This window comes from Solanum dulcamara, chromosome 2, assembly GCF_947179165.1.
Source record: "Solanum dulcamara chromosome 2, daSolDulc1.2, whole genome shotgun sequence".
Classification (NCBI taxonomy): Eukaryota; Viridiplantae; Streptophyta; class Magnoliopsida; order Solanales; family Solanaceae; genus Solanum; species Solanum dulcamara.
In genome coordinates this window covers 1,799,567-1,857,347 of record NC_077238.1, presented here as the reverse complement: position 1 = coordinate 1,857,347, position 57,781 = coordinate 1,799,567, and the positions used below count along the sequence as shown (strand labels likewise).

Genomic DNA, 57,781 nt, shown 5'->3' with positions numbered 1-57,781 from the left:
GTATGAAGTGCTTTTAGAACTTTGAAGTGCTGAAAGTTATTTTTATAAATAAGCAGTTGAGTGTTTGGATAAAAGTGCTTATGATGTGAATTTTAGGGTTAAAAGAATTAAAAAAAGGTAGTTTGAGAATTTAGTTAAAATATAAGAGATATAAAAGTAATTTTTATGGTCAAAGAAAATGACTTTAAGCACTTTGGAAAAAAAAGTTAGGAATCCTAATTTTTCATTTTTGACTGACTTTAAGAACTTTATGCCTTAAAGTCAGCATTAGACAAACACGTCCAAAAGCTAAAAAGGAACTTTAAGTTGGTTTTGAGCAACTTAAAGCCAATCCAAACGGGCTCCTTATAACTTTTAGCATATGGTCAATAAGTTGAACAAATAAATTTGGGAAACTTACATAAATATACAATATTAAGAAAATATTTACCATTTATAACAATAAAAAAATAATTTCACTCAACACTTATAATACATTTATAATACAGTTTTGATACATATTGCAGATAACTATTTATAAAACATATATAATACAAGTTTTATAGATGAATAATACATTTATCACATATTTTAATAGACTTATAATGCATTATGTTAGTTTCTTACTACACAAACATAATATATATTTTAAAACACTTATAATACATTTATATTGTATGCATAATTCACTTTTAATACAAATATAGATTTATCATAATATTGTTATATATTGCTATAAATGATAATAAATAAAAAATATCGCTAAAATCAATAATTAATTTTTAAAAAGTAATCAATCAAGTAATTTTTCCAATAAATTTAATTCCGCTGGGGAACCGGATATTCAAGGGCAATGAATTCGGATATTTACCCCTTTACTGAAAATGAAATTGAGATTCCAGGATGAAGATGACATATTTGAATGCGACCGAAATGAACTAAACCAACCGCAACCGATTAACGCTTCGGCATTCAAAGAGAGTGTTGAACAACCACCTACCAATATTAAAATTTCCTTTTAAAATTCAACAAGAACTTAAACAGTGAGTGAGTTTTACTTCAATGGCGACTCCCTATAATCTTTCGTTAATCATCAAGAATCCATCAAATGAAGCTGAATTTCTACTTGTTAAACAAAACCCACCTCCTAAATTCAACGATCCAGAATATGATTCTTTTTCCGATTCCCCTTTATGGGATTTGCCCTTTTCACCATTGTTACCTCTCGAATCTCCTTCTTCAGATAATCAATTTTCAATACAAGTACCTGAATCTTGCTCAGATGAGGTTGATTTAAGTAAATTTGATCTTAATTCAGCGATTCATAAGGTACCCGCAAAATATTAGTAGCTCAGTTGGTTTGGCTAACTGAACTTTCATATTATTCGTGATGTTCGATTTTCACATCTTGTAATCCCCTCCTCCATTTTCCCTACCCCTACCCCATTACTTAAAAAGAATCCAACTTGTTTGGGATAGAGGCATAATTATTGTTGTAGTACCCGGGGCCGGAGTTAGGTAGGGTGGAGGGGTTCATCTGAACCTCCTTCCGTGAAAAATACCCGAGCCAAATATTAGTAGATAAGTTGGTTGGCTACCTGCACTTTCACCTTCTTGGTGATGTTCCATTTCACACCTTATAATCCCCTCCTCCATTTCCCCATCCCCTGCCCCGTAATTTGTTTTTATTAAAAAGAATCCAACTTGTTTGGGATAGAGGCATAATTATTGATATTGTTGTTGTACCCGGGGACGGAGTTAGGTAGTGTCGAGTGGTTCATATTACACTGTTTTATATATGGTAAAATTAATTTTTGCATATATATATATATATATATATATATATATATATATATATATATATATGGAACCTGCTTTGGTTTCTTTTTATGTTTAGTTCTTCGTATTTTGAACCTCTTACTCTCTTAGTGAAATCCTGGCTCCGCCCGTTGGTTGTATCTGTATTTGCTTGGTTATTGGGGTAGGCAAAAAATGTACTTTTCCTACTCAGTATTATTTCCTTTATCCAAAATGATGAACTTTTAAGCATAAGGGTCAAAGTATTTTATTTTGGACGTGAATTCGGACAGATTCCTGTATTTTGGTTAAGAATCAACCTAAATAGTCGCTCGCCAACCACTTGAACTAAAATTAGCTGTCATATGCATAATTGGTATTTGATATGTGTAATCACCTGTGCCTAATCTATTGAACAGTAAATCCTGTTGGCTATTTGTGTAAGGATACCTTCTTTCTTCCAGATAAAATTTACATATTCGGAAACTGTATAAAAATGTTACAAGTCAAAGTTTGTATGAGTTGAATATTAAGGATACTATCTCTACTTATACATTTACTGGAAATTTGCATAATATAAAGGTCCTTCTTTTACTGAGAGAATGTAGAATTTCTGGGTGAATGAATATTAAATACTGCTGTTGCAGATTTTATCCTTTCAATATCTGGATAATTTTGATGGTTTTTTTTTCATTTTAAAATGATTATGAAATTTGAAGTTTAATTTGGAGCATTGAGTATATGTACTCTCTTTGTTGGGGCTTACTGAAAATATCTTCATAACTATCAATATGCTTCATTGTTCTTATGCCTATCATAATTATTTTTTTCATGATCATCATGGTTGTAATTGTTGTAAGACCGAAACTAGACTTCATAAAAGGTATGATACCATTCTTATGCCTATCATAATTGTTTGTAATAATATTCCGAAAGAGGCTCATCTCCATATGCTGCAGTCTATACATATGCATGTTTTACAATATGGAGTTGTTAAAGCTTGTTGGTGATGATTATGTAGGTTCTAGAGCAAGTGGAATTAGAGGATACCCCAGTTGAGTGGAAATTCCTGAAGTACGTACAGGAGCCTGAATTTGGACCAGGATTGCCAGTAAAGACAGTCTACATCATTGGAACTTTTGGTCCTAAAAATGGAAAATTAAAGGGTTTGACCGACTTCACTCTGTTCACGTTTGACTTACCTTTTTCAAGTATTTGTATGAATACTGCTGTTGCGATTTAGCTGGGTCTTACATTGTAGTCTTATTAAGAAGGGTCAATTGCCTTCCAATGCGAGCTTGCTCTTAGTCCAGTTGTAAGAGAAACGTGTGTCATTGGAACTTCGTTAGTTGTAATTTACAGCTGAATTAGAACAAATTATTATCTGCATTCTCGAACTGTAATATACTTGGTCTTTCCTAAACAGTGTCCCCTTTTCTTTTTGATCAGTAATTGTAAAAAAATAGTGGTGAACAGGGTCCTTTTCTTAAGCAGAAACCTTATGTCACTCTTCACTACTTTTAGAATACTGTACTGCTATGAAAATTAAAAGCTGCCGTCCTTTTATCTTCATCGAATTGCAAGCTTTTCATGAAGTTATCTTAGATCAGCTTTAGGTGCGATAAATATTTCAGAAAGGCTATGTCATGTCAACTCTAATCTTCATCTCTATGCCTAACCAAAGTAACACTATAAAGCTGAGATGGTGTGGCTTAATTGGTCGTTTTTTTTTAATAATCTAACAAGGTGTAATACCAAAGAATATTTTGTTACTATTTTTCAGAAGCGTGATTGTTCTTCAAATATAACAGATTAGCTTTTCGAGAGATGGTCTCAACTCTCAAGATTTGAGTGATTTCCTAACTGAATTTGGATAAAGTATTTGTGAAATCAATTAATGACCGCAATCTTGATCTGAGATCCGCATTTGCTTCAACTTTTCGAAAGGAGAAGCACGTGGTGTCAAAAACTCAGTTTGGTTGGAATTTCGTGCTCTATCATATCCCAAGTGTGCAAGTTGAATTTAATGGATTCAGTATATAAGACTCTAGGGGTTAGAAACCATCAAACATAGTTTTACTGCTACATTACCACATATTGTCTATTGTGTATCTCCTTGGTGACTGAGAAATGACAACTGTCTTCTACATAGAATTTCATAATGATAAACCTGCTATTTTGCTTTTTGTATTTTCCCAAATGAGATGGCATCCATATTTTCTAATGGGTTATGAATGACGAAATTACCATCTTTTTTATATCTCCCCAGCTCTCCTTTTTTTTTTTTTAAGAAAAAAATTATTGTCGAAATTGTAACATGGCAACTCATGTTGTACAGATGTTGAGTTCTGCAAGTGGATGACCACTGAAAGATGCGTTAGTATGCTTGCTGAAGTGAAGCCTTGCAGTGACCGTGTAGGATCAATGGTGGTTGTTGGTCTTCTGAACGATTCAAAGAAATCTGGGACTTGGAAAATTCCTCCCACCTTGCGATGTCAGGTTTGTTATTATGTCTTGTGCTTGCTAACCTGTCAAAGTTGTCTGTAACAAATGAGAAATGAATAGTAAATAGATGGACAACTAATTGTATATCACATAACTAGAGGGACTAGAAGTATCATGAAAAGCATAAATACCAATTTGACGCTGATATTTCATGGGCCCTAACCGGAATTTTTCTGAAGATCTGCAGTCAAGAAAGAACATAAGAGACATTCTATCAGAAACTCCCTGATATGGTCATTCACTCTCATGGTTCTTTGTTTCTGAGAGCTGATGAAGTCAGCCAGAAATTGTTCATTCTGCACAACTTTGGTGGCTGTTGAGACTTGTTGAAGTGTAATCACACATAGCTTCCATTTGAGATCTTTAATCTGAAGTTTCTCTTAGTTGCATAAGCAGTTGAAATTTAATCTATATGTAAGATGGCAACTCCAGAAATAGTCCTCAGTCTCAATTTGGCGAAGCCATAAATTCCGTTAAGGGTGTTCAAGATTTAATAATTTTTGATCTAGATACTTCGTATAATTTTCTATATACACAATATAATATTTTGACGAAGGGTGTTCAACTGACCACCCTTCACTGCATGTGATTACACCACTGACTTCTGACAAGCATCACATATCAATTAATTTTTGAACATGTAGATGTGAAAATTTTTATTATCTTTGACAAAATACTGCCCACTAGGAGCTGATGTTTATTCTCATGTTACAGGAGTACCCTCTTGGTGTTAAAGTTATACCTATGGAAAGTAGAACAGCTAAGCCTTTTCGTACGACAAACTTAATCGTTTTCCTGCCTGGAGACAATGCTAGTGACTGTGATGACAGTTTTGTCGCACATGGGGAAGCACTCATAGTAGACCCAGGATGCAACTCTGCTTCATATGAACAGGTTAGAGCTAGTACATAATCTAATGATATTTACTCTTTCTTAGAAGTGAAGCCAGAGAATGCAGAGAATAATCCATTCAAACTGCTTTCACAAATTTTGGTCTTAGGCAGACAGGGTGTAGCAATTTTCTTTACTAAATATAGATGCACTTGGATTGTTGTACACTTATTGGTACATTTCTTTTGAAGTGCGACACTTTCACAGGCCTAACGGCGTCTTTACAAGTTGTCTAATGATTGGTTGACTATAACTCTATAAGGATCATGTAAACAAGCAATGGAGGCAAATTCTAGTATGATACCCGAGTGAGTAAATTCTGACCAATTGATGTAGGAGCTACATTCGCTTCTGCTGAAAAATGTTCGAAAATATTGGCCAAAATGTTTCAAATTTTAGGTGTCAGTAGATAACAGCTGATTAAAGAGACCCTTCACTACCCAAATATCTGTCTTTCGCAGTTCCTGAACAATCGGCATGCTTCCTATCTCTCTGTTGCCAAGTTTGCTGTATGTTTGCTTACCATCACAATGAATATGATAATGCCTTAATGATTCACCTTTCTGGCTAAAGGCGTTGTTTTTTATATTATGATCTTCCTTGCCGGTTATGCGATGCTTACATTTTGGATAAAACAATAGTATATGTGGTTTGTTAAAAGCAAATGTCAATAGGTTTTGGCACATTCAATTGCAAGAAGTAGTAGAGGAGGTAAAAGGGGCAGCCCGGTGCACTAAAGTTCCCGCAATGTGCAGGGTCCGGGGAAGGGCCACCACAAGGGTTTATTGTACGCAGCCTGACCTTGCTGAGAATAGTTGTTCAATGTTTATACATTCAATAGCTTTACCTCGGTAAATGGGTTCCTGCACATGTTTCTCTTTTCTGTATGTCTTGGTAATCTGTTTAGGAATGTTGAGACTCTTATTGTGTTTCTTGTTTCTCCTCTTTGTTTTCATCTCTTCTTCTCTCTGGTAATGGTTCTGCCTCTTATGCTGTTGTGACATCTCAATCCCTGATGCTTGGAATACCAGCTCACGGAAATCATTGCTGCTTTGCCGAGAAAACTAATAGTCTTTGTGACACATCATCATAGTGATCATGTTGATGGTAAGTAGCTTTCACATCCAGGCCTGGAAACATTCATCTGCTTAGTGTCACAGCCTTATGTTATGCACAACATTTGGTTTTCTCACACTGATGTCATCATACTCATCATGGGTTATCCTTATGTATTTTCCTTTTGTTTCAAATGATCTTTCTTGAGCCATCTGGACATGACCCACTTTTCATGTAAAGTTATTACAAGTTATATTTTCTTTGTATCTGGCCCTTTTTATGGATTGGAAAAAATTAGTGCTCTTTTTGCAGTTATGAAATTTTTTCCTTATAGACATTTGTCTGGCTCGTCAGCAAAAGTTTATTGACTAACTGCGACATGGATTTATTGGATGTCTATTTCAATTGAAGCTGGGAAAACATCTATAACATGATGAATAGTTTCTTTAATTTTGTTATCAAAAGTATTATTCTCCATACTTTTTTCCCCAGACTAATGTGGAGGTTTTGTAAGTAATTTCTAAAACATAATTTGGTGCTCCATGTTCTTCCTGTCATGCACAGGTCTTTCCGTAGTCCAGAAGTACAGTCCTGATGCTCGTCTTTTGGCTCATGAAAATACGATTCGTCGAATTAGAAAAGGTCAGAATTTTTTTCAATTTTTAGAATAGTAAGTGTCTATCTTGCCATAATTAAATTACCTTTTTGTTTAGAGAACTACACTTTTACTTTACGTCCTATGCTTTTCTAGAAGTTTTGTCTTGCTTTTTAGAGATTTATTTGTCAGTAGAAAATATAAAGAACTTCAAGTACTTGTTATTATTGTCATTATTTTTATTTTACATAATATTGGCCTAAGGTGAATTTAAATGGAGTAACATGATCAATGAGGATTCATAGCCGACCATAACTTGTTTGGAACTGAGGCGTAATGTTGTTTAAATAGCTAGCAAGGGTTGCAGGTCTTTACCCTTTTTTGGTCATGAAAAGAAGAGGGCCAACTATTATAATGAAGGATGCCTTGTATTTTCAGTGATAATGAGCTTGCAAAGAGACATGTCATATGATGGACTTGTTTTGATGCTCGTAGCGAAAAGTTTTTTTTGGGGGGGTTGGGGAGGAATCAATACTTCCCGTTTTGACTAACAGGAATAGTTTCTAGTTGACTATGATGACTCTATTAGTGTACATTCAAGTGAGCTTAAAATACTCATGTTCATGCACCATTTACATCTTATTAATCTCACAGTATGTGTGAGTGAAATATTCTTTATCAAGTAAATGAATTTAATAACTTAAAAGTTATTTCCATGTGATGCAGATGATTGGTCTCTCCCATATGTTTCAGTTTCTGGGTCTGAGGAAATTTGCATTGGCAGTCAGAAATTAAGAATTATCTTAGCACCGGTAATCTCCATTTATGTCCTAGTTCCCTCGGATCTCTAAATTACTCTATACTATTGTCTATGGAGAATACTACCTGCCATAAAATTCTGTTTTTGACATTCATTTTTGTTGATTCTCTTCTGATACTTTCTTCTTTGTTGAAAGGATTCATGTTATTACGAGTAATATATATTTAGATTTAGAATCTGTAGGACTGTTGCTTGAGAAAAGAACCATCCGAGATTCTCACAGGGCTGAAAGCTTGTCATATCTATAATGTCAATAGAATTTTATGACATTGATATTTTTATTAATTAATGAGGGTGACTGTAGTGCTACCGTTAAAAAATCTTTACTAGAGCATAGTGAAGTTGTGATTGAACTTAATACCAGAAGTTGTAAGAAATGAATCAAGTTAAAAGTTATCTCCTAGTTTCTGAAATGGAATTTTCTTTGTAATGCAAGTAATCTCTTAGTTTTACTTCTGTTCAACTCAATCTTCCATGTAAAACATTCCAATTTTATTGTAAGAATTTTTCTGGAACTTTAACAATTTCTTTTGGTGACAATAATGTGATTCAGGGACATACAGATGGACATATGGCACTGCTTCATGTTAGTACAAACTCGTTGATTGTAGGGGATCATTGTGTGGGGTAAGATATTTTAGATCAAGAAACTTCATATCCTTTAACAAATGAGTGTTTTCACTTGATAAATAATTTGTGGACATGCTTACCAATTTTTTATGTAGCTTCCTAGTCCTTCTGCACAAATTTATTGCTTTTATGATGATATGGAAACAATCTGTTCAACAAGTCTGTGATTGTGTTGTCCAACTTTGGTTTGTTTGTCATAGCTTCTGTCATTTCTTTTACTTTCTTAAAAAAGATGCTAATTTGGTGTATCACTTGGTTTTCAGCCAAGGAAGTGCTCTCTTAGATATCTCGTCTGGTGGAAATATGAAGGTAAGTTAACATCAACATCTCTATGCTTCTTTTGGACACTCTGTCATGCGTGGAATGCTAATTAGAAGATATGGATTGGCTGTTGGGATATGACTCTTCAACAAGAAAAGCCACCATACCTTTCTTTTCCCATATAAAACTCATTTTTCATGTCAATGGACAAGCCTTTCTCATGCATTCTATTACCTTTCTTGAATAGCATTTTCCTTTTCTCTCTTTAGTTTTTGAAACTTTATGTGAACTAGTACCTCTACTCAAAGCAGTAAGAATTAAGACTACACCACCACATTTTTCATATTCAAATCTTATATCCAATTCTAGATTCTTGTTTCCTATCAAAAGGATCAGCTATGAAAGATTTTAACAGTTTGAGTCAATTGAATGGCAATCTCAATTCTAGTATTGTGTTTGTTATGGGTGCTTAGAGGGTAAAACTATTATGTTCCTAATGTTGTCTTCCACAGGTGCTTTAATCTACATTTAGGTTCCCGGCCCTATTAAAATTCGAAAACATCTACTCAACAACCACCAAAAACTTGCTAAAAAGGTGAATGAAATTTCTTGCAGCTAGAGAGAGGGGTTCAACAAGAGTGCGTAGATGAGTTCTGTAAATCTAAATTACGACTATCTACCTTTGGTAGTTTTATTTATTTTTTACGACAATGCTCATTTTATAATACCTTGTGACTACTGAATAAGATACTGATTGAAGGAAGTAGGGAATTGGGGTTTCAACAAAAGTGCATTTGTGAATTCTTCAAGTTAAATTACTTTCTAGTTTTGCTACTTTTACTTTTTATTTTCCGATAATGATTTTTGCTCGTTTAAATAATACCCCTGTGAATATACAGAACAAGATTAGGATTAGAGCAAATTGTAGGTGGTCATATGTGTTTCTATTATCATGTTCAACCATGACTTGTTTTTTCTCTTCTTTTCGAAATTCTCAGTATTGAAACTTCAATATTTTATACAGGATTACTTTCAGACAACATACAAATTCATTGACCTCTCTCCTCATGCTTTGATTCCAATGCATGGAAGAACTAATATGTGGCCAAAACACATGCTCTGTGGGTATCTCAAGTATGAAACTCACACCTCTTATGACATGAATATATGCTTTCACCCAGAGTGCCTTTTCTGTCTATCATCATTGGCGAAATCATTTGCCAAAATATATGGTTAACAATTATGCAGAAAATCTGCATGTTTCCTTGTTGCTTTCTCCTACCATGTAAATCTTGTAGTCTTGTTTAATTGAACATTCCACTAATATATGTTATAAGCTGTGAAATTTGTTCAGTTAGTTTTATGTTTATTGACGTTGTTTAAGACAGATGTCAATCACATTATCATTCTCAAAAAATGTATAAAACAAATACACTGATAGATTCAATTGATGCACATCTAAGTTATTGTTACCTGGGATTGTCAGAAACCGGAGACAGAGAGAATCAACCATCTTAATGGCCATAGAGAATGGTGCCAAAACATTGTTTGACATAGTTGCTTACACTTATGCCGATGTTGACCGAAGCCTCTGGTTTTATGCCTCATCAAATGTGAGACTCCATGTGGATCATCTAGCACTGCAGGATAAATTACCAAGTGTATGTTTTCTTTGCTCCCTTGTGATTCAACATCAATTTATTATACTTGTCTTCATGATCACTCCTGTTTAGGATGTCAAATTTAAGGATCAACAATGAGCAATTGGCGCTCCTCTTTGGAAATTCATGATGCTTGGCTGTCTTGGCAGCTTTGAATGAGCCTCAGTTTACTGTCAAAACTGTCAGTTTCATGGAATTATGGTCCAACGGATGTCATAGTTCAAAATTTTTGTACCAGTTTTCGAGTTAAATGATATACATGCTTATGTTTGTTGAATGACTTAACTGCGAAGTAGATATAATTGCTTTCCCATCATGTGGAAATTTTTGGTGATCCATAAAATTAGATTTGGCCATTTGGGCCAAATAGAAAATAATTGACGAGAGATTCCATGCTTGCCAACACTTTTGAGTGCTGATTTGCTCTATGTCTGGCTTGAGTGTAGATATAGATTCAATAGTTGGGCCATACATTTATATGCCTTTAGTAACTTAATTGGTTAGGACGCCAAACTTTTCTGTGTCATGTGCAGGACTTCTCATTAGAAAATTACAATCGCAGTTGTGCTGAGTTTGCTGGCATGGTGCATAAAATATAAGGGAACTTTCAGAAAGCTGCCCCCCTATGACCTGCAGTTACCTTTCTTCCTTTAGGTTGGACGACTACTTATTTTCCTTGTAATAGCTAGTTGGTACTGCCTACATACAATTTATCAGATACAGTCTCGAATGTCGATCATTATCTCAATCATGTACAACTACTAATTTGTTTATGCACTTAGTTTTTATATGGTCGAAGGGCCTAAGAAGTCATTTCCATCATTGATTTGCAGGATTTTTCAATCCAAAATTTTCGGGCAACTTGTGGGCTGCGTTTCCTTTTTAGGTGGGTATTGGAATACTCAAGTAGTACATTCTCAATAAAACATCACACAACGAGAGCGGCTTTACTAGTCGGTACTGGGGTTGTAGCCATCGGTTGCTTGGCTGTATCATTCTCCACAAAAGACAAACTTCTCTCTAGATGATTCAAACAATTCTTGCTCCGGAAGGCAGAATTCATTAAGGAAGTTAACTACCGCCTGGCTCCAGGTCTCATCCTCTCTCTCATTGTACCAGAAGCTCTAGGAGATGCATGAAGATGTTTCAATGCTGTTTTTAGTAGTCAAATACTCGTTGATAGTGTTGTGCGCATAGCTCGCCATAATTGTTCTGCATTTCTGATATTGCTTCGTGGTTAAAGAATGAGATTGGATCAATTAGAAATGTAAGACAAGATTGGTGTTTAATTGATCACACAACTTCTGAGACGGTTATTATAGAAACCATCTTTTTGTTTAGCAGTGTCTATTGTTCCATCGATGAGTGCATCTTTTACGTAGCTCAATAGTTCTATATAGTATCTTCTCTTTTCACGATTAATGCATATTCGTAATGTAATCCTGCACAAATAAGTTGTTCGTTCACCTCCTGGATTTGCTACTTTTGTTGAACCAGTGGATGTGGCTTGCTACAATATTCCTCACCTTAATCATAGATGATTTTTAGCATTTTCGTTCTTGTTCACGCTTAATTCATGCATGGGGTAGGCCCGTTAGTGGCGGAGACATGATTTTAACTAAGGAATTCATTATCTAATATATAACCAATATATACAATGTGATTTTTGGCAAAAGGGGGTTCGGATGAACCCCTTCTGCCCCTCTAGCTCTGCCCTGGGGCAGGTTCATGAGTGTAAGTTTTGTGCAATGATAGGTGTATAATATTCACACACCATCAGTCTTAACTTGCATTAACATGTATGCCTTCATAATAAACATGATCGGATAGTGTACTGCAACAACAACAACATACTCGGTGTAATTCCACAAGTGGAGTTTGGAGAGGGTAGAGTGTATACAGACTTTACCCATACCTTGGAAGGTAGAGAAGCTGTTTCTGATAAACCCTCGACTCAAGAAAAAACATATCAAAGCACATACTATAGAAAACATGACAAAGAAAATAAACTACAATAAAATAGTGTGATAATCGACATAAAAGAGACGGTAGAAAGTAACATAATCATAATTGAAGTTTTACTTTAACTGCAATAAAAACAGAAACAACACCTTGCCTCTTTTTATTTCACATTTTCTTGTTGCCCCATGCCAACACATCCCATGCTCCTTTGCATTTATTCCTCATTTTTACCCACTTTATACATATCATAAATTGAGACCTTGTACTGTCACTTTATACACATCATTTTTAAATGACTTAAATTCTTTTTTAAGAGATGAGTTTCCATGTTGTTACCACAATAGTCTTTACTTTGTCTATCTCATTTTTTGTACTACTATTAGGCTTGTTCATCAATGACCAATTCAAGAAGATTGTTATCTATGAAGATTTCTACTTGCCTCATCAATCACCAATCTACAATGTCTCCATCTCTACACATCTTATTTGTAATTCTTCTTCATCTAATTCTAGTTCCAATAGGAGCATGGAGTTGAATGATTGGCTCTCTCCTAAGGGTGTTTGGCACTCGATGAACGATGAAGAACTTATGTGGAGAGCTTCAATGGTACCTGAAATCAAGAAGTATCCATTTAATCGAACCCCAAGAGTGGCATTCTTGTTCTTAACAAGGGGAAGATTGCCATTGGCACCTCTTTGGGAGATGTTCTTTAAAGGACATGAAGGGTTGTTCTCAATATACATTCATACTTCACCAGATTTCAACTATGAACCTCCTCCATTATCTGTGTTTTATAAAAGAAGGATACCTAGCCAGGTTCAAGTGCTCTTTTTTTTTTTTTTAGCATTTCTTTATGATTAAGCAACGATAACATACCAAGTGTAAGTGGGTTCGGGAAGGTAGTGTTTACTGTAAGTGGGTTCGGGAAGGTAGTGTGTACGCAGACTTTACCCCTATCTTGAGAGGTAGAGAGGTGGTTTTCGATAGACCCTCAACTTGTCTTTTTTCTCCTGCCAGTGAAGTCAACAGCCCTACTAGTCAAGATTCACGTTGGGTAAGCCCACTCTGGGTGTCGTTAAGCGTTCCTTACCTATAAGTTCTCCATTTATCGGGATCAAATCAGATACATCTGATTAAGAGTGGAGGGAACCCAACCATCACACCACATCCTACAGTGGCGAAAGACATGCTATTGTATATCAATAACATCTTTCCATGACGCCCTCCTCGACATAATTGGTCTATAGTATGATAAAAATTGAAAAGCTTCGATCTATAGTTATTAGAAATGCAAGGAAAAACTACTAATTTGTCAGTATATATAAGTTAAATCTTTCTGAATCATGTCTATCCGGTTTTTTTTTCCACAGGCAGTGCAATGGGGAAGATCAACTATGATCGATGCAGAAAGAAGACTTTTAGCAAATGCACTTTTAGACATTTCCAACCAAAGATTCATATTACTCTCTGAATCATGCATTCCTTTATTCAATTTCACTACAATTTACACTTTCCTCACAAATTCCGACCAAAGTTTCCTTGGATCATTTGACGATCCGAGGAATACAGGTCGTGGTAGGTACAACAAACGTATGTACCCGAACATTACACTTTCTGATTGGCGAAAAGGTTCACAATGGTTCGAAGTACATCGGGAACTTGCAGTAACTATCGTCTCTGACGTGACATATTACCCGGTTTTTAAGAAGTATTGTGTGCCACCATGTTACATGGATGAACATTACTTGCCTACATTAGTGAACAAAGTTTGTCCCAAGTTAACGTCGAATTGGAGCGTTACGTGGGCAGATTGGTCAGCTGGTGGCTCGCACCCGATGACATTTTCGAAGAAGGATGTGACAGAGGAGTTTTTGAAGAGTGTTAGGAGTGAGTTCAATTGTAGTTATAATGGAAAGATGAGTTCAATTTGTTTTCTTTTTGGGAGGAAGCTTCATCCTAATACTTTGCAACCTTTACTTAGGATTGCACCAAAGTTGCTTGGTTTTGGTTGATCCCCCACCCCCACCCCCACCCCTAGCAAGGAGGAGCATAGTTGGCATGATGTTCTATGCAACGACAACGTAATGAATTTACGGAATATCAAATTAGGTTGATCTACAATATATAACTAGAGTCTTATAAGCAATCTAGTGAATTCCTTATAAGTGTTCGTGATGAAGTGTTAGTATTCGTTATGATGGAGTATTATTCTTAAGATTTCCATATCTTACTATAATCGGACTTGTTATAACGAGTTAAATTGCATTGATTGTATTCCATTACTTCCAAGGGGTGTGAATGTACTCTAAATGTATACACTAAGGAGCCGTTGGATAGTTGGTTAGAGTTATGCAAGTATTAGTAACACATGAATTGACTTTTAATAATCTATGTATTATTTTATACTTTAATTATTCATGTATTAGTTATTCTACCTTTTATTCTGCATAAATAGTAATAGATTCCCTTAATTATAACTTATACATGTATTAGTTATTTGAGTTTCTAAATTACGAACAAAACATTGTATTAATCTTTTACATGAATTAACTTATCTCTTAATCAACTACTAAACGTGATTACTTATGCAAGATTTAATACTTTCACATCTGGCTTATTTGGAAAATCTATTATACTATAGGTGAATAATGGTGATAGTGGTGATGGTGGTAATAATGGTTGTGAATTAGAAGAACAATAGTTTAAAATTTGGCCATTAATAACTTGTAAGTTGACGCTTAAGTTTGTGAAATAAAAAGGTGAAAATAATACCACAAGCAAAGAAGAAAAAATAAGAAAGGAGATTTAATAATTTGATAGGCTTCATTATGTTAAGAAAGTAGGAAGAAAGAATTTGAATGAAGACAAAAGAAATCGTAGTGTGTATATATAGAGGTATAGTAAATCATAATCCATACCAAATTAGGGATCTATTTAAATCATAATCCATACCAAAGTAGGAAACTATTAATATATATATACATATAGACTTTACTAATTAAATCATAATCCATATCAAATTGGGGATCTATTAAAATATTTTTTTTAAAAATTATTAAATAAAGTCGATAAAAATTACAAGAAGACAATATTTTGGTTATTACAACTTGGAATACAAGTCAACAACATAGACGAGTATTTATAGTAAGTATTACAACTTTCCATCTAAAGATTATTGTAAGAATTATTTTAGGCATATGAATTATATTAAATGTAACATTAAATTAAACTTGAGCAAGTCTAAAGTAAGGTTTATATTTATTTTCATCACTATAAAAAAAATCGTTAATTTCTGATGGACGTTCTGTCTAAATCTGGTTCATTGCTAACAAATTTTCGATAAGAAATTATTAGAAGGTTTTTCATAAAAAATTTGTCGAAAATCATTAATATCTTATGAATGTCCCTTACGTTGAAAAATTCCTAAATTAAATTAATTAGTATTCTATTGAATTATACACCTACCTAAAATACATTAACCTTCGACCTTATGATCTTATTAACAATGAATTTGGAAATTACACCACGAAAAAGTAAATGATTAATTGGTAATCACATGCATTGTCATTGGTAAATCCACATTTATTTATTTTTAAATTATACAACTATGTAATATAATGCAACATGCCACAAGAACTTTGGATTCATATAACATTCTTTGACATAAGCATACTAATCAAATCCACGTCATTAATTACAATTTCAAAGAATTTTATAACTTTAGCTTAAATTTATATTAATATTAAAATATTTGCTTAATATATATAAATAATTGATCTCAAATTTGATAAGTCAGTCTATCATAAAATTTTAAACTCATAAATTTAAAATTTAAAATTTGTCTGTGCAAGAAAATGACTGACTTAGGTTAGTCATAAACATAATAACTTTTGTCCAACTGTTTGTATATGTATTTAGAACTGTACTTTAAATATCTGATCAGTAATGTAGTTATTATTGTTTATTAACTTAATATCGCTACATGTTTAATGGACTGAATCGTGGAAATCTTTGAACATTTTTATTTACTATATCTCTTTTTAATAATTGATTAATTAATTTATTGTATATACTACTTTGGCACCTCTAAAAAGCTTTTTGACTTTTAGTAAAGAATATCTATAATTTGGAAACTTATTTAAAGAGATTATTCCTCGTGACGAAATGCATAAACTCCAAGTGTTACTTGTTAGTTAATTACTTCATCATTCCAATTGGAACAAATAATTAAAACCTTAACTAATTCTTAATCTCATAAGTATTTACTAAATTACTAATGGTTTTGATTAGTATTGTTTCGATAAAGTCTAAAATATATTTTATTTGGATCATCAATCGATGTTGAACATCTAACAACCTTGCTAGTCAACCTTAAAAGAAAAACAAAGGACGTAAAGTATTAGTCATGAAGCCAATAATTTTGTTAACACTATTTAAAATTTAATATTGTGTATATAAATTAATATTTGACTTATGTTATATACACAATAATATATTTTTCTAGTGAAGGGTGTTCAATCTATATATCTCAGCTACTAAATAACAATATCGACACATAAGTGGATCTTGGATATATAAGCTCGGCAGATTAAATTTTTAAGATTCTAACCATTGAATTTATCGTAGTTTTATAATTATGAATTCAAATTTATTCTGTATGGTAGTTTTAGTGGATTTCTACACAAATGTATGCGTCGTATTGAAAGTACATACATCGCAAAAAAAAAAACTATACATAATATATCACTAATATATTGGTAAATAGGTCGTAGAAAATATGATTTATTTATAATTTGTGGCTCATATGTCATTAAATAATATTTACAACGAATTTTTATTGTTAAGCAACATAAGTTGTTCATCGATAATTCAGTCCATAAGTCATGTTTCTAATTATAGTGTGATGAGTTCAGATGAATCCATTGCCGCAATATTGTAAGCTTGCAACAACCTCGATAAAATAAAGACACGTATTATATATTTATTGAATTGATATATACGTCGGTTAAAAGTCATTTATATGTAGAGGTCAATGGTCATTGCCTTTTGTTTTGGGAAACTCTTTTGACAAGTTTTCTTCAATGGCAGCTAATTGCAACAGAAAATTGGACCCAAAACTGGAGGCCCCTTTGACCAACTAACTATATTCACAATTATTGCTTTTTATTATTTTATTTTTATTTTCACACGTTAAAATAATTATAAAAGTTACAATTTTTTAATAAATGAAAACTAGTTGCCAACTAAAAAAGACACTTAAGAAAAACAATAAGAGGAAGCTAGGTATCTTTTGAGACTCTACAAATTTGTAATTTGAATATGCTTTGAATTATGTCCTCTCTTTATTTTTATTTTTTAAAATTATTTATTTTATTTTGTTTTGAGTTTTATTTTTTGTTTAATTTACTTTTTTGGTTTTGGATCTATACTTTTTTTTTGAACGTATACTTGAAATTTTATTGTTGGATGAAGACAAGGTATATATATATATATATATATATATATATATATATATATAGACAAAGAGTAAATAATGATTTTGATGAGCTATTAACGTGTCGTTTGATATGCGGGATGAAATATCAGATATACAAAATAATTTTATGAGATTATATTATTTTACTTTTTATATAGGATAATAGTTTCATTATTTTAACATAAATAACGAGGCAATAAATTTAAAATTAACTAATACCTTAAGTCTCAAACATGAAGGGGCTGTCTTTTTCTATTTACCCCTTCACCCACGCCTATCAATGGAGTGACGCTTTCTAGGGGAAAAAAAGACACTTCGATATAAAAAATATCTCATATTTATATAAAATTTAAAAAAGAATTGGTATTATTATATAGATTATATTTTAATTAAATATTAGTAATTGATTTTACTACTATTCATTACTTATAATAAGTCATGTGGTGACAACATTATATAGAAGTAATAGGTCACAAATTCCCCAAAATTTATCAATTTCACTTTCCTCTTTTACTTTATGCACATGCAATTTCCTTTCCTTTTCCTTGTAATCTTTGAAAAAGAAATATAAAAAACTATTGACTTGTTCAATAATGTTTTCTTTCCAAAATAAATCCACCGCATTTGAATGATCTAGAATCAGTTTGGCTGCTAATACGTGTTGATTTTAGGTCATATATGTATGAAAAATATTAAAAGAATTTATACACAATTATTGTAATTTTCTAAATGTAACTAATACGTATTTATTAAATAACATTATTTTAATTATCTTTTTATATGAATTATTGGATTTTGAATTCTTAAAAAATCAACTTACTCGATTATTCAATAAATTATTTATGCATATTAAATAAAATTTAATATAATACATAATTTAAATCTAAATTATTGAGTTTTATCGAAATCATCGTAGAAAACAATAACTCCACCCCATGATTTTATACACAATCAATGCATAGAGGTTAAACTCAAAACACTACATGATGAAGTTTTTGATGGAGTATTAAAACTTGACTTATTGATGACGTTCTTAACAAACTTTTTTATCAAAAACCTTTTAGCGATGAGATAGATTTCGATTGGACATCGTCCGTTAAAATTGACGATTTTCTAATAGTGAAAATAAGTATAATATTCACTTGAATTAATGAATTAATAAATATGAAAAATCAAAATAATCTTGTATTAATGTTTTGTAAAACATAAACTCCAAAATCTGTTTCACAAAACATAAATTCAATATTAAGTGTGAGTCACACATATACATAGCCCTCTATATATATTTTTTTAAAATACTCGTTTATGTTGACTTATATATATTCCAAGTTGTAATATATAACCAAAGTATGAATTTTCTTGTTTTATTGTTATTTTTATCGACTTTATTTAATGATTGTGTTATTTTTATAAATATATTAATAGATCCATAGTTTGGTAGGGATTATGATTTACTGTACCTCTCTATATATAAGGATTTTTTTTCCCTTCATTCAAATTATTTCCTCTTTCTTTCTTCTTTCTTCTAAACATAATGAAGAACCAGAACCAAAACCAAAACTCCATAGCAATGGCTATCAAATTATTCAACACTCCATTAAATATTATAAATCTCCTTTCTTCTTTTTTCTTTTTTGCTTGTGGTATAACATGTGGTATTATTTTAACTTTTTATGTCAAAAACTTTAGTGTCAACTTACAAGTCATCAATGGCCAAATTTTAAACTATTCTTCTTCTAATTCACAACCATCATCACCACCACCACCATTGCCGCGACCGATAATTCCTCGATTAGGGTTGAATGAGTATATTAAGCCAATTAATGTTGAACATGATATGAGTGATGAAGAATTGTTATGGAGAAGTTCAATGGTGCCAAAAGTTAAAGAATTTCCATTTAAAAGAGTTCCAAAAGTGGCTTTCATGTTTTTAACAAGAGGGCCAATTTTGTTATCACCACTTTGGGAGCTATTTTTTAAAGGACATGAAGGACTTTATTCAATTTATGTACATTCTGATCCTTGTTATAATCAATCACAAGTTGATGAAAGTTCTATTTTCCATGGAAGGAGAATTCCTAGCAAGGTTAGTTTCATATTATATAACTTCTGTTTTCCTCACTTTAGTATTTTTTGTTAGTGGATTGTTAATTGAGTCAGACAAAGATTTAGTATTTTTAAATGGAGAAGGGCGGAGGAATAAACTAATTGTCTCCTATGATTTTTGGTTTCCCTTGGAATCGACTGAAATCGAATTAACGTTGAAAAATCTCAAATATTTTACTTAATAAATAAAATTATCTGATATTTATATCAATGAGTTTAGAGGTAGCTAATATTATATGAAATTAGTTGAAGTGTTTTGTAAATTAATTCATCAAACACTACGATTATAAAAAAGAAAAAAAGATAAATGAGGTTGCTGGAATTCATAAGGTTATGAAAATCTACTTTTGTTTTATAATATTTGTCACTTTACTATAGTACATTGGAATTGAGGTGTCATTAGCTGGGACCAAAAAAGTGGACCATTTTGTCATAATAGTAAAGTTTGTGTAGGACTCTGACAAAACATAAATGGAATAATAATTATAAAAAAGAAAATAATTAATTGAAGGATATTTAAGTTGTTGAATTGTAAAGAAAAGAATGGAGTATTGAAGTAGTCTATATGCTATGATTCTTTTCTTTATGAAAATTCAAGGACAAGTCTAGAAACATGAAGTTTTTTACTATTCCAAAAAAACAACTAGTCAATAAAAAAAGGAAAATAAATAAATAAATAAAGTAGTTCGATTTATTAGAAACCTAGTGGTTTGTATTTATTAGCAATTAATCATAATATAATCAGAAATTTCGAGTCTAATAACTTCGGATTATTAAGTAATCTCTTATAAGGAGTAGTCCTTTAGGCTCTAACGTAAAGTTTTCCAATGCAAATTCATGTGCTTGACTCTTAAGATATTTATTTAAAAAGTGATCTGGGTATTGAATTATTTTTTATATCGTCAACATATAAAACTTAAATTATATAACTTTTAAATAATTAATGTTCTGCATCAAAAAAAAAAAAATTCTTTCTTAGAAACAACATATGATCTATTAAATTATTTAAGAAAACCTAACTTGCTCTTCTTTTATTACTCTCTTTAATAATTCTTTCCATTTATATCATAGATTTGCTCTGACAAATCATTGGTTCTATGCCTATATGCTTGGATAAATAGTTGTATAATATTTATGGGAACCATGTGCTTTATTGAGAAGCAAACTACTCATGCCCCTTGTTAGATTTTTTTTGTTTTTTCATCCGGTATTCATTTCGAAATTCAACTAATTTAAATTTGATTTAAAAAATTTTATTTTGAAAATAAAATATTTTTTTATCAAATGCAATTTAATTCATTGATATGACTTAAATTTGAGACCTTTATTTTAAAATGAAGTACTTATAACGCTCCAATCATAACCTTTTAAGTCTTTTTTAGTTTACCACTGTCTGTTATTTGGTTTGGGGTCTGAGTAATATTAACTTGTAAGAGCATGTGTAGTTCGAATTATTTATAAAATTCAATGGCAAATACATTAATTTCATACATGCAAAAGTTCAATGATAAAGTTTCTTGAGAGTTGTTATAGTATATCATAAATTAACTTTTGTTTAATTGATGAAATGCAGGAAGTTGAATGGGGCAAAATAAACATGGTTGAGGCTGAAAAAAGACTACTAGCAAATGCTCTTCTTGATATTTCTAACCAAAGATTTGTTCTTCTCTCTGAAGCATGCATTCCCTTATTCAATTTCTCCACAATCTACACTTACCTAATGAACTCCACCAAAAATTTTGTGGAGACTTATGACCTCCCCGGCCCGGTGGGCCGGGGTCGGTACCATCCACAAATGGTACCGACGATCAAACTTTCACAATGGAGGAAAGGGTCTCAGTGGTTCGAAATGGATAGAGATCTCGCCTTAGAGGTCGTTTCGGACAAGACGTATTTTTCGATTTTCCAAAAACACTGCAAAGGCTCGTGCTACGCCGACGAACACTTCTTGCCGACTTTCGTGAACATGAAATTCGGGAGTAGGAATTCGGGTCGGACCTTGACTTGGGTTGATTGGTCGAAAGGCGGGCCTCACCCGGCCCGATTTTATAGGTCGGATATAACTATGGAGTTTCTGGAAAAATTGAGAAGTGAGAGTCGTTGCGTGTACAATGGTAAGAAGACTAGTGTTTGTCACTTGTTTGCAAGGAAATTTACACAACATGCTTTAAGTAGACTCTTGATTTTTGCACCAAAGGTTATGCAATTCAACCATTAATTAGGATTAATTAACACAGATTAATGTACATGGAAAAAAATAATTCAATTCTTTGTACTGAGTACTGACCTTGATTTGATCACATGATCAATGGGTCTCATTCTTTGATTTTGATTTTTTCTTTTATCTTTTTCAGTTGTAAAAATAGCAAAGGTGAGATAATGTAAGAATTCCAGTTTTAAAAGATAATTTTTTTGCTAATTCATAATATTGGTGTTTATGTATTTTAATATTAAATAAAAATATTAAAGTTTATATGTTAGTAGATATAGATTGGCAAGTGGATGATCATCATTTTTTGTGTAACTACTAATGTCATTATTTCCTACTAATTGCCCCACTAATTCTTTAATGGCTATCCACATTTTTTATATTTATTTGTAGAATAAATCCTACACCTATATATAAAGGATTTTTCTTCCTTTGTGTAATAGAGAAAATGATGAGAAACGAGGGAAAATATTGTAGTGTGTAGTGAGGTTAGAGTAGTGAAAGAAAACTTAGAGAGGAAAAAAATTATTCTATACAAAAAAATATATATTCTCCAACTTATTCATAATTTTATATTGAAGGAAAGTGGTCTTTCGGTGTAGCTTTGGACTCTTTATTATATTGAAGGAAAGTGGTCTTTTGATGTAGCTTTGGACTCTTCAACTAATCTGGAATTGTTTGAGTTATACGATGTTGTTGGGCTATTGTATCCTGAAGGGAATAAGTCAAAAATTATATATATTTCTGAATCGGTGAAAATATATATAAGTAAGACTTTTGCAAGACCTTCTCGTATCTATTTAGTTTTCCAAAGTTTAATTTATAGTTACATTAAATTCATATGCCGAATATGATTCTTACAATAATCTTTATATGGAAAGTTATAATACTTACTATAATTATACATTTTGAAAATACTTGTCTATGTTGACTTGTAGTCCAAGTTTTAATATCCATAATATAAATTTTCTTGTTTTATGGTTATTTTTATTGACTTTATTTAATAATTGTTTTTTATGAATATAGTAATAGTTTCCTAATTTGGCACGGATTAAAATTTACTATAGTCTATAAATATATTAATAGATTCCTAGTTTGGTACGGATTAGGATTTTATTATATAGTCCATATATAAGATTTCTTTTCCCTTCATTCAAATTATTTCCTCTTTATTTCATCTCTCTTCTTAACATAATACGTAATGAAGAAACAAAATAAAAAATCCATAGCAATGCCTATCAAATTATTAAATCTCCTTCCTTATATTTTCTTCTTTGCTTGTGGTATTATTTTCACTCTTTATTTCACAAACTTTAGTGTCAACTTACAAATCATCAATGGCCAAATTTTAAACTATTCTTCTTCTAATTCACAACCATTATCACCACCACCACCACCACCACGATCGATAATTCCTCGATTAGGGTTGGCTGATTATATTAAACCAATTAATGTTGAACATGATATGAGTGATGAAGAGTTGTTATGGAGAAGTTCAATGGTGCCAAAAGTTAAAGAATTTCCATTTAAAATAGTACCAAAAGTGGCTTTCATGTTTTTAACAAGAGGGCCAATTTTGTTATCACCACTTTGGGAGCTATTTTTTAAAGGACATGAAGGACTTTATTCAATTTATGTACATTCTGATCCTTGTTATAATAATAAATCACAAGTTGATGAAAGTTGTATTTTTCATGGAAGAAGAATTCCAAGTAAAGAAGTTGAATGGGGCAAAGTAAATATGGTTGAGGCTGAAAAAAGGCTACTAGCAAATGCTCTTCTTGATATTTCTAACCAAAGATTTGTTCTTCTCTCTGAAGCATGCATTCCCTTGTTCAATTTCTCTACTATCTACACTCACCTAATCAACTCTAACAAAAATTTCGTGGAGACGTATGACGAACCCGGCCCGGTGGGCCGGGGTCGATACCATCCACGAATGAGCCCGACGATCAGACTTTCGCAATGGATGAAAGGGTCTCAATGGTTCCAAATGGATAGGGATCTCGCCATCGAGGTCGTCTCGGACGAAACGTATTTTCCGATTTTTCAGAAGTACTGCAAGGGCTCATGCTACGCCGACGAGCACTATCTGCCGACATTCGTGAACATGAAATTCAGAAGTAGGAATTCGGGTCGGACCTTGACGTGGGTTGACTGGTCGAAGGGCGGGGCTCACCCGAATCGATTCAATAGGCAAGATGTAACTATGGAGTTCCTGAAGAAGCTGAGGAGTGAAAGTCGTTGCGAGTACAATGGTGAAAAGACTAGTGTTTGTCACTTGTTTGCAAGGAAATTTACACCACATGCTTTGAGTAGACTCCTGAGATTTGCACCAAAGGTTATGCAATTCAACCATTAATTAGAATTTATTAACACAATAGATTTTTTTCTTATTTGTTTCCCTTGTAGAAAAACAAATGTTATATATGTTAAGAATTTCAGTTAAAGATCATATTTTGCTCATGCATAATAAGTTGTAACTTGTTTGATTAATGTTCTTTATCTTTAATATTTGAAAGTAGCAAGGTCTGTAAAACTTATAAAACTTCTCCTAAAATTCTTTCTTATAGATGAAGAATTAAAACTAAGAGGTTAATTTACACAACTCAAATAACAAATTTTTTAAAAAAAACTTTCACTACTAGCTAAAGCTAATAAAGGGTCACTACTCACTACTGACTTGCACCACATGTATTATCTTCTGAAACAGCAGGAGAGTCAGAAACAGAATCTGTAGCTGTGTCATGAGAAGGTGAAACCTCAACCCCTCTCAACTCTTCAATCATTTTCACAACATAATTTATTTTAGGCCTTTGATCTGGTGATGTTGTAGTACATGCCATTGCTATCTGCAATAACCCCACCATTTCTTCTTCAATGTCCTTGTACCTCATCAACTCCAAATCAAACACTTCCGCGGTCCATTCTTCCCTCACAACGGATTGCACCCATCTTGGCAAGTCCACGACCCCTCCATAGCTCGTTGCGAGGCCAACACCATTGTCCACGACTGAGGGGCATTTCCCGGTTAGTAGCTCGAGCAATAGGACTCCAAATGAATAGATGTCGGACTTTTGAGTTATTTTACGACCATCCAATGCAACTTCAGGGGCTCGGTAGCCGTTGGTTTTTGGGACGGAGGATGGCATTGCGAAGATGGCTAGGCCAAAGTCGGAGATACGTGCATTGCCGCTCTTGTCAATGAGGATGTTAGTTGATTTGATGTTGCCATGAGTGAGTTTCAAGGACTTGCATGAGTTGTGGATGAAGGCTAGCCCTCGAGCCGCTCCTGCTGCAATCTTTAACCTTGTTGTCCAGTCTAAAGGAGTTCTTCCAGGCCCTCTGTTACCTGTAGCAAGAAGATTCATGACCATCAAAACATTTACTCAAAAACTCCTATAAAATGGAACACTAGCACATTTTCACTTGTTTCCCTAAAAAATGCATTATTCCTCCGTTTCAATTTGTTCGTCTTATTTTCCTTTTTAGTCCACTTCAAGAAGAATGTCTCTTTCCATTTTTGGCAACTCTTTTATTTCAACCTTCTACATGGCATGTTTAAAACTCCATGTCAAGTTAAAATCAAACAATCAAGACAATCAAATTGATACGGAGGGAGTAGTTGCCATAGAAAGATAAAGGGGCAACTTTAACTAGACAAAAGAACAAAAACATGGGAAGAGAGGACAGGAATATGATGTTGAGACAACAGACTTTGATGGAAGGAATAGTAGCACATAGTTGTTCATATATCTAAAATGAGAAAAATTAACATATGTAGCAGCTGTCTCCTATTACATGAGTGACAGGTGCAATTCAACAAGTTGATTCTTTGCCATTTGAACAAGAAAAAACAAGAGTTTATTTTACTACCTACCTACCAAACAGATGCAAGATTTGCACAATGGCACTATGTGAGTACTAAGTGAGGTGAAAAAGACAAAACAAAAGCTGTAGAGTACAATGAGACAGTAGGGTCTCTCTTTGCCTAAAAAGTGTGAATTTCTTTCTTTTGCTTTAGCCCAAAAATCAGAGAGAACACATTCTATTCATCTGGTACAACTAGTCCTTAGCTCTAATCTTCTGTCACTTTAGGACCATCATGAGTAAATTAGATTCTTTTAAAAGCTTTTTCAAGAATAAGATGATAAAGAAATAGTTTTAATTTTTTAATAATTTTAAGTTCCCTACATTGAAAACCCAAAACAGCTTATGTGAGAAAGACTGTAAGATCAACCCATCACAAGAAATCATTTTGAAGCACCAATTGGATTAAAGGAACTCACAAACAGGACCTATTATGATATTGAATTGATCATAAGTACCATTTTCAGTATCCCCACATGGCTAGCTTCAATTATGTAACCTTTTCCTATAGAAACATTAACTAAAGCTAGTATTGCTGTATCGATTCTTATTGCATCAGAGGCTAGTCCTGGTGACCAAAAGCAATTAAAGACAAAAAGCAAGACTCAAACCCCATATGATTATGCTACTACTTGCCAAACTTGACCACCCAAATCAATCAATAATCTTTTCTTTTCTTTTTATTTGGTTCCCATCTGGTGGGTACCTGCATTGGGGCCGGATACGGATTCACCCCGGAAGTCCCACGTAGGGTCAAACAGCTGCCTAACAAGGGCGAGTCCATACTCAAGGCTCGAATTTGCACAATCAATATTCTTTTCAACAACACAATGCTAAAGATTTTCTTTTTCTTCAAGAAATAACTAATATGGATATGTTATAGTACTATGAATTTCTTGAAGAACAGAAGGTTGTATAATATTTACCATGAAGAAGCCAAAACAAGTGATGAAATCATATGTTATAGTACTATGAATTTCTTGAAGAACAGAAGGTTGTATAATATTTACCATGAAGAAGCCAAAACAAGTGATGAAATCATAGACCAAACTCACCAACAACTTCATATACTTTCAAGCTAAGCTAACCAAATTTGGGTGTCTATTCCTATATGCATCACAGGCTAGTCCTTATTAACAGTTCCATCCAAAAAGCAACTAAAAACAAAAACAAATAACAAGACACAAACCAACCCCATGTGACTTTTGCTACTACTTGCCAAACTTCACCACCCAAATCTATCAATTTCAACAACACAATCCTAAAGATCACATTTTTCTTTAAAAAATTAAACATACTCGGCGTAATTGTCTGGAGAGGTAAAATGTACGTATACCTTTAAAAATTAAGTCATATTTCAATATGTTAGTACAATTGAATATCTTGAAGAACAAAGGGTTGAACAAAACTTACCATGAAGAAGCCAAAACAAGTTGCCATTAGTCATGAAATCATAGACCAACAACTTCTCATCTCTAGCAAAGTAATATGCTTTCAAACTAACCAAATTTGGGTGTCTAAGTCTTCCCAACACTTCCATTTGTTGTTCAAATTCCCTTTTACCACAAACATTCAATTCTTTCAATCTTTTCACAGCAACCACATTTCCATCATCCAACACAGCCTTATATGCAGTCCCAAATCCTCCTTTTCCCAACATCTCAGCTGAAGCTCTCAACAAATCCTCAAGCTCAAACCTCTTTGCCCCTTCGAAAAACAACATTTTTCCTCTCTCAAATCCACTCGTTTGATGGCCCGTATTCGGATACGGGCTCGATGAGTACACAATCTTTTCACCTTCAAGAATGTGTGACCTATTTTTCTCAGAAGAGATTTTCCTAATGCAGAAGAAACAGTAGAGAAAAATACACACAATACATAGAACAAATACATCGCCGAGTATAATGGCGATTATTGCTAATGAGCTCATTTTACCATTACTATGGTGGGTATTTTTTGGACTCAAAGTTGCAGAGTTTACCGGTAATGAGCTCGGAGAAGATGCAATGGTAGTTTTTGGACTTACCGGAGAAGCCATAGCACCTGCCGACGACGACGACGGCGGCGGTTCACGAGGAACCGTCGTTGTGCATTTTGGCAACGGAGAACCACAAAGAACCTGGTTCTTCCCAAAAGCAGATTCCGGGAAACGAGATAAAGAAAAGGGTATTTCTCCTTCGAGTTTGTTACCCGAAACGTTAAACTCTTGAAGATTAGGAAGATTAACCCCAGAAATCTCACCGGAAAACCCATTTCCTTCAAGACGAAGAGTAAGCAAATGGGTCAATCGATTAACCTTCACCGGAATCTTACCGGAAAACTTATTATACGATAGATCAAGCCTGTAAAGCTTAAAAAGCGAGGTTAACGACTGAGAAAACTCCCCAGAAAACTCATTATGCGAAAGAAACAAAAGCTTCAAAGCTGTAAGATTAGAAAGATTCGGAACAGAACCTGAAAAATTATTGTATTTCAAGCTTAATACTCTTAACTCTTTAAGAAATACAAGGTTTTGGAAAGACCCTTTTAGATTAAGACCTTCAAGAACTAGTCTAGAAACTCTATTGTTAAGACAGGATACACCAGTCCAAGAACAGGGGTCAGTTGATGAGTTCCAGTTATAGAGTGAGTTGGTGACATCAGAAGATGATTTGAAAGCTAGTAATGGTGCAATGTCTGGGTTTGGGGAAGATTCAAGAAGGGAGAAGAGGAAGAAGAATGAGAGAAATGTGTAATGGAAGTTCATGATGAGTGAAGGAGTAGCAGCCATTGAAGAGTGTTGATTGAAGTGAAGAGAGAAACAGATTACTGAAGAAGGAGTAATATGGAGAAAGGTGGTAGTAATTAATGTTGAAAATAATGTGACATTTGTGGGGCAATTAATGCAAGTTATTATTTTAGTATATAGTGTTTGGATTATGTAATAATAATAATAATAATAATAATAATAATAATAATAATAATAATAATAATAATAATAATAATAATAATAATAATAATTGACATTGAAAAACTTTAATTTGAATATTTTTTTAAACTTACAATTTAATTATTTAAAATTAATTATAAATTAAAATTTATTTAATCGAATTTTAATTAAATATTTTAAATAATTTTTTAAATACGTGGCGGCCATCTATTGGTTATAATTTAATTATTTAAAATTAATTATAAATCAAAATTTAGTTAACAGAATTTTAATTACAGAAAAGAGCCTAAAATATTCTCGAACTATTGAAAATGGTATAAAAATGCCCTCATGTCCTTTTCCGTTAAAGAAAAAGTTATTTTTAGATCTAAAAATAGATTTTAAAGGCATTTTAGGCCTAATAGATGTATGAGAGACATTTTTGTAACGTTTTCAATAGTTCAACGACATTGTATGCCCTTTTTTGTTTTATTAATCTAAACTTATTAATGATGCGTTGAATTCTAAATTAGACTATTACTTTCTCTCTTTTATATTGCTTGACATCTGTTGACCTGATACACTTCTTACAAAAGAATTAATAAGGAATACTAAATTAATTTTATTAATGACGATTTGAAGTTCTAAATTTGAATGTTACTATTTAACTTAGTTATCTAATACTAAGGGTAGCTTGGGAAAATATAATAAAATTCTTTTAATTTGCTAAAACGTATAAATAAAATAAAATATTTAATTTTTAATATAAGAGATTAAGTAAAATGATTCGGATAGGATATTACTTTATGTAATTATTTAATGCTAAGAGTAATATAAGAAAGAAGTAATAAAATTTTATTGATTTATTAAAAGAGACAAAGTAAAATGAAATATTTTATATTTAATATATGAATCAATTAAAACGAAACGGAGAGAAAAGTAAGCAACACTTTTTACTGTTCTTTCTAAATGGTTGATTAAGATTTTAAAACACACACATTAAAAAGATTATTTAGTAGAGTATTAACTTGGTATAAGGTTTACTTGGCAGAGTTAGAGATCCTTTATGTTTCCTTTATCCTTTTAGATAATTTATTATTGGAGTAGGGGTGGAGTTGAGAAAAATTAGTGTCTTTATTGATATTTTAAAACAGGAAAAATATGTTTAAAACTTTTATATACAATGCAATTATTTCTTATTTAGAAGTTTAGTAAATATAAACTGGAAAACAAAAAAGGGAAAATGATAATAGTGGGAAGATTTAATGGCGTGATTTATTGTTCAATAAAGTACACTTAAATAAGAATTAGAAGATTTCATGTTTAAAAATCATCTAAATAAAAAATATTATATGGTTTCTTTTTATTTGTCTAAGTTATCGCAGATAAAGTTACTCGATATTGAGAAAATGAGAAAAGAGACTTAATCGGTACTAGTGTTGATGGAAAATAGCATGTATACGTGAAATTAATAGATGTATACGCAAAATTAAAGATAATAGTTATTCCATAAAATTAATCTGATACAAATAAACTGATTCAAACACCGCGATTATTTAAATAAAATTAGTAGGAAGTGGTAGGGCTTTAGTGGCTTTTTGTGTCCTAAGACCTTCATAAAGAAACAAAGCAACGTTCTTTTGGTCTCTCTTGAAGTACTCAAAATTTCACTTTTGCTTTTGGGTACAAAACAATAAAATCTTTCAAATTAAAAAAAAACTTAGATTTTAATTTCATGCCATGTAACATCATTTGTCACTTCCATACTACTGTAAGCTAGGAAGAATAAAGCCTTTTTTGATTGACCTATCCCTATATTAAATAATGAATGTTCATAAAAAAAATTTTAAAAAAATCGAATCCCAATTAACACGCTCTTGTAAATAGCCTTTGATTTTGTGTTTATTTTTTTGTTCCAAACAGCATTTTATCGGAAATAGTTTGTCTATCTTCATTCACGGTGATGCTTTGCCTTTAACAATGTCTAAACACTCATAGTGTTGCATGTACGAACGTTGTACGTGTGAGTCACATGAACAACTAATAAGCTAGGAGGAATATATGTGAGACAATTAAAAGATGTTACATTGGATGTCCTAAGAATATCGTATGTTCAAGTTTTAATTGTGTCGAATGTTAAAAATATGTGCAAAAACTAGAGCTGTGTATCGGTCAGTTCGATTTGATTTTGAAATTTAGTGATTCGACCTATCGATTTGTAAATATACTAAACCGTTATAGAACCATTAAACTATGACTTATTGGTTATCTATTTATTGGTTATTGATAGTTATCGGTTTAACCGTTAAGATTTGACAAAAATTTATTGAAAATCAGTTAGAAATAAAGTGGCAAACCAAATAAACTATGCACATAAGTTGATAAATTGCTTCTTATTCAAAAACAAACACTGACATATTATAGAATAACCGAGAGTTTGAGACAATCAGAAAAAAAAATATGAAACTAAACCTTAAGTTAAGAAATTTATATACCAAATGGTATAAAAATAATTTATTAATATACTATCGGATTATTGGTTAACCTATTAAGAAAAAAATCAAACCGTTCAGGAACAGATAAACCCAATAATAATAAAAAAATTAAAATCATTATCAAAATCGCCAAATCAATAACTATTATTAATAAATCAATAACTTTTTTTCGATTCGATTTTAAACTGAGCGAAAACTCACACCAAACTTTAAAGACGAGTTTATAGAAAGAAATGGAATATATTCAAAGTAGATTGGAGCATAATCATAATGTTCAAAGGCCCCATAAAAGGTCAATTCAATTATCATTATTATGAAGTTGTAAAGTACCTAAAATGACAAAGAACAAATTCAATATATACTTAACTAGTTCAATTATCATTATTAAGAAGTTGTAATAAAACACCTAAAATGACAAAAATATCAATACATACTTAGTTAGTTAATGACAAAAAAATAAGAACAAAAAATCAAAGAGAAGTACAATAAAGCAAAAGCAATAAAAAGGTGAAGAGTGCAAGTTTATGTTTAAAGTGAAAGGATTAATGATTTGGTCTAACGACAAAAAGCAAAGTTTAGGATTTTCATTAGAAATATGATTTATTTTAATAATTTGTCTTTCACACTTTCTTATGAATAAAATAAACTAATTAATTATGACCTTCTGTTTCTCTTTCTTGTCTCCAACGTGGGGCCAAAAAAATCAAATGCTATAATTTGCTTGATTTCATGCAACATTTCCCATGTAATTTTATTTTTAATTTTTTTTATATACTATACTTTTTCTTTCTCTTCTTTGACTAAAGTTTTTATTTAATTTTTTATTGGAGCCTTCAATTCTAATTAATGGTTCAAGAACATAGCGCCATAAAGTTAATGGGTGGAGCGGCAAAACAAATTGATTAATTAATTAATTCATTTTAGGAAAAGGAAAGAAATTAAGTAATTTTTTTTTGTTAGAGATGACAATGAAGCGGTGCGAGTTCGAACTTGTGCGCGTGAGTTTAGGCTAATGTAAGTGTGGATACGAGCACTACACAATAGTTTCAATAAAAAAAATTCTTAGTTTTCTAAGAGTTAACTACACTCTTTTTCACACAGATTTGCTCTGCAATCGCATCATATCGTTTGTCATCCCTACCTTTGGTTCTTTTTATGGGTATTTTGCTTAAATTCTATAGTAAAAAAGTTTAATTATAATTTTTTTTGATTTTTTTTAGTAATTATCTGAATTTTCTTTTTTTTCCCAGATTTCTGACATATACGAATGATGCTGATACATCGAGATTTTATATATAAGTCATTTTCATGATACATCGCTAGTTGATACAAACCAAATATTATAATATCAATAAAACTTATGAATCAGCTTATAACAACTAATATATCATGAACACAACAAAAATAACAGCAAAACTTATTTTTACCGATACATTTTGTATTTGATTTGTATCAACTAGCGATATATCATGAAAAAGACTTATGTATCAAATCGCGATGTATCATTATCATTCCTATGTATCAAAAGGGGGATTTTTGAAATTTTTACAAATAGTAGGGAATAGTTAAAAATATACAAATATAATGTGTGTAATTTGGTAATTTTTCCTCTTTTTATTAGTCATTTAAGATTTTGATACATTTATTAAAGGAAAAAATATTAGAAAAAAATACGTTTTAATAAATAATTACTGATTTTAGAGATACTTTTTATTTATTATCATTTATAGCAATATATAGTAATATTATGATATATCTGTCATTTATTAAAAGTGAATTATGCATGCAATATAAATGTATTATAAGTGTTTTAAAATATATTATACTTGTTTGGTAAGAAATTGACACAATGTATTATAAGTGTATTAAAGTATGTGATAAATATATTATCCATGAATAAAACTTGTATTATATGAGTTTTATAAATTATTCTCGCTAATATGTATTAAAATTGTATTATAATTGTATTATAAGTGTTCAGTGAAAAAAAATATTATTGTTATAAATGGTAAATATTTTTTTAATGTAGTACATTTATGTAAATTTCCCTTTATTAAAAAGTTTTACTTCATAATGGGCCTCAGTTAGCCCAATTGTATTACCTAAGCCAACTTTGGACTTTGATTTGGGCCTGAAATCTTGTAAATTGGAGTGATTTGCACAAAAGTGAACTTTTATATTGCTATTTAAATTTAGAAATTTTCATAAATAGCTTAAATTTGAAACATAAATTATCATGAGTTTTGAAAATGACCTTTTAAGTTTAACGAAAAATATATGGATCAAAATACTTTTAAGTTGAACCAACAACGATGATCAAGTGAGCTAGCTAGAGGAACCCGAATAGGTGAACTGTAGCGTATAAGTCATGACAGATTGATATGACCTAATGCTATATTCAACCTAGATGTCTTACAAGCCAGATTACATAGAAACTGCATCGGATTGTCATGATTTCAAAACTATAGGCACATAAGGAAAAAAAAAAGAGCAAAAAGATATGAGTTCATGCTATATTTAACGTAATTGTCCTATTGGATTACTTACAAACCATACCAAATCGTCACGATTATAGAGGTACAAATAAAGGTTTTAAAAAATTACATTTCAGAACTATAACATACAAATGATAACAAATCGATATGACTTCATGATATATTTTTATTTTTGAGAAAAAAGAGTCGAGTGTCTTTCGAAAACAAATCCTCTCTTCCCCACAAAGACATGGGTAAGATCTGTGTATATGCTACTTTTTTCAGACTCCACTTATGAAATTATATTAAATATGTTATTGTACCAAGTGTGAGTAAATTTTTTCCCAATAATTGATTCTCTTTCCCTTGTATTTTGGTTAGTGATACTATTGTTGCATTTGAGAAATCATGATTAAGAAGCAAACAAAAGAAGAAGACTAAGTCATATAGAATTATCCCATGCTCAAACAAAAAAATTCCAACCTCCAAAAAGAAGAAAACTAAGCCATATTTTATTTAGTCTTGCCTTTTGTGATCATTATTTTCCAGTCAATCTTATTTATAAGAAAAGGCAAAAAAAAGAAGTCAATCTGACACAATTTTTTTTTTTTGAAGCTCAGTGGATTTAGATGTTTCTAACAAAGTAAGACTAAAGAAGCAACTATTCAAAACACAATGAAAAATTTTTGCAAGAACAACAACAATATCATACGAGTTTAATCATAAAAGTGGAGTGTGAAGAGGGTAAAGTGACATAGTACTCAAATCATCTTACCCTTACCTCGTGGAGTTAGAGACGAGTTGAACGGGAACTTTTCTCAATGTGAGAAGCTTAGATCAATTCTCTACTGATGAGGTCAATCTTACTTCTGATGAATCCATTTCTGTTCTTGAGGAAGAATATAGGGAAGGCGTTGGAGGAATTTGCAAAGAGTTAAGGTTGCCTTCTAACATTTCGACAACTTTAGTCATAGATGGTCGATTTGAAGGAATAGTTTGAATGCACCATAGACTCGCTATTACCATCTTTCGTGCACATTCTTTCTCCTCTTCATTCATTATACCATTTAATTGAAGTTCTTCGTCTAGTTCAATTCGTTGATAAAGCCAATCAGGAAAGTAGATTTCACTCGTACGATCAAGTCTCTCATCAACATTTTTCCTTCCTCCAACCATCTCTAAGACCATCATTCCATAGCTATAGACATCAGACTTGTGTGAGACACCTCCCAAGTTTCTACAAATAATTTCTGGAGCAATATAACCGATAGTCCCTCGTGCATCTAACATTGACACTATGCTTTCCTTTTTTATGCAGAGTTTGGCAAGGCCAAAGTCAGATATCTTAGGACAAAAATCTTCATCAAGAAGTATGTTATGAGGCTTTATATCAAAATGTAATATCCGAGTGTTACAACCACGATGCAAGTACTCCAATCCTCGAGCAATGCCTAGTGCAGTTTTATACAGTACTAACCAATCCAGTTGGCGAACTCTGTCTGATCTTTCCTCATAGATAAACTTTTCTAGAGATCCATTTGGCATGAATTCATAAATGAGAGCTCTTTTTCGACCCTCAAAGCAAAATCCCACGAGGCTCACGATGTTAACATGTGATGTCCTGCTAATACTTGCCACCTCGTTAATAAATTCTTCACCACTGCCTTTTAGTCCATTCAGAACCTTCACAGCAACAGGACTTCCATTATGCAAACTTCCTTTGTATACATAACCATATCCTCCTTGGCCTAGTTTGTTTTTGAAGGTACTAGTCATCCTTCTGATGTCTGAATAGCTATATCTCTTCGGAGCATATGGCCCGTAGTTCTTGAGAAATGCTTTAATATTTCGATGATCCTCAGCTTCAGATTCCCAAAACCTGAGGTACTTTTGCCAGAAAATCTTTTTTCTGAAGCAGAATAGCAAAATCAAGATTCCAATGCAAGAGAGAACTGCAACTATACAGAGAAAAATGAAGTCATACACCGTGAAGAGTCTCTATTCGGGACAATGCAACTAGTACAATTTTACACAAGAGAAATTTGAAAGAGCAAAAGGGGAAAAATAAGGGTATAGAAAAAAGGTGGTGTAGTTACCTGTGGCTAAAACGACGATCCATGTTCTGCGAAGATGGTGCTTTTTCGATGTTCCTGCAACACAAAAACGAATAAATAAAGAGTACTATATGAAGGAATCAGGTTATTTTACTTCTTGGAATACCTTTGCCTTCATCAGCAGAACAAAGAAATTTGTTGTTACTATCAACTTGACACCGTCCTCCGATAGAATAACACTGATTACACTTATTAGATATAGTCCATCCTAGAGAAACATCAGCAGCTAACATATCGAACAAGTCACTGTTGTTCGATTTTGATTCATAAACTGACACCATAGGCAATTGAATCATTGAACATTTAGTAGGAAGATTAGTTCCTACAGAAGAAACAGACGAATGGTTATAGTATAATGTGAAACTTTCGCAACCATTGTATCTCTGAAAGCCATCGTAAGAGAAACCATTGCTAGTATTGCATTTAAACAAGGTGAGGAAGGGGGAGATTCTATAGGTGATTATAGGAGATATTGGGAGAGATAGATTTCTATCAAAAGATCGACAACTCTTTTTCTTTAAGAAATTTTCAAGAATAGGATCCTTAATTGTGACAAAAACATTCTGTCTTTCAACAACTTGATACTTCACTCCGTCCAATTCAATCACCGGATGTGGAGCAGTATCACAATCAACTTTGCACAATCCACAATCAGGTTGATTGGGTTTGTAGAAAGGAAAGCTCAGGATTTCCGAACTTCCACATTGGAATTCTTGAGGACAGTTTGAATAAGGTGTGTTCTGTCCTTGAACTGAATCAAAACCCCTCTGATGAAACAAAATGAAGACGAGAAACCAAGAAACTAAATCCATGACGACCCCTTTTGTTTAAAAGAAGAAAAAAACAACAACACGAGCAACAACGATTCATATAATATGTGTTTAATATTTACATATATAACTTGGAATTTGGAAATTCTGCAGTGACTAAAGCAACTAAGGGGTCATTTTCACTTTCTTTCATTGAAAAGTCTCTGCCTTCAACTATACGCAACTTCTATGTTGTTACTGGACTTGGAAATTTCTCAGAAAGCGAAATTAAAAGAAGAAACGCATTCAAAATGATATGAGCGTAATTGAAACAAGTCTACATTGATTCTTGTAATGTTCCCGTGGAGCATAGATATTTCTTCATGCATAACTTGTTAGAAAGGTAATCTACTCGAGCTTCATTTAACGCCTTTGTGACTTGAGGGTCTTGGTTATCCCTCCTATTTTCAACTTTTACAGCTGGAATTGACCAACTTTTGGGCGGAAGAATCAACTTAAGTATGCTCCTTCATTGATTTGGGGAAAAGGAACTATCTACTAATTGGGAAGCTACACATAGCTTATAAAAATTAGCACCCAAAATCTGTTTTTGCAAATGATCTAGGCCTGTATCCGGCGTTTATGTTTAGTCACCCGTTTCATAAAACCAAATAAGAAATCCATTTGAAGTGGTGTATGGTACGATCAGGACTAACAATGCGGGGGAATCACATTTATCAAAGCTTCATTTAACGCCTTTATAATTCCACAAGTGAGGTTCTCAAGAAAGTAGGATGTATGCAGATTTTAGCCCTATCTTTGTGGGGTAGAAATGCATGACAAAGTTATTAACATTTGGCTTATTGAGCTTATTGCCTTATAGTTCGGAGTCATTACTTTATGGTAGAAGCTAACAATTTGACCTCTTCTCCAAGGTAGGTGTAACGTCTGCGTATCCTCAACACACTCCACTATGTGGGAGTATGTTGTTGTAATTGTTACAACTTTTGTAATATTTTTTCTTATTAGACATTTCAATACGTTTGGTAAATATGTTAGAGCTTTGGTGATTTGAGATTGATTTTGATAGAAACTTGGAGGTTTGAATTGTTTTTGCTAGATATTTGGACTTTAGAGTATGATGTTATACGTGTTCTAGTTGTGATTTGTGATTTTTTTTTGTTTGTTGAAATTTGAAAGTAACAAGTCCTATGGAAGATATTTAGAATGTACCAAAATATTTTTTAATCTTATGATCCTAAACATATCAGTTAGAAATTGTAATTAATGGTAGAAGGTGGAATAATTATACATTTAAAAAATTTATTAAATAATATACACATTAAATTTGAAATTTAATTATTAGCACTTAGGATTGTTTGATAGCTTGTTAGAATTATGCAGATATTAGTAATGTAAGGATTAATTATGAGTCAATCTATGCATTATTTTACACAAGTATTGGTTATGTAGGGATTAGTTGTACATGTAGAGATTTTTTGGTAGCTGAATAAAAAACAAGTTATTCATGTATTAATCTCCATATAACTTATACAATATTTCGTAGGTAGATATGAAATAAGTTATTCATGTATAAAAGTAATACGACATGTGGTTGATAATTTAAAAATTCACATAAATAATACATATATAAATTATGAAAGAATTTATATACATTATTTTATGCAGCATAAAAGATGAAATAATCGTAAATCAAAAAGTAATCATACACACGAAAGATAAATTAAATTAAATTTATAAGCTTTTGTGACCACTCATTCTGGTCCCCTTTATCCAAACACATATGTGGTCAAGAATTAACTGTCAATCAATCAAATATATAACAGAAAATAACCACTCTTCTGCAAATAATTTCCAATTTTAAATCAAACTAATATAAACTAAACTAACCCAAATTCTTCACTTTCACTTCACTTCACTCTATGCATTCTCTGCGTTTCCATTTCATAATCGGACCAAAAAACTATGAAAACAAGAAGAATTTTTCATCAATTTGTTCATGGAAATCGAGTTTCTCATCATCCGAATACGTTAAATTCGTTTCGAAGAATGATAGTAAAAGGTATAATATTGCTGCAATGGGAGTAGAGAAAAATGTTGGATGTGAAGTGGAAGTTGTTTCGTGGAGAGAAAGAAAGATTAAAGCTGAGATTTTGGTGAATGCTGATGTTGATTCTGTATGGAATGCTCTTACTGATTATGAAAGGCTTGCTGATTTTGTACCAAATCTCGTTAGCAGGTAATAGCAGCAAGCAATGTATAATTACTTTTCTCCTTTTGTTAAGAAGTGATACTTGTATTATCGAGTGGAGCGAGGATTTGAAGCTTATGAGTTAGGGATTTTAGTCCTTTTGAGTTATTGAATTCTAAATTAATAGTTTCTACATGAACAAACAGTTAAACTTGGCCTCAGTTGGGCAAGTAAGAAATCTAGCTTCAATAGTGCATAAATAGACACCTCAACTTATTTTTACGGTGTCAGTTGAACATTCCAACTTACAAAATGATCATCTATACATCTCCAAAATATATATGTCATGTCAGCATCGGTTGTTTATGAGACACAAGGGGGGAAATTGGAGTGTTTAATTGTCAGATGAAACCAAGTTGATGTCAGGGGCAAAGCCAGGTAGGGCTGAGGAACCCTATTTAACAGAAAATTATACTATTTATGCACGATGCACGATTAAAATTATTTTTTTATGTATATATTGTAGATGTTGAATTCGTTTCGGCTTCTTTGTGTGTTTACTTATTCATATTTTGTACCCCTTAGTAAAAATCCTGGCTCCGCCACTGATTAAGATGTCTAGATGTACACTCTCAAAGTTATAGTGTTTACTTGTCAGTTAAGGACAAATTTGAGTGTATGTTTATGTATTATGACTTTTTATATAATAAATGTATTTCTTAAAATAAATACAAGATTTGAATCAAAACTACTGATTTTGGCAAAACCAACATCCTACACTCTACCTTCACCCTTGTTATTGAGGGGTGTGACCTAGAGGTTAATAATGTGGGAGGAGAACCGTGAGGTCTTACGCTAAATTACTACAGAGGCAAAAAAAATGTTACGTGATTTCTTCCTATAGAATTGATAGACAGTGTTACCTGATATCTATACTAGTGGGGAGCTAGTAGATACCTAGTGGAATAGACAAGTGTAGACAAGCTGGGGCAAACTCTACATTTTGTTTTCTGTGAAGTTCATACTTTGAACTTATAATCCTCTATGAGTTGTGAGCCATTCACTGGAGTCTGAGACATGCCTACGACTCACTGCAATGAGAGTCTGTCTTTGCCCTTTGGCCTTCTGGTACAATTTGGGAATAAACACATTCAGTGCTAACAGTAGAGATGGATATCCATATTATCTTGAAGTTTTCTGTCTGTCATATCGTCGTGATATTCGTATTGCATATATTTGTGCATGATGGTTTAGGAATATACTGTGCACCACATGGTTTAGGAATATACTGTGCACTACACTCTGATGCATGAATCGCTTGTTAATCACAGTAGGAGAATCCCTTGTCCACGTCCTGGACGTATTTGGTTGGAGCAAAGAGGTATCCAACGATCTCTCTATTGGCACATAGAAGCTCGCGTTGTATTGGATCTCCAAGAATTCATTAACTCGGTAAGCATATGAAATCTGTACTATTAGTCTTGATGGCTACAGTCCATGCATGTCTAAACCAAGACCTGTGTTTTACATTGCTCTTTTACAAATTTAGGATAATGTTCGCGAACTCCATTTCTCTATGGTTGACGGTGACTTCAAGAAGTTTGAAGGCAAATGGTCTGTGAGAGTTGGAACAAGGTACAATCTTTATTGGAGCAGACAGTACTTTGCTTTTCCTAATTTACCTTTTATGTTGTCTTCAAGAGTAATGTAGAGACCTGCAAATGCATTTTTTCTCCAGAAAATGAGGTAGGGTTAATATGGCAGATTATGAGAGGATTGGCCTCAAATTAATTGCTTTGGCTCTTCCTTTGGGTTTTATTTGCCACTACCAATTTTCAAACGGTTTGAAGAGTTCGAAACTAGACTTCAACGATTAGAATTTGCTCTTCAGAAACAAAAGCCTTGTGCTGAATTGAGAGTTGTACTCTTTTGAAGTAAGGCCTCGTTTCACCTGTTAAATTTTTTAGCCCCTTGCTTAGTATTCTATCTTTCATATTTGGCTAATCCTTTCTCTTATAGGAAAAGGTCTTAGACTGTATAAATTGAGGTTCATGCCTTCTAACTTGGTAGTATCCACAATGTAGTCCTAAGGACTTTGAGAGTCCTGAGCAGTTGTGAGACACAAGTGTTACGCTGCCACTTGGGTGAACCGCTTTTTGTCCTGAGTGAATTTTGTGAGGTTATTTTTCTCCATATATTTTACTATCTTTTAGCTCATCTCTACCTGTGGATGTAGGTCGATTGACCGAACAACATGAAATTATTGTGTCTCTTTTGTTATATTTATCATCTTTTGAGGATTGCATTACTAGCTTCCTCATGACACTTGTTTATTTCGGTCACAACAATTTCTACATGTAATCATAGTTATTCCTTGGTTTCTCATTTCCCTAGTTTTCTTTTCAGGTCTTCAACAGCTATACTAAGTTATGAAGTTAGTGTCATACCAAGGTTTAACTTTCCTGCCATTTTCTTGGAGAGGATTATAAGGTCAGACCTCCCAGTAAATCTTCAAGCATTGTCCTGTAGAGCTGAAAACAGTTATCAAGGTGATCAAAGTGTTTCTGTCACTTGTGCTGATACCAAAGAGGAGCCTGGTTCTTACCTTATTTCCACTAAGAGAGATATTGATCATGTCATATCCCTCGAAAATAAATCTTCCGGTGAACACTTAAAGGACAAGTTTGTCAAAGCCACTTTTGGCCCATCGACACCAGCTACAAGTGATGTGAGTAATAGTTGGGGAATATTTGGGAAAACTTGCAGACTTGACAAGCCATGCGTGGTGGATGAAGTCCATCTCCGAAGATTTGATGGTCTACTGGTAACTAATAGACTGTATACTATGACATACCTTTTCCTGTGAAGCCGTATTGTTTTGGTATTCCCTTTGATAAATTGATTTTGGGTGAAGGAAAATGGAGGTGTTCATCGTTGTGTTGTTGCTAGTATTACAGTAAAAGCTCCAGTTCGTGAAGTATGGAATGTTTTGACTGCTTATGAAAGTCTTCCTGAGTAAGTTTTGAGGGCTTTCTTATATAATCTCTGGCTTGGTCATCATACTAATGGTCATTCATCCCAAATTATTGCAGGATAGTTCCAAATTTAGCGATCAGTAAGATCTTATCACGAGACAACAACAAAGTTCGCATTCTTCAGGTGAGTTGCATTTGATTTAAATGACAGAAATTGAGATACAATGGTCAACTTTACCTTTTTCTTGGTAACAACTGTGAAATCAAGATGTTGTGTATTGCAACGAGATATGTTTCTCAAATATTAGGTGATGCTTCTACTTGTCCATTTCCAGGAAGGATGCAAGGGTCTTCTATACATGGTACTCCATGCACGTGTCGTCCTTGACTTATCTGAACATATAGAACAAGAAATTAGCTTTGAGCAGGTGGAAGGAGATTTCAATTCTTTTCAAGGAAAATGGATCTTAGAGCAATTAGGCAGTCATCATACTCTATTGAAGTACAGTGTGGAATCAAAAATGCACAAGAATTCATTTCTTTCTGAAGCAATTATGGAAGAGGTTTGTATCCATGTCTTCTCTCTTCATCATCCACTTAACATCAAAATTTATTTTCCTATGTTCGTATGACAGATTTAGAGGGAAGTTTTTTGTCTGAAAATCGATGAAAAGAAGAACGAACTTGTATTGAATTGTTTGTAGTCTGAATTTACCTAGACTCAAGTAGTCAAGTTTTGACAGAGTTGCAGAGGGAAAATTTCAATCTCTTGTCAGGTTTTGCTTCATAACGCTAACATCCCTTGTGGTATTCGATATTAAATGTTGCCTTTTCGTTTTTCATTTAACACATAGAGCAGAGTTACAAATATAGAGGCTTTAGCATGGGTGTTGAATTGCAAGGTTGGAGCACTTCCTATTACCTATCTTAACTCAACCTTGAAACTAGCTTAGAGGTGAGGATTGTCCAAACTATATAAAGAGACCACCCATCCCTTTAAGAGCCGATGTGGGACTCCCCCCTCACATCCAGTAGTAGACATCGTGTACATGGGCAATTTAATATGGGGGTCCAACATCGAAAATGAGAATTGGAATAGGTCTTGCTCTGATACCATGTAAAGTAATGGATGTGAAGACAATAAATCTGCAGAAAATATTACAAATTAGAATGCCTCATGTGCTTTTATTCTGTCATTTTCTTACATTGATTCTCTTGATTTTCAGAAATTTGTAACATTTTCAGGTCATATATGAGGACCTTCCCTCTAACTTATGTGCAATCCGAGATTACATTGAGGAAAGAGAGACTGAGAAACCTCTTGAGAAATTTAACCATGATGAATTCCGAGAGGTATTGGTTAGTTCATCAATGAAGGATTCATCTGTTTATTATGATAGGCCAGCTGGGCAGAATTCAGACAGTTGTAGTTTACATTCACCTAGACAAAGGCCGAAAGTTCCAGGGTTACAGAGGGATATTGAAGTTCTCAAAGCTGAGCTCTTGGTTTTTATCTCTGAACATGGACAGGAAGGATTTATGCCTATGAGAAAGCAACTCAGGAAACATGGAAGAGTGGATATTGAAAAGGCGATTACACGTATGGGGGGTTTTAGAAGAATTTCTTCATTGATGAATCTATCTCTTGCTTACAAACACCGCAAACCAAAAGGTTATTGGGATAGCTTGGAAAATTTACAAGAGGAGGTTAGTTAACAGTTTTTCGTACATATTATCAACTTCCCATTTCTTGCAAAAACTACGAATACATGCAAAAAAGAAACCAGCATAAGATACTGATCAATACGGGAAAAAATTGAGTTCCACTTCTAAGAGATTTAACCAATCTTCTTATTGCATTTCATATTTTCTTGACTATTTTGATTAAGCTTGGAAATGAATCTGCAATTTCTCAGATCAGTCGCTTCCAGAAGAACTGGGGAATGGATCCATTGTATATGCCTAGTAGAAAATCCTTTGAACGTGCAGGTATGTAACTAGATTACAAGGTTTTATTCCTTTCTGGTATAATTTACTCCCCTCCCCTCTCACCGCCCAACAAAAATGGAAGAAATAAGAGTGAAGGGTCAAAAACACGCTTTAAGTGTCCCGATTTTTCGAGTTTCATACCTAAACTATCACCATCAATTTATCAAAATACACCTCAACTATCAATTGCCCCCTTTTCCTACATGAATGATCATGATATTTCAGTAGTGTGTTCTGATAAATAGTTCATCACAGTTCAGGTAGGAAACTCGCAAGACCTGATAGTTCAGGTATGAAACTTGAAAATTCGGATACTTTAGGTGTATTTTTTACTATTAACTCTAAGTTAAATAAAAGTTAAACTAGTGTTGTGCATATAGGTGCAATGGTTAAATCTTACTTCCGTGGGTCTGTTAAAACATAAACTCTCTTAAAACTGAATTGAAGTATCCAGCCTATCATTGAACATGAAAATTTCTGAATTTATACAAGAAAAAATTAACCATTGTTCCTATCTAGCAGCCAACTTACAAACTACATCACTCTGAAACTTTGACGAGTACCAAACGTCATAGGGTTCCAAAGTTTTGGTTATGGTACTACTTTCTGTGTAGTGTTTGACCGGGCAAGAAGTTTTAAGAGAAAAAAGAAGACTTTTAAAACTTGTGGTCTAAAATAAGGTATAAATTTTTTTGTGGTAAGAGTAAATGAGAAAACTGTTACTAAATATAGAAAGATGTCATTTTTTGGACCGACTAAAAAGGAAAGAGTGTCACGTGAATTAGGACTGAGGGAGTACATGTTTTGAACAAGTAACTCATCTTGAGGAAGTTCGATAGTCCCGGACCACAATGGTGGTTGACCTTGGGATAATCGGACACCTGATCCCACTTGGGTGCCTCAAGACACGATGTTTCCTAGGCCTAGAGTTGCTCTAGTTCTTTACCTCACAAATAGTTCTGATTATTTTAAGTTATCTTCTACAGGTCGCTATGATATTGCTCGTGCATTAGAAAAATGGGGTGGTCTGCATGAAGTTTCACGTCTTCTGTCACTTAAGGTAAGGCATCCTAACAGACAAGCAAGCCTTGCCAAAGAGAAGAAAGTTGAGTTGTTAGCTAATGATGTAAATAATGAAACTACATCGTCTAAACCTTTTGTTGCACAAGATGCAAAAAAATGGCTCATGAAACTCAAGGACTTGGACATAAATTGGGTAGAATGAGTATTGAGTTTTATTTCACTATGACAACAGCTAATTGTATCAAGTGTACATATAGCAATCAAGTATGTTTCAATTCCAAACTAGTTTGAGTTACCTTCTGCTTTACGGATTTATAACCAAAAAGTAGACTCCCTTTCAATGACTTAGTCGAACTTCGGTGCATCATCCTTCATGTCTTTGCTGCTGCATAAAAAATGAATGCAGAGCAAATCATTTTGATTGAAGGCTATCAGGTGCTATATATACATTATGCCAATGTATGAATAGTAAATTTATTATTATTATGGTTACTCTTGTTAGTATTTCCTGTGTCAACCACACAAAAGCCACTTTCTATGGAGAGAGTGAGAGAGAGAGAGTTTCAAACAAAAGAGAGAAAATACCAAAAGAAGATTTTAAGACACTAGTGTTGCAATTGAAAAAATCATGATTAAGGAAATAAAAAATAAACAACAACAAATCCAGTGAAATCCCACAAAGTGAGGTCTTGGAGGGTAGAGTGTGTACGCAGACCTTAACACTACCTCTCCAGGGTAGCGAGGATGTTTTCGAAAGACCATCGATTCAAGCAAATCAAAGCAGTAAATAAAGGAGAAATATGACAACTAATAGTAAAGCAGTGCAGAGTATATATGCAAGGAACTGCGGTCACCTAAACACAGTAAACCATAGATGAAATCAGATACCAAAAGCTGAAGACTACATGAATCATGATTAAGGAAACAAGCAAAAGAACGACAACAACATGCCCAGTGTAATCTCACAAATGGGGTCTAGGGAGGTACAATGTACTTAGACCTTACCCCTACCTTGGAAGGTAGGGAGGTTGTTTTCGATAGAACCTCGACTCAAAGAAAAGCATATCTAAGTTGAGCTAAAAAGAAATAATGGAGATGAAGAAATCATTACAAAATACTAATAATTGAGGAAGCAAAGAAAGAGGAAGTCCAATAATCGAGGAAGCAAACAAAAGAAGAAGACTAAAAGCCATATGGAATTATCCTATGCTCAAACAAAAAAAAATACCTACCTCAAGAAAAGGAAGACTAGATATTCAATTAATTTTTCAGCGGAATTATTTTTTGTGATTATTATTTTCCAGTCAACCTAGTGGATTTGGAAATTTCTCAGAAACCAAGATTAAGAGTCTTGAGAGTTCTTTTTGAACTTCTCTTTCCTTCTTTTTTGTCAAGGAAATCTGGGATACTTTGCATTTTGACTATGTAAATTCATTAGATCCTTTCTATATACATGTAACAATTTTACATCCCTGATGACTAAAGATAAGGGCAACACAAATTGAAATCTTCATTAACTATAGGTAAGAACAGAAAAAGACTAGGCCAGTTCTAGTACTGATGAATCTACCTCTGTTCTTGAGGGAGAATATAGGTAAGGCTTGGGAGGCATTTGCAAAGAGTCTAGTTTCCCTTCTAACATTTCCACAACCTTGCTCATTTATGGTCGATTTGAGGGATCAGTCTGTATACACCATAAACTCACCATCACCATCTTGCTTGCACATTCTTTATCCTCTTCATTCATTATCCCGATTAGTTGAAGCTCTTCCTCTAGTTCAATTCGCTGATAGAGCCAATGTGGAAAGTAGATTTCACTCGTGCGATCAACTCCAACATCAACATTTTTTCTTCCTCCAACCATCTCTAGGACCATCATTCCATAGCTATAGACATCAGACTTGTGAGAGACACCTCCCAAGTTTCTGCAAACAATTTCTGGAGCAATATAGCCGATAGTCCCTCGTGGACCTAACATTGACACGATACTCTCCTGTTTCATGCACAGTTTGGCAAGACCAAAATCAGAGATCTTAGGACAAAAATCTTCATCAAGTAGGATATTATGAGGCTTTATATCGAAATGCAAAATCCGAGTGTTACATCCACGATGCAAGTACTCCAATCCTCGAGCAATGCCTAGTGCGATTTTGTACAGTATTGGCCAAACCAATTGGCGAACACTGTCGGATCTTTCCTCATAGATAAATTTTTTAAGAGATCCATTTGGCATGAATTCATAAATGAGAGCTCTTTTGTGACCCTCAAAACAAAATCCCTCAAGATTCACGACGTTAACATGTGATGTCCTGCTAATACTTGCCACCTCGTTAATGAATTCTTCACCACTGCCTTTAAGTCCATTCAGGACCTTCACAGCCACATAACTTCCATTCTGCAGACTTCCTTTGTATACAGAACCATATCCACCTTGACCTAGTTTGTTTTTGAAGCGACTGGTCATCCTTTTGACCTATGAGTAGTTGTATCTCTTTGGAGTGTATGACCCATAGTTCTTCAGAAATGCTTCAATATTTTGGTGATCCTCAGCATTAGATTCCCAAAATCTGAGGCACTTATACCACAAAATATTTTCTCTGAAGACGAAGAGTAGAATCAACAGTCCAACAGTAAATAAACCTGTACCTGTTGAAAATAACAAAGTCATGACTCATGCACCGTCAGAGAATACAAAAAATGCAGTCAGTTGTTAAGGTTTTCAGAAAAAAGAAAGAAAGGAAAACATATCAAGGTGAAAGAATGTCCTCTCAGCTCCACTATCCGTACGTTGTGTAATCTAAAGTACTTGTTGTTAGGACCAAAATAATCCAGTGTCACGCGGAAGCTAGCAAACCAAATGTAGAAAGACCATGAGTAAGAAGACAAACGAGAAATATACCAAAAAAGACACAAATATTTAACGTGGTTCGGTCAATCGACCTACATCCACAAGAAGAGATGAGCAATCCACTGTATAAATATAAGTACAAAATATCGAGAGAAATAACCTCACACAATTCACTCGGAATACAAAGAGGTTCACACCATTCTAAAAAGTGTATTTGCAGGTACCAAGCGCCTATCCGTTCTAAAAAGGTTGGAATGAAAAACACGGCTCTATACCAAGTCATGAGCGATAGCGAAGCCTAAAGTGTTAACGTAACACTTGTGTCTCACTTTCTCCCCCTACACAAAACTCTCAAAGTCTCTAGGACTACATTGTGAATGCTACATGTCAGAATGAATGAAACTCTATTTATAGAGTCATAAATCTTTTCCTACTAAAAAAAGGACTAGCCAAATATGGAGAATTTGTGTTTTCTTTTTAGGAAAAGGAAAACCCAATTATACTAGGAAAGTAGGGAGAAAAAAGAAAGTGTCCTCTCAACTCCACTGTCCAATCATTTTGTGTAAGGTAAAGTACTTGCCTGTCTTATCATGCTTTATCATTAAGTAAAATGTTTTGAGATTTTACCACAATGAATAAGAAATTCAAATGATATTCATGGAAATTCTGTAATAGGAAAGACAGAAAGGACAGTGCTGTTAATGAATATTTAACTACCTGATCCCAGAGCCAGTCCGAACTTTCTTCTAGTCGTTTTTGCATCTAAAGAAAAAATAGGAAAAATGTTATGTGATATTATAGATATGTGATATGAAGACAAGAAAGGACACTAAGAAATATGAACTGGACGTTGAGCATGTTAATTATTTAGAAAAATCTACCGTTTTGACAATAAAATTTGTTGGTTTTATCAGTCCAGCATTGACCTCCATCATAGTGACATTGGTAGCAATCGTCAGACAGTTTCCAATCTACTAGAAAACGGGCTCTTAACATTTTTGACGCATCATCAACATCATATGTTTGCCAGTCAATTGGAAAACTGATAAGTGAACAGTTTGCAGGAAGTTTGCCTTCTCGAACGTATTCATCATCACTTCCAGGAAGCCTGTAGTATATGCTAAAGCCTTTACAACCATTGTACATTTTATAACCAGAAAAATGGTCCTTCTTGTGAGTAATGTTTGGGGTGTTACTACCAGGGATGTTGCATTTGAAGAAGTTGTGATTAGTCAAGATTTTGAAAGAAATGGAAGAAGACTCTGGAAGGGAGAAAGTTTTGTTAAAAGTCTGGCACTTGTGTTTCCTCAGCTTGGCATAAAGCATGGGGTCCCCTAGCCAAACTGTATAATTATACATAATTCCTAAAGCATAGTACAAATCTCCTCCAGGAAGCAATTGGATTCTTGGATATGGTTTAGCATCACAGCCAGATAAGAACATTATTCCACAATCAGGTTGTGTGGAAAGAGAGAAAGGAAAGCTCAGGTCAGTAAGATTTCCACATGAAAAGGACTTTGGACAAGTTGAATCATTTTTTCCCTTTGCCCGAACTGAGTAACTGATCAGAAGAAAGCATATAAAAGAAGTGAAAGTCATACTAAATCCTCCCACTGATCAAGAAAAAGTCTCCTCTTATACAAGAAGAGGGAAATTTATGAATTCAGTTGTTCACTGCACTTGCATTTAAAAGCATAGTGGATGTGGAAAAGTTGTAAAAACGTATATTAAGGGCTGTGAGGGAATCTTCTTGTCAACAGAAAGACTTGAAGTCATGCAGCAATAACAAGACTACACTTTCAAACCTAGTGAAAGAGAATGACTTGATACGTCTGGGATGACTTCATTTTAAGCTATTCGCTCAGTCCCGAAAGGGCTTTCAAAATATTCATTTGGTCCATGGGCCAGCTTCGATCAAGCCTCAATGACCAGCTGGCTTTCCTGGGCTGGACTAAAAGGCGTCAATCTCTTGGGAGATTTAATTGAGTGACAAGAGTTTTAAAAATTGAGTGTTGGTGAAAATTTTGTGGTTAGTAATTAATGATCTTTGACCCTCTTTCTAATAAGTCCTCATGTTTTTTTTTAACACTTCGACTCAATACTATACAAAAATTCTAATGGCCTAAAAAAGGAAAAAATTGCTGCCTCTCTTCTTAACTATCCATTTCGCGCATTTTTTCCCTCTCCTCTTCTTCTTCTTCTAATTCTTCTTCCTCTTTGTATTGTGCTAGTACTGAATCTGAACAAGGTGAGAGAATGATGAGAAAAACAAATGAATGACAAGGAAATAGAAAGGGTATACAAGATAGCATGGTTTCGCAGACAATACCCTATCACTCCCAAGATCGTAGAAAGGAATGTTTGGGTGTATCATATGGCAGCTCCATTATCATAACATCTTACTTAGCTTTCAACAAGGTCAACCTGGTAAATAGCACAGATGAAGAGATCGGATATCGATGGACCATTTGAATCCTCACTCCCTAGGGAGAATATACGTAAGGCTTGGGAGGCATTTGCAAGGAGTCTAGTTTCCCTTCTAACGTTTACACAACCTTGCTTATCGATGGTCGATTTGAGGAATGAGTCTGTATACACCATAAACTCACCATCACCATCTTTCTTGCACATTCTTTCTCCTCTTCATTCATTATACCGATTATTTGAAGCTCTTCATCTAGTTCAATTCGTTGATAGAGCCAATGTGAAAAGTAGATTTCACTCATGTCATCAACTCCAACATCAACATTTTTTCTTCCTCCAACCATCTCTAGGACCATCATTCCGCCTCCCAAGTTTCTACAAACAATTTCTGGAGCAATATAGCCTATAGTCCCTCATGGACCTAACATTGACACAATACTCTCCTGTTTCATGCACAGTTTGGCAAGACCAAAATCAGAGATCTTAGGACAAAAATCTTCATCAAGTAGGATATTATGAGGCTTTATATCAAAATGCAAAATCCAAGTGTTACAACCACGATGCAAGTACTCCAATCCTCGAGCAATGCCTAGTGCGATTTTGTACAGTATTGGCCAACCCAATTGGCGAACACTGTTGGATATTTCCCCATAGATAAATTTTTCAAGAGATCCATTTGGCATGAATTCATAAATGAGAGCTCTTTTGCGACCCTCAAAACAAAATCCCACAAGGCTCACGATGTTAACATGTGAGGTATTGCTAATACTTGTCACCTCGTTAATGAATTCCTCACCGTTGCCTTTTAGTTCATTCAGGACCTTCATAGCTACATGATTTCCATTCTGCAGACTTCCTTTATATACATAACCATATCCTCCTTGCCCTAGATTGTTTTTGAATCGACAGGTGATTCTTTTGATTTTGAATAGTTGTATCTCTTTGGAGTTTATGATCCATAATTCTTTAAGAATGCTTCAATATTTTGGTGATCCTCAGTATTAGATTCCCAAAACCTGATGTATTTTTACCATAAAATCTTATCTCGGAAGCAGAAGAGTAAAACGAACAGTCCAACAGAAAACAAACTTGTATCTGTGGGGAAAAAAAATGAATTCATGCTCCCATCAGAGAATATAAATTAAATTCACTCTGGAAGTCGGTGTTTGGACAATACAATTCAAATAGTAGATACATACAAGAGAAGAAATACAAGTCGAAAGAGCAAAATGGAAACAATGGTATTTGTGAAATTTTCTGGGCAGTGGCACTGAGGCATAATTAGAGAAGAAAAAAGGATATGAGTTACCTGTGATCACAATGAACCAGATTGTCCGACGGTGACCCCTTTTTGATGTTCCTGCTGTTAGATTACTAACATCTGCAACACCACACTTGTGATAATGTTACATGTAATCACTTTGTTGTATGGAATAAGAAAGGGACTTAACAAATGTTATCTTGACCTTGAAAATGGAGCACATATATGGAAATGCCTACCTCTGTAGTGACAATGAAAATTGTTGGTTTTATCAGTCTGGCATTGACCTCCACCATAGTGACATCAGTAACAATTTTTCGATAGTTTCCATTCTACTACAAAAACAGGACTTATTATTTCGAACACATCGGCATGATCTAATAAGGAGTCACTTGGCAATTTGATAAGTGAACAGTTGGCAGAAAGATTGCCTGCTTGAATGTCTTCACCAACATATTACCGAGGCTTGTAGTATATGCTAAAACCTTTACAGCCATTGTACATTTTATAACCAGAAAAATGATTGTTCTTCTGCGTAATATTTGTGGTGTTACTACTAGTGATGTTGCATTTGTAGAAGTTGAAAGTATCCCAGATTCTGAAAGAAACAGGAGAGTCTGGAAAGGAAAAATCTTTGTCAAAAGCCTGGCACTTGTGTTGCCTCAATGTGGTTTGAAGCTTCGGGTCCTCAAGCTGAACTGTATAACTATGCAACATGGCTAAAGCATAATACCAATCTCCTCCAGGTAACAGTTGGATTCTCGGATATGGTTTAGCATCACAACGAGACATATGCATTATTCCACAGTGAGGTTGTGTGGAAAGAGAGAAAGGATATCTCAGGTCAGTACATGAAAAGGACTTTGGACAAGGTGAATCATTTCTGACCTTTGCCTGAACTAAGTAAAGGATCATAAGATGAGATAGAATGAAGCACACAAAATGAGTGAAAGCCATATTGAATATCAAGAAGAGGAAAAAATTATGAATTCAGTTGTTCACTGCACTTGTGTTTAAAAGCATAGTGAATGTGAAAAAGTTGAAAAAAAACGTCTGCGAGGGAATCTTCAAATCAATTTTCATGTCGACAGATAGAGTTGAAATTGCACCAATAATAACAAAGACATCATTGTCAAGCCTTGTGAAGAGGCTGACTTGATATATATATATAACAATTTGCTTCCCAGTTGATATTTTTAAATTTAGTCTCAAAAAGGGTTGCTACATTTTCTTTTTTAGAGTTAAGACAGAGTTATTTTTATTTTATTTTTAATGTGGTTCTTTTTTATTTAATATGGGATAACTTTCCAAAAAAGTAGTACTAATGCATGCAGACTTGGGATTGGAAAAGTCTATGCATTAATGTGAATTCATGAGAATTTTTATTCAAACTGTCTTTTTCTTTTCTCCTTTAGGTCACAATCAGATGTAGTTAAAATCTTGTATCTATTCAGTTATGGAAAATTTATGTCCAAATAAATACATGGTATGCATCTATTGATTTAGTTTAAACGTCGAGTTCATATGAACTATTAATAATTTATCTTATTTTACTGTTTTGGATATCGACCGACACTAGTGTTGCATTTGAAGAATTTAAGATATGAAGAAGCAAACAAAAGAAAAAAAACTGAGACATGAAATTCTCCCATGCTAAAAGAAAAAGATACAGAGGCAACAATTGAACTCATCGACTAAATTTGCTTCAGAATCAGCTGAGATTTCAGCAAATTTTCTTTCACTATCTTCAAGTACAAAATAAGTAGTTTTTGTGAAAATTTATTCTTTTAGATTAATCTCAAAACTACTATCAGTCTATCACACTTTTTCATTTGATAGAACCTATTTACATTATTGGCTGACATATAGTATGCTCTGATGCCAATGTTCGATAAATTAACTAAGATATGAGGCACATATCAGAAAGAATTACTATAACAAAATTGTAGACACACTTGGAAACGATGGACGAGTTAAGCGACTTTAACTCCACTTGGTCGTTTTCCTTCCATGGCATCCTTCTTATTACGACAGTCAGCACATAAAAATGGACCTTGCCAAGGCTTTGAGCTCGTCGAGAAAATTGAGCCAGCATGTACTGATATGCCTTCGCTTGCAGCAAGGTCAACTTGGCAAACAGCGCAGATGAAGAGACCGGACATTGATGGACCATTTGAATCTTCACTCCCCAATCTGCAATCCATGTGATAACACAATGATCAAACTTTTATTCTTGGAAATAACAGAAAAATGAGAACAAAAATCAAGAATACAGAAGATCAGGTAGAGGGAAACATGCCCAAACACCTCAAATATAGGTAAAGAGACCACATTTGGGCTAATCAATATGGAAATCTCAATGCTTATAATAACAAAGTAACAACACAGTTAAATAGTTATGGACAAGTTGACAATTCCAATTCGATTTTACCAGTCAGATCCAGTATATCTTCCATGATTGTAGATGTGCATTCTATAATGTCAGCATTATCCTTATTTTTCAACTACAAAATCTTAAATAAAAGAAATTTATTGAGACACTATACATTTGATCTTGTGAAGAAACTATAAGAGATTGCGGTATGTCTTATCTTCAATGGTTCTATTGCATAAACGGCATGAAAAGAATAAATTTGTTTTCCACTTCACCAAGATGTAAAAAACCAAATCTTTAGCTACTCTGGTCTCACTAGTACACCACTAATTAACAATCAATCTTGTCTAATTTATTCCATCAAAACAAAAAGCTTCATGAAATATTAAACCATAGCACGAAGGTTTCAAAGTTAAAGAGATTTCTGACCTTTCAGCAAGCATTGCTGAGCCTTCTTCAAACAGTTCTTCTACAATGCCTACAGCTGACAGCTTTTTCGATAGTTTAGCAGCAGATTTATGTGACTTTCTTCTGAAGAAAAGAGATTGGAGCTTGTTATACTTCTTGGGCGGAGTTGCAGGCTGTACAGTGTTATCGGGAGGTATTATGTCAACTACTATGCATGTTGTGTCATCCTTCAACCCTCGTGACCTCAAAGCTTCCTAGACAATCAACGACATAAATGAGTTAAAGATATCATCCTAAACACTTGTTATAGATGCAAAGATTCGTGTGAATTCCACTACCTTCACAACTTGTCTAGCAGCAAGCTCAGCAGGCAAGCCACGACAAGACTTGGCAGCCATGTCTGATGATACAGCATCCCAAATTCCATCAGATGCAATAATTAGCCTTCCACCTGCAGTTGATAGCTTCACAATGTTGAAAAGGTTAGGGCCTGAGCCATTCATGAATTTACTTATCTCTGCACCAGACAACAGCTATAGAACAGAAAAGAGTACACCGGGATTTGGTAGGGGGTAAACTTAAGATGGTCTACAAGAGAGTAAGAAAAAGAAAAGAAAGTTATTACTTTCACTTGTTTGACATATGGTATTGGAACAATGAATTCTCCTACATCCATATCTCCGATTGATCTTGAAAGGCATAAACCTCCTGGCCAACAGCGAAGAGGACCAATCTGCAGATGCAAAATGAAAGTTTTACTTCACACCTGTAATATGATATCGAAGATACAAAATTTACAACACACCTCAGTACCACCACAGATACTAAGTCTTCCTACTTCACCCCCACTTGCTGTGACACGCTCCCTTCTGCGATTAATTAAAGAAACAGTGAACATTTTCATATCAACGGATAACCAGAAGGAAAGATTTAGAAGATGGGCACTTACTCCTCTGCATTTTCTTCAAGCCTATGGTCTACAGTTAATTCTGAAACAGCACCACCCTGAGTATCCAAAATGCAGCGTGAATCTCCAACAGACGCAACTGTCACAGTCCATCTATCAACTATCACAAACGTAGCTGTAGTTCCAGATGTTTGTCCTGCAGTCACAAATAAATGAAAATATAATTAGCACTATTATAGCATGAATTAAAATATATAACTGAAAAGAAGAGAAGCATAAAGCACAAATTTCCTGCCTTTTCTCTGGAACTCCTTATCAGTTTTCACAAACCCAGCAACTAGTGCACGAGGCAAAGCATGAAGCCACTCGTCCCTCCCAAGTCCACGAGGAATGGCACTTAAAACGTGATTTAGTAAATGATCCTTTGAGAACACTGCCGCTGCAGTCCCATTATGTCCATCAAAGATCTGAACGTTTAATAAAGAAGAATTATGATCTGATGAACAACTAATCAACTGAATAATCTGAACCGCAAAAGAAATTTGACCAGCACACATCTGGTAGTTTTTTGTCCCAAAACTGGTACCACCCCATACTATGACTAACAAGTTTGAGTACCACAGAAACAGTAAAAAATGCACGAAAAAATACAGTGACAAGATTCTACTGGATGAATCCAAATACACCATTCAGCAATCTAATAGCTAGAAATGGGTGACATCAACTAGAATATTAGGCATATGGAACAATGCTCAAGGACTTGAAATTTCACATGTCATTGAATTGATTAGACGACAATTATTTCTTGTATAAAGTTGGAGAAATGCATTGCGAAGAAATGGACTAGAACTGGGTGAAATTGATACAATAAACTCACATTTCGACCCCAATTAATGTGGTGAAAGATGGAGTTTGATTGAAAAAAATAGAGAAATACATACCGCAAACACAGAGAAGGAGGATGAAGGATTGCCTTGGACTCTCTGGCAATCTGTCCTCATCAGATAAAAATCCTCACCTTTCTTAGACTGAGCTGCACATCCATATCTTACAGTTGGCTTCTCCATTTTTTCATTCCTCAATTCTCTGCTAATCAGTGCTGCTAATGGCACGAGATCATGATTCAACCTATGCCTCTCTTCTCTTGACCCCATTTCTCCTCCTACCAACCAACTAGTCCAAGCTAAATCTCCCTAATTCCACCACGAAGCTGAGAACTTATACCTTGTTATAGTTGAATCTGGAGAATATGAACTTCCGGCGTTCTCCAATTCTTTAATCCTGAGATCACCTCTTCTTCTTTTCCACATCTCAGTTCATCACAAAAACTCCACAATAGTCAAGAAGAGCTCTTAATCAGTCGATTCAATCCAACAAACATTTACTCCCTGACAACCTCAATATTCCCAAATAAGAACTCTCCCAAAGTTTCAAACTTGATCCACAAATCCAATTACACACCACAAAAACACCAGAACAAACACACAAACAACATGAAACTTAAGAACCTCCAAATAATTTCATTCCCTAAGAAGAACTCTCCCAAAGTTTCAAACTTGATCCCCCAAATTCAACCACAAAAACACCTAGAACAAATACATAAACAACATGAAACTTCAAGAAGCTCCTAACACTTTCACTGCCAGAATTCTCCCAAAGTTTCAAACTTGATCCCCGAATCCAACCACAAAAACACCTAGAACAAATACATAAACAACATGAAACTTCAAAAACCTCCAAACAATTTCATTCTCACAAAAGAATTCTCTAAAAGTTTATAAACTTTATCCCCAAATCCAATCATACACCACAAAAACACATAAACAACATGAAAATTCAAGAACCCCTAAACAATTTCATTCCCAAATAAAAACTCTCCCAAAGCTCAAAACTTGATCCTCAAATCCCATCACACCAAAACAAACACATAAACAACATAAAACTTCAAGAATCTCCTAACAATTTCATTCCATTTGACTGTTGTTTTAAAATAGCCCAAATTCCAACATAGAACCCCAAATAAACCACTTGGATATTACCTCGTAAAGACAATGCTTTTTTAACGTACTATGTTTTCCCCCACAAACAAAGCCAAAATGCAGATCTGATAGTGACTACAGAGACACAGAATTTTCACTCCAACTTAACAAATTTAATACAAAAAAAATATAAAAAAAGGAAACAAAAAAAACGCGGATATGAACTGTAATAAATCAATCATCAAATACCCATTACTTAAAAAAGTAATTTTTCCTCAAAATAAACAAACATTCTTGAAAATAAATAAATAAATGCTAGATGAACTTAACAGGTCAGCAAACAAGAAAACAACAGCCAACAAAGATATTTTCTTTTTTTAAGATTAATTAACAAAGAAATTACATAAAAATGTAATCTTTTTAATAATTAAAAAAAACTGACCTTTTTTTTTTATTGAAGAAAGACGATGGAAAGTGAGAGAGCTGATTCTTGAGGTACTATGAACTTTTTTGTGTGTGCTTTCTATTAGTTTTACCGACTTTTTTTTACAGCTAAAAACTTCATTTTTTACTGCATAAATGAATTCAAGATTTAAATTTAGTAATTAAAGGATATTTTAAAACTAAAAATATAATAAAAGTATTTTAAAATTAAAAACGTAACAGAGGATAAAACTAACAAATTTTGATATATTAAGAAAAATACAAGATTTAAGACATATCTATGGGAATCGATCGAACCCATTAGTTGTCTTCTATTTGAATTTTCTTGAATCGAGTTGATCTTAAGAATGTTTTTAACATAGCAATCGCGCAAACTAG

The 57,781-nt window shown here is 33.5% G+C and overlaps 8 protein-coding genes and 3 pseudogenes across 15 annotated transcripts; 5 read left to right on the top strand and 6 right to left on the bottom strand.

Annotated features, from left to right (window-relative positions):
• Positions 1 to 854: 854 nt before the first annotated feature.
• LOC129879948 (uncharacterized) lies at positions 855 to 11,535 on the top strand. Of its 3 annotated transcripts, XR_008765307.1 has the most exons (13): positions 855 to 1,308; positions 2,798 to 2,942; positions 4,115 to 4,275; positions 4,996 to 5,175; positions 6,204 to 6,279; positions 6,793 to 6,870; positions 7,550 to 7,635; positions 8,197 to 8,270; positions 8,537 to 8,582; positions 9,559 to 9,668; positions 10,021 to 10,195; positions 10,729 to 10,849; positions 11,029 to 11,165. XR_008765307.1 is itself a non-coding variant. In XM_055953704.1 (12 exons), exons 1-12 carry the CDS (start codon positions 1,042 to 1,044, stop codon positions 11,221 to 11,223), a joined length of 1,593 nt encoding a protein of 530 aa, XP_055809679.1. In that variant the 5' UTR covers positions 855 to 1,041; the 3' UTR covers positions 11,224 to 11,535. The 3 variants fall into 3 exon arrangements, 2 of the variants coding, with proteins under 2 accessions (XP_055809679.1, XP_055809680.1); XM_055953704.1 differs by lacking the exon at positions 10,729 to 10,849 and having other exon boundaries at positions 11,029 to 11,535; XM_055953705.1 differs by lacking the exon at positions 11,029 to 11,165 and having other exon boundaries at positions 10,758 to 10,849.
• Positions 11,221 to 14,520, top strand: LOC129879949 (glycosyltransferase BC10-like). 2 transcript variants are annotated; one of them, XM_055953708.1, is made up of 3 exons: positions 11,221 to 11,287; positions 12,671 to 12,974; positions 13,529 to 14,520. In XM_055953708.1, the coding sequence occupies exons 2-3, from the start codon at positions 12,684 to 12,686 to the stop codon at positions 14,168 to 14,170; spliced, it is 933 nt and encodes a 310-aa protein (XP_055809683.1). In that variant the 5' UTR covers positions 11,221 to 11,287; positions 12,671 to 12,683; the 3' UTR covers positions 14,171 to 14,520. The 2 variants fall into 2 exon arrangements, with proteins under 2 accessions (XP_055809683.1, XP_055809682.1); XM_055953707.1 differs by lacking the exon at positions 11,221 to 11,287 and having other exon boundaries at positions 12,228 to 12,974.
• A 4,573-nt stretch (positions 14,521 to 19,093) lies between these two features.
• LOC129879947 (glycosyltransferase BC10-like) lies at positions 19,094 to 22,019 on the top strand. The gene is made up of 2 exons (XM_055953703.1): positions 19,094 to 19,720; positions 21,314 to 22,019. Exons 1-2 carry the CDS (start codon positions 19,169 to 19,171, stop codon positions 21,956 to 21,958), a joined length of 1,197 nt encoding a protein of 398 aa, XP_055809678.1. The 5' UTR covers positions 19,094 to 19,168; the 3' UTR covers positions 21,959 to 22,019.
• A 1,124-nt stretch (positions 22,020 to 23,143) lies between these two features.
• LOC129879945 (glycosyltransferase BC10-like) lies at positions 23,144 to 24,348 on the top strand. The gene has a single exon (XM_055953702.1). It carries the CDS (start codon positions 23,151 to 23,153, stop codon positions 24,309 to 24,311), a length of 1,161 nt encoding a protein of 386 aa, XP_055809677.1. The 5' UTR covers positions 23,144 to 23,150; the 3' UTR covers positions 24,312 to 24,348.
• A 150-nt stretch (positions 24,349 to 24,498) lies between these two features.
• LOC129879944 (probable leucine-rich repeat receptor-like protein kinase At1g68400) lies at positions 24,499 to 28,679 on the bottom strand. Its single transcript, XM_055953701.1, has 2 exons — positions 27,233 to 28,679; positions 24,499 to 25,301 (listed from the first exon to the last, which is right to left on the bottom strand). Exons 1-2 carry the CDS (start codon positions 28,587 to 28,589, stop codon positions 24,625 to 24,627), a joined length of 2,034 nt encoding a protein of 677 aa, XP_055809676.1. The 5' UTR covers positions 28,590 to 28,679; the 3' UTR covers positions 24,499 to 24,624.
• Positions 28,680 to 33,472: 4,793 nt separating this feature from the next.
• LOC129879939 (rust resistance kinase Lr10-like) lies at positions 33,473 to 42,121 on the bottom strand. 3 transcript variants are annotated; one of them, XM_055953696.1, is made up of 4 exons: positions 41,985 to 42,121; positions 35,917 to 36,132; positions 35,793 to 35,846; positions 33,475 to 35,654 (listed from the first exon to the last, which is right to left on the bottom strand). In XM_055953696.1, the coding sequence occupies exons 2-4, from the start codon at positions 36,104 to 36,106 to the stop codon at positions 34,534 to 34,536; spliced, it is 1,365 nt and encodes a 454-aa protein (XP_055809671.1). In that variant the 5' UTR covers positions 36,107 to 36,132; positions 41,985 to 42,121; the 3' UTR covers positions 33,475 to 34,533. The 3 variants fall into 3 exon arrangements, with proteins under 3 accessions (XP_055809670.1, XP_055809669.1, XP_055809671.1); XM_055953695.1 differs by lacking the exon at positions 41,985 to 42,121 and having other exon boundaries at positions 33,473 to 35,648; positions 35,917 to 36,668; XM_055953694.1 differs by lacking the exon at positions 41,985 to 42,121 and having other exon boundaries at positions 33,474 to 35,654; positions 35,917 to 36,668.
• LOC129879937 (uncharacterized) lies at positions 38,432 to 45,040 on the top strand. 2 transcript variants are annotated; one of them, XM_055953693.1, is made up of 11 exons: positions 38,432 to 38,819; positions 40,103 to 40,223; positions 40,321 to 40,406; positions 41,178 to 41,595; positions 41,686 to 41,786; positions 41,864 to 41,930; positions 42,082 to 42,309; positions 42,992 to 43,099; positions 43,277 to 43,453; positions 43,663 to 43,735; positions 44,722 to 45,040. In XM_055953693.1, exons 1-11 carry the CDS (start codon positions 38,503 to 38,505, stop codon positions 44,958 to 44,960), a joined length of 1,935 nt encoding a protein of 644 aa, XP_055809668.1. In that variant the 5' UTR covers positions 38,432 to 38,502; the 3' UTR covers positions 44,961 to 45,040. The 2 variants fall into 2 exon arrangements, with proteins under 2 accessions (XP_055809668.1, XP_055809667.1); XM_055953692.1 differs by having other exon boundaries at positions 42,992 to 43,453.
• LOC129879940 (rust resistance kinase Lr10-like) lies at positions 45,038 to 49,312 on the bottom strand (annotated as a pseudogene).
• A 777-nt stretch (positions 49,313 to 50,089) lies between these two features.
• Positions 50,090 to 51,007, bottom strand: LOC129879407 (rust resistance kinase Lr10-like; annotated as a pseudogene).
• LOC129879943 (LEAF RUST 10 DISEASE-RESISTANCE LOCUS RECEPTOR-LIKE PROTEIN KINASE-like 1.1) lies at positions 51,002 to 52,394 on the bottom strand (annotated as a pseudogene).
• Positions 52,395 to 52,922: 528 nt separating this feature from the next.
• LOC129879942 (probable protein phosphatase 2C 3) lies at positions 52,923 to 57,200 on the bottom strand. 2 transcript variants are annotated; one of them, XM_055953700.1, is made up of 8 exons: positions 55,999 to 57,200; positions 55,276 to 55,447; positions 55,023 to 55,176; positions 54,879 to 54,942; positions 54,699 to 54,806; positions 54,412 to 54,537; positions 54,095 to 54,327; positions 52,923 to 53,484 (listed from the first exon to the last, which is right to left on the bottom strand). In XM_055953700.1, exons 1-8 carry the CDS (start codon positions 56,023 to 56,025, stop codon positions 53,265 to 53,267), a joined length of 1,104 nt encoding a protein of 367 aa, XP_055809675.1. In that variant the 5' UTR covers positions 56,026 to 57,200; the 3' UTR covers positions 52,923 to 53,264. The 2 variants fall into 2 exon arrangements, with proteins under 2 accessions (XP_055809675.1, XP_055809674.1); XM_055953699.1 differs by having other exon boundaries at positions 55,922 to 57,199.
• Between the last annotated feature and the right edge of the window lie 581 nt (positions 57,201 to 57,781).

What these genes read in the sequence shown, in the direction of transcription:
- LOC129879939 (XM_055953694.1), bottom strand. Translation starts at nt 36,622, where the DNA reads ATGGATTTAGTTTCTTGGTTTCTCGTCTTCATTTTGTTTCATCAGAGG. An exon ending in TTCTGCTGATGAAGGCAAAG is followed by an intron (nt 35,847 to 35,916) that starts GTATTCCAAGAA and finishes TTTGTGTTGCAG; the next exon opens with GAACATCGAAAAAGCACCAT. An exon ending in GATCGTCGTTTTAGCCACAG is followed by an intron (nt 35,655 to 35,792) that starts GTAACTACACCA and finishes TTCTCTGTATAG; the next exon opens with TTGCAGTTCTCTCTTGCATT.
- LOC129879949 (XM_055953707.1), top strand. Translation starts at nt 12,474, where the DNA reads ATGAGTTTCCATGTTGTTACCACAATAGTCTTTACTTTGTCTATCTCA. An exon ending in AAAGAAGGATACCTAGCCAG is followed by an intron (nt 12,975 to 13,528) that starts GTTCAAGTGCTC and finishes TTTTTTCCACAG; the next exon opens with GCAGTGCAATGGGGAAGATC.
- LOC129879948 (XM_055953704.1), top strand. Translation starts at nt 1,042, where the DNA reads ATGGCGACTCCCTATAATCTTTCGTTAATCATCAAGAATCCATCAAAT. An exon ending in CTCCCACCTTGCGATGTCAG is followed by an intron (nt 4,276 to 4,995) that starts GTTTGTTATTAT and finishes CTCATGTTACAG; the next exon opens with GAGTACCCTCTTGGTGTTAA. An exon ending in ATGCTCTGTGGGTATCTCAA is followed by an intron (nt 9,669 to 10,020) that starts GTATGAAACTCA and finishes TGGGATTGTCAG; the next exon opens with AAACCGGAGACAGAGAGAAT.
- LOC129879947 (XM_055953703.1), top strand. Translation starts at nt 19,169, where the DNA reads ATGAAGAACCAGAACCAAAACCAAAACTCCATAGCAATGGCTATCAAA. An exon ending in GAAGGAGAATTCCTAGCAAG is followed by an intron (nt 19,721 to 21,313) that starts GTTAGTTTCATA and finishes GATGAAATGCAG; the next exon opens with GAAGTTGAATGGGGCAAAAT.
- LOC129879945 (XM_055953702.1), top strand. Translation starts at nt 23,151, where the DNA reads ATGAAGAAACAAAATAAAAAATCCATAGCAATGCCTATCAAATTATTA.
- LOC129879944 (XM_055953701.1), bottom strand. Translation starts at nt 28,589, where the DNA reads ATGGCTGCTACTCCTTCACTCATCATGAACTTCCATTACACATTTCTC. An exon ending in CTTGTTTTGGCTTCTTCATG is followed by an intron (nt 25,302 to 27,232) that starts GTAAGTTTTGTT and finishes TTCTTGCTACAG; the next exon opens with GTAACAGAGGGCCTGGAAGA.
- LOC129879937 (XM_055953692.1), top strand. Translation starts at nt 38,503, where the DNA reads ATGCATTCTCTGCGTTTCCATTTCATAATCGGACCAAAAAACTATGAA. An exon ending in GCTTATGAAAGTCTTCCTGA is followed by an intron (nt 41,787 to 41,863) that starts GTAAGTTTTGAG and finishes AAATTATTGCAG; the next exon opens with GATAGTTCCAAATTTAGCGA. An exon ending in TGGAAAATTTACAAGAGGAG is followed by an intron (nt 43,454 to 43,662) that starts GTTAGTTAACAG and finishes GCAATTTCTCAG; the next exon opens with ATCAGTCGCTTCCAGAAGAA.
- LOC129879942 (XM_055953699.1), bottom strand. Translation starts at nt 56,134, where the DNA reads ATGGGGTCAAGAGAAGAGAGGCATAGGTTGAATCATGATCTCGTGCCA. An exon ending in CCTCCTTCTCTGTGTTTGCG is followed by an intron (nt 55,448 to 55,921) that starts GTATGTATTTCT and finishes TTAAACGTTCAG; the next exon opens with ATCTTTGATGGACATAATGG. An exon ending in CTGCTAGACAAGTTGTGAAG is followed by an intron (nt 54,328 to 54,411) that starts GTAGTGGAATTC and finishes TTGATTGTCTAG; the next exon opens with GAAGCTTTGAGGTCACGAGG.